We start from the raw sequence: 65,900 nt of genomic DNA, 5'->3' as shown, positions 1-65,900 counted from the left end.
AGCTCATGGCAAATAGAAGGGAAAAAAGTGGAAACAGTGACAGATTTTATTTTCTTGGGCTCCAAAATCACTGTGGATGGTGACTGCAGCCATGAAATTAAAAGATGCTTGCTCCTTGGAAGGAAAGCTGTGACAAACCTAGACAGTGTATTAAAAAGCAGAGACATCACTTTGCCAAAAAAAGCTATGGTTTTTCCAGTAGTCATGTATGGATATGAGAGTTGGACCATAAAGAAGGCTAAGAGCCAAAGAACTGATGCTTTTTTTTTTTAACTGATGCTTTTGAACTGTGGTGCTGGAGAAGACTCTTGAGAGTCCCTTGGACTGCAAGGAGATCAAACCAGTCAATCCTAAAGGAAATCAACCCTGAATATTCATTGGAAGGACTGATGCTGAACCTGAACCTCCAATCCTTTGGCCACCTGATGCGAAGAGCCAACTCATTGGAAAAGACCCTGATGCTGGGAAAGACTGAGGGCAGGAGGAGAAGTGGGCAACAGAGGTCGAGATGGTTCGATGGCATCACGGACTCAATGGATGAGTTTCAGCAAACTCTGGGAGATAGTGAAGGACAAGGGAAACCCAGTGTGCTGTATTCCATGGTGTCACAAAGAGTTGGACATGACTTAGGGGCTGAACAACAACCAAAGGGACTATAGCTTAAAATTGAGGTTCTAAAGTGACACAGAGCTCTAGGACACATGGGAAAATGCTGTTTAGACAAATGTATGAACCAATTCATGCCAGGTAACTCACCCCAGGAGAACATCCTCATATATGTGTTTGGAGGATAAAGGTCAATGCTTGAAGTTCAGATGAGATCTCATACAAATAAAGCATGTATGATACAAAATCAGTGTTTTGATCAAGTATTCTGTTTCATGATGACTTGCTTTTACATCCTAATTTCCTTCTGAATTCAACATGTGATATATTTTATCTCACTTGTCCTTCCTATTATTCTATAAAATAAATAAGATATATTACTTTATATTTGATAAGGAAAGTGAGGTGGTAAGTCAGTGATGTCACTGTATATTACAAAGCAACTTCCTCCCTAGGATCCTAAATTAGAGATGATCTTACATGTCAAAGGTTTCAGTCAGAGTAGTTGAGAGGGAGGGTGTTTCATCATTTATTGGATAGCTCAGAGGATAAAAGGATTCCCCTGTATTGACATTATTTCCATAGCTTGGAATGGGGCTTGTTTCAGAGCTCCACTTTTGACACTTAAGATCCAGACTCCAAATATTCACTTCATTACTTAAACTTGGTTTCTGGAACAATGTGTGTGTTAGTCGTTCAGTCGTGTCTGACTCTTTGTGACCCACTGAACTGTAGCCTGCCACACCCCTCTGTCCATGGGATCTTCCAGGCAAGGATACTGGAATGGGTTGCAACTAACACACATGCTCACACATACATATAGCTGTTTCACTTTCTGTACAGTAGAAACTAACACAACACTTGTAAAGCAACTATACTCCAATAAAAATTAAAAAAAAAAAAGTGTCTCTATCCTCCTTTCAAACAATAGAAAAAAATTTAACGCCAATTACTCCTCTCTTCTGGAACAATAGCCAGTGGCTAATAATCTGTCCTAGGGAATTCTCTGGTGGTCCAGTGGTTAAGACTTGGTGCTTTCACTGCTGGGTTTGATCCCTGGTTGGGGAACTAAGATCCCACAAGCCTTGTGTGTAGCATCTCTCCCCTCCCCCCACCCCCCAAAATTGTCCTAGCCTGGAGTTCAAAAAACAGAACAAGAATTAGAATCAGGCTTTCTGATTTCTAATCTTACAGCCTCCACTGCCCTGTGGATGAGTCAAATGTTTTTTCTTTTGCCCTTTACTTGATTTTCTAATGAAAAAAATGCAATCTTCCTTTTAAAATCTTTTTTTCTTAATACAAAAGTAATGTGTATGGTACAAAATAAAAGTCCACTATAGTCTACCCCTACCCAATCAAGGTTATCTTTCAGTGCATATTAGGCTTTTGAAACTATCGAAATGATTTAGCTTATATAAAGTAGTTGGCAACTTCCTTTTTTAACTTTAAAATGTCTTGGAAATCGTCAAGATAAGTTTTTTTTTAATTTTTTATTTAGGTGTAATTTATGTGCCAAAAAATTCATCTATCTTTAAGTGTATAAATCAATTATTTATTCTATAAACTTGCGCAAACCATACTACAACCCAGATCTAGAACACTTTCATCACCCCCAAAACTTCCCTCATGCCTGTTAATAAGCTTTTTAAAGGGCACATTTTTGCAGATAATTACAATCATAAATAACAAGTCCCAGAAATTTCCATTTTGCCTAGCTTTCATTTGCTACTGGCAGGCAAGAAGAAAATTGCAAAAGCCCATCAACAAATGTTGGAAGAATACACCATAAGCTGATGGACAGCTGTTTGCTCAAAATAGTTTATTCATCACTCCAGCTTTTACTGAGTGTCAGCCAAGTGCCAGGCTATTGGTTAAGTCTGTAGGAATATAAAAACAAGAGAATAGTTGTCCTCTCCTGGAATCAACTGGATGTGAGTTCAACATTATGCAAGTTAAGAATTTCAGTATTTAATGGATTTGAGTGATAAAAGTGATAAAATTAGTGTGATATTTGGACTTACATTTCCAGAAATCAGGATGGAGAAACAGGGACCAGACTTAGAGTCCCAGCTACAACAACCAAAAGAGAAATAAACTATGAAGCAATGGCTTTTTTTAATACACTGGACATCAGACCACAAAGGACAGTACTCCCCAAAAAAGGAATAAATGAGGTGAGCCCTGGTACTGCCCCAGCACTGCCTGAGTTTCCAGGCTACAGAACAGCAAAGGAAAACTGAGGCAGAGCTCAGAGAAGTCCTGAGTCAGGCATACAGACCTGAGTCTAGGGACTGCGTGGGACAGAGTAACAGAGAAGGGGGAGCAGTTCAGAGAGACAGAACCCGAGATTTCTTCACCCAGATACTGCTTAGTACCTGTGCGTTAAGAAAAATTACCTAAGGCTGGGAAAAGAACCACTTGAAAGGATTGGAGGGAAAGGTGCCTGACTCTTACAGCCAGCTGGGAATAGTGCCCATTCCCACTAACCAGATTAGAAAAAATCATAATTATGGAAATTCCCTGGTCGCCCAGTGGTTAGGACTTGGGGCCTTCTCTGCCGGATCCTGGGTTTGATCCCTGGTTGGGGAGCTAAGATCCTACAAGTTGCATGGCACTGCCAGAAAACTAAAAGAAAAAAAAATCATAGTTTATAGGTCACTGGAGGTCTTGCCTCAGGGGAATAATCAGTCCCAGAGTTAACACTGCTCTGTGCCTAACAAATCTTAAAAGCAAAACCCAAAAGAAACTATTTCTAAAATAACTACATCCCAGAACAAAGTTCAAGTTGTATAGGAATACAAAAATATCCAGCACTGGGAATTCCCTGGCTGGCAGTCCACTGGTTAGGACACTGCACTTGCACTGCAGGGGGCGTGGGTTGGATCCTTGGCTGGGGAACTAAGATCAGTTCAGGTTTTTTCCCGTAAGATCTTACTAAACGAACTTTCTGGCCAACTCAATGTATCTAGCACTGAACTAGGTAAAACATACAATATCTAGCATCCCAACAAGTATCAACTATGCAGGGACAGGAGAATGTGATCTATAATGAGGAGACAATCAGTAAAAACCGACTCAGAGATGACACAGATGTTAGAATTAGCAGCAAAGACATTAAAATTGTTATTAGAGCTATATTTCATATGTTCAAAATGGTAAGTATGAGTAGAGTCATGAGAGCTATAAAAAGATTATAATTGAACTTTTAGAGATGAAAAATTTACAGGGGAGGAATAATTATCTCCTTTATTTTGGATGATTTATATATACAATATAAAATGCAAAAACTTTTCTGTCTCCCTTTTCTAACAAATATGTCATGGTAGTGATCTATATTGAGTGTGCAATCAACCAAAAAATCACCTGATGAACTATGGAATGAGGTTCGTGACATTGTACAGGAGACAGGGATCAAGACCATTTCCATAGAAAAGAAATGCAAAAAAGCAAAATGGCTGTCTGGGGAGGCCTTACAAATAGCTGTGAAAAGAAGAGAAGCGAAAAGCAAAGAAGAAAAGGAAAGATATAAACATCGGAATGCAGAGTTCCAAAGAATAGTGAGAAGAGATAAGAAAGCCTTCTTCAGTGATCACTGCAAAGAAATAGAGGAAAACAACAGAATGGGAAAGACTAGGGATCTCTTCAAGAAAATCAGAGATACCAAAGGAACATTTCATGCAAAGATGAGCTCGATAAAGGACAGAAATGGTATGGACCTAACAGAAGCAGAAGATATTAAGAAGAGATGGCAAGAATACACAGAAGAACTGTACAAAAAAGATCTTCACGACCCAGATAATCACAATGGTGTGATCACTCACCTAGAGCCAGACATCCTGGAATGTGAAGTCAAGTGGGCCTTAGAAAGCATCACTACGAACAAAGCTAGTGGAGGTGATGGAATTTCAGTTGAGCTATTCCAAATCCTGAGAGATGATGCTGTGAAAGTGCTGCACTCAATATGCCAGCAAATTTGGAAAACTCAGCAGTGGCCACAGGACTGGAAAAGGTCAGTTTTCATTCCAATCCCAAAGAAAGGCAATGCCAAAGAATGCTCAAACTACCACACAATTGCACTCATCTCACACGCTAGTAAAGTAATGCTCAAAATTCTCCAAGCCAGGCTTCAGCGATATGTGAACCGTGAACTTTCTGATGTTCAAGCTGGTTTTAAAAAAGGCAGAGGAACCAGAGATCAAATTGCCAACATCCGCTGGATCATGGAAAAAGCAAGAGAGTTCCAGAAAAACATCTATTTCTGCTTTATTGACTATGCCAAAGCCTTTGACTGTGTGGATCACAATAAACTGTGGAAAATTCTGAAAGAGATGGGAATACCAGACCACCTGATCTGCCTCTTGAGAAATCTGTATGCAGGTCAGGAAGCAACAGTTAGAACTGGACATGGAACAACAGACTGGTTCCAAATAGGAAAAGGAGTACGTCAAGGCTGTATTTTGTCACCCTGTTTATGTAACTTATATACAGAGTACATCATGAGAAACGCTGGACTGGAAGAAACACAAGCTGGAATCAAGATTGCCGGGAGAAATATCAATAACCTCAGATATGCAGATGACACCACCCTTATGGCAGAAAGTGAAGAGGAACTCAAAAGCCTCTTAATGAAAGTGAAAGTGGAGAGTGAAAAAGTTGGCTTAAAGCTCAACATTCAGAAAACGAAGATCATGGCATCGGGTTCTACCACTTCATGGGAAATAGATGGGGAAACAGTGGAAACAGTGTCAGACTTTATTTTTCTGGGCTCCAAAATCACTACAGATGGTGACTGCAGCCATGAAATTAAAAGATGCTTACTCCTTGGAAGGAAAGTTATGACCAACCTAGATAGCATATTCAAAAGCAGAGACATTACTTTGCCACCAAAGGTTCGTCTAGTCAAGGCTATGGTTTTTCCTGTGGTCATGTATGGATGTGAGAGTTGGACTGTGAAGAAGGCTGAGCGCGGAAGAATTGATGCTTTTGAACTGTGGTGTTGGAAAAGACTCTTGAGAGTCCCTTGGACTGCAAGGAGATCCAACCAGTCCATTCTGAAGGAGAAGAGACCTGGGATTTCTTTGGAAGGACTGATGCTAAAGCTGAAACTCCAGTACCTTGGCCACCTCATGTGAAGAGTTGACTCATTGGAAAAGACTCTGATGCTGGGAGGGATTGGGGGCAGGAGGAGAAGGGGACGACAGAGGATGAGATGGCTAGATGGCATCACTGACTCGATGGACGTGAGTCTGAGTGAACTCCGGGAGTTGGTGATGGACAGGGAGGCCTGGGGTGCTGTGATTCATGGGGTCACAAAGAGTTGGACACGACTGAGTGACAGATCTGATCTGATCTGATCATTTTTCATCCATGAACTCATACTTCCCTTATTTGGTGCATCGAACTCTTTGAAACTTAACTATGGAGTCTATATTTCATCTTGTTCATTTCAATTCATCATTCTAACCTGTCTCGATCTCTGTGAAACTTGTTCCTATCAGCTGACTCAGTGCAATCTCCTCATTCTGTGTCAGCTAAACATTTAATAAGCTTGCTTCTCCTTGACTTCATCCAAGTTGCCAATAAAACTGTTCAACGAGGCAGAGTACTTTAGCACAATGTGGAGAGATCTCCTCTGGGTAAACAAGGTACTTTAGTCATCATGCTTTGGGAAAACTACGATTCTGAGATTAAGATCACACTGAATAGGATTAATGGTGATTAAACATTGCTCCCCCCCAAAAAAAATTAGTAAACTTGAAAACAAGTTTGATGAAATACAGAAAAAATTTTTAAAAAAGGACAGAACATCATTAAGCTATAGGACAAATTGCAGTAGCCTAATTAATACATGTGTACTTGGGAGACTTCAAAGGAGAGACATGGTCAGAGAAGTATATGAAGAAAGACTGGTCAAAAATTTTCCAGCTCAATAAACCCCAAGCACAGAAAACGTTACGGAAACCACAGCACCAAAACCTGAGTCAAAGAACCTACTTGGGACATTCAAATCTTTCATTAGTGACAATATGATGATTTCCATTAATTTTCACACATATGAAGCCCCATCAGTTCTATAAATCATTGTGCTGCGTTCCTGGATATCTAATTGTTCCTATACCATTTAAAGTTTCTTCACTTTTAACTGAAGCATTAACTGGCTAGTCTTTACTGCTTAGTGTCTCTGTTCAGAACTGCAGATGTGCTCTAATTTGATGAAGCTTTTAACAGAAACAAAGGACTGGGAATGCTTGGTGAGTCAATGGGACGTCCTTCCATGCCAGAAGAAATTTCACCTTCTCTATTTAAAAGTCTTTTTAACAACGAAAAGTTTTTAAATCCTTGGAACGTCAAACTAAGAAAATACCTGAAATGAGTACTGAATGGAGATTCCATGTAGACTGTCTGCTATTGGTCATTTCCATCCTACGATTTTCTCTTCATATGTAACTGAAAGCTCACAAATGTTATGAAATTGTTGCTTTGGCATAAAATCAGATACAGAAAGGAGGCAATTGTGCCAGTAACTAGAAATAGCAATTACCTAAGACCATTACTCAGAGAAGGCAATGGCACCCCACTCCAGTACTCTTGCCTGGACAATCCCATGGATGGGGAGCCTGGTAGGCTGCAGTCCATGGGGTCGCTAAGAGTCGAACACGACTGAACAACTTCACTTTCATTTTCACTTTCATGCATTGGAGAAGGAAATAGCAACCCACTCCAGTGTTCTTGCCTGGAGAATCCCAGGGACGGGGGAGCCTGGTGGGCTGCCGTCTATGGGGTCGCACAGAGTCGGACACGACTGAAGTGACTTAGCAGTAGCAGTAGCAAGACCATTACTATTCGAATTGTGCATCAGGCCAACAGCATCCTCTGCACTTGGGAGCTTTCAGGACATGCAAAAACTCTCAGGCCCTGCTGCAGACCTGAAGATTCACCCTATGCATTTTAACAAGATCCCCAAAATGGTTTCTATACACATTCAACCTTGAGAAGGACTGATGTCTGACAAATAGTTTTTCTGGTCATGTTTCCTTAGGCATGACAAAAAAGAAAAAAAAGGTTAGAGAAATCTCCCCATCTTATTCCACAAGTGGATGATTAGAATGAAATAAGTGAAGCCAAGTCCAAATATAAATTAGGTACATATAAACTAGGTACATATGAAATATCAACCTAATTTATATATGGACTGAATTTAGTTATTTCATTCATATTAGGTATATATGAGATATCATATCATACATATCATCTGTACCTAATATGAAATATCAAAAAAAAATCTTCCCCAATGGCTCAGCAGTGAAGAATCTGCCTTCAGTGCAGGAGATGTAGGAGACAGGGGTTCACTTGATTGAACCCATGTCACACAGGAGACATGGGTTCAATTCCTGGGTCAGGAAGATCCCCTGGAGGAGGAAATGGCAACCCACTCCAGCATTCTCGCCTGGAGAATTCCATGCACAGAGAAGCCTGCCGAGCAACAGTCCATGTCACAAAGAATCAGATACAACTGAGTGAGCGCACGAAACATCAAACTTTCTAATAAGCAATGAAGTGAAGTGAAGTCGCTCAGTCGTGCAGTGAGATATATACAAATTCCAAGCACACCACAGTATTTCTGGATTAAAATGCTCAACAGCAAAAAGACTGCCAGTGTTATCAGAAATCTCAAAGGCAAGAGATTCTTTTTTAAAATAAAAGTTAGACATATAAACTTGAAAATTTTGACATATTCAAGTCAAAAGTCAAAAAAAAATATATATGGGCTTCCCTGATACCTCAGTTGGTAAAGAATCTGCCTGCAATGCAGGAGACCCCGGTTGGATTCCTGGGTCGGGATGACCCGCTAGAAAAGGGATAATAGGCTACCCACTCCAGCATTTTGGAGCTTCCCTTGTGGCTCAGCTGGTAAAGCATCTGCCCGCAAAGCGGAAGACCTGGGTTCGATCACCTGGTTGGCAAGATCCCCTGGAGAAAGGAAAGACTACCCACTCCAGTATTCTGGCCTGGAGAATTCCACGGACTATACAGTCCATGAGTTCGCAAAGAATCAGACACGACTGAGTAACTTTCACTTTCATACACACAAACACACTTTTTAAAAAATCGAAATCTGTTATCCTTCACTCCACAAGTACTCAAGAAACAATCATTTCAGGGAAGCAGAGCACACAAAGTTCCAATTTCCCTTTTCTGGCCAAAGCAACAAGCCTAAATCTTCACATAAGCCACAAAGAAAGCTGCAGGAAGCCACGCCTTAGACAACGACCAGGCACTAGTTTCTCAGCTAGTCACTGCCTCAGTCACACCCTTGCTGGAACTAGAGTCTGCGCCGGTTCTCTTAGCCGAGGGGGCACCGAGCCCTAAGGAACCGGAGCCCGCTTGATAGCGGATATTCGGACGCCTGGGTTCAAGCCTCGAAAGCGGAAGGAGGTGGGGGGCGGGGGGCGCCATTTAGGCTCCCGCCGGAGAGAAAGCATCCGTAGCAAAAGACCCTCGCAGGGACTGGCGCGGCGAAGAGACTGAGCCGGGTCTGAAGTTTCCACCGCTACCAGCCAAGCACTGCAAACCAGCCGTGGCTGAGGTCACCTAGCAACGAGGAGCCTGGAGCGCGGACGCCAAGCATTGGTCGGGCGAGTCATGTATGAGGCACCACTGGCCACTGGGAGATTACGCTGCAGGCACGTGATGCGGCGCCGGCGCCTTTCTGCTGGGCTCTGGGACGGCGGACGTGGAGATGGCGGCAGCAGGGGAGTCTCCTGGGGTTTTAGCCCTGGTCTTGTAGGACATCCTGGCTTTGACTGCCCTGACCGAAGAGAAACGCAACCACCAGTTGAGCCTTTTCTGTAGTAGAGCGATGAAACGGTTCTAAATTACCTGCGTTAGGCTAGTTTGGTCGTGCAGGAGCGTTTCCTCTTAGGCTCGTTAGATGGCTGAAATCTGCCTTCTGAAACACAAAGTTCTGACCAACTGGTTTAAGACCAGCAAATGTTAGGATGGCAAGAAGTTTCTTGATAAATAAGGGGTGAAAATTAGGGACATAAAGGATATTGAACTGGAAAGCATATTCAATTCTGGTTGAAAGAGATACTGCATCTGGGGCAAGGAGAGTATTTTTTTGGAAGGGGGCGGCGGGGTTGGGGAGATTGTCTTGCCGAAGTAGTTATTGAAAAGGTAGAATTACCTTGTGAGTTTAGAGAACTAAATCAGCTTTTCGTGAGTGAGGAGATTGAACCTAGTTATCCACACGTCAGTTCATGAAGTGTTAAGTCCCCGGCATGCAGATCAGGATGTGTGGACAGCCTTTTCCCAGCCCCCACCCCCCCACTCCACCTTCTCCACCCCTTCCAAAGGCCAGTGAGGCCTGGCAAAACAAAACAAAAACGTTGATTATGAAAGGGACTTGAGAAAATAACAGGGATGGCCCAGGTCTTCTTTTTAAAAACTGCCCAGGAGGTTGTTGGCTATCCTTTCATTGTAATAAATTTGCCTCTAGCAAGCAGAAAGGGCTTTAAAGTACTTTACCTACTTTACATACTGTAGTCTTTTGAGTCTTCTTTCATACCCCCTATCCAATGCATCAACAAGTCCTGTTGGCTTTACCTTCAAAATGAATTTAGAATCTGATTATCTCCACTTTCCCCTACCTTCACAGCTACCACCCTGGTCAGATCCCCTATGATGTTTCACTTGAGTTATTGCAATAGCTTTCTAACTTGTCTATTCTTGCATTCCTTCACACGTCAGCCAAAGTGATTTTTTTTAACATGCATGTCACAACATGTCACTTCTTTGCCAAACAAGCTCCAGTGGCTTCATGTTTCAGTCAGTAAAAAGCCAAGGTCCTTTTTGGGCTTTCCTTGGTGGTCTAGTGAGGAAGACTCCAAACTCCCAATGCAGGGGCCTGAGTTCAATCCCTGTCAGGAAACTAGATCCCACATGCCTCAATGGAACGTTTAAATGCTGTAACAAAATACCCCACATGCTACAACTAAGACCCTGTTAGGGAAATTAAAATGAAGTCTCTTTCAGGCTTCAGAAGCAGGAAAGCAGGTCTTTGGCCTGCCTTGATACTGACCAGATTCCATGTCTGCCTGTAAGCACAGCAAGTCAGGTGGCTTTAGATTTTTAAAAAAGGAATGGGTCTTGGAATTGTCTGGAAAATCTAGTGACTCACAAGGTGAAACAAACAGTATTGTGAAAGAGTTAAAGTAAAACCAGAGTTGCATTTTTGTGCACAAACTGATGATGATATCATTTTGTGGCCTGGGATTATAAGAAGGAGCCCCTCCAAACTGCAGTTTGAGGTCTCACCCATGGAGTGGACATGTCACAACATGTCCTGCCTGGGACCTTTTCCCAGCTGGGACTCCAGATTGCCATTAAGGAGGGACTTCCTAGTGCTGTTCAAGTATGGATGTTGGTCAGCTCAATTTGGTGATATATGTGCTGTTACTTGTTTCTATTGTTCCTGTTTCTCTTATTTTTTTTTTGTTTCTCTTCTTTTAATGACTATATTGAAATTAAGTCAAGTAATCCTCTATTATAAAGATTGAAATTTTTTATTGTGTGTAATGATAAATCCTTCAAACTTAAAACTAAAATAAAACTTTCAGCAAAACAGCCAAGTAAATAAAAATGAGTGAAAAATTTAAAAAACAAAAGCCAAAGTCCTTTCAATTACCTATCACATGATCTGGTCCCTTGTGCTCCTATCCACTTCTTGGATCCCTTCTTGGGAAGGCACCTCCAAAAGTGCTATTCCTCATGTTTCTTGAACAGGGCAAGTATGCCTCTGTGTTTAGGTCTTTACACTTCCTATTACCTTAGCTGAATGACACAGGTGTCCACATGATGTATGCTTTCACTTAATTCATCTGCTCAGATGTCACCTTATAAGACCGACTTTCTGTGACCAGAAAGCCTGTGTAAAGTAGCAAAGTGTGCCCCAATTCCCCATTCCCTCCCCAATTCTCCCTATTCACTGCTAGCTTTTTTTGTTGTCTGTAGTACTTATCACCAGTTTACACATTCTATATGTTGTCTGCTACCCTCTACTGAATGTAAGCTACATGTGAATGTGCACTTCATCTTGTTCCCTGCTGTACCACCACTAGTTCCTAGAACAATGTCTGGCATGCAGTAGGTGGTAATAATCCTTTGCTGCAGAAATGAATAAACAGTTTATGTCCAGTAAGGTTCTACTACTGATTATGCTGAGTGGATCAAGGCTGCTTTGATGGCTAAAGGACTTTGGAACATATCCACAGTGTTGCAACTATTCTGACATTGGCAGTGCCCACCCTCAGAATGCTTTGTATCAACTTCATATCTGACAGTTGGCTCTACACTCTTAGCCATGACACCTAGGATTCCTCCACAATTTTAATGTGGTGTCCTAAGAAGAAAGATACTCACGTTTTTCCTGTAAAACCAAGAGTTTCTTGAAGAGGAAGGAAAAATAGAAAAAAGTAGTTTAACTGCCAAAGTGAGTACTGAACTAGATATATCAAGGATAGATGAGCAAGGCCCAGCTCATCTGTCAACAGAGTATGTAAAGTAGATTTGTGTCAATCCAGAAGGCTCTTGGGAAAATTGACCTTCCCCAACAAGTTCCCTGAAGCTGAGAAATCTGCAGCTAACAACTTACCCCTGGTTAAAATGCAAATAGCCTAAGAGAGATTATTTTGAGTTTCTGCTGTCACTACTACCTTAGTGTGAATTGGTCTAAATCCTAAATCCTTTCTTAAGAGCAAGTTTTGAAAAGGCAAGTGAAGAAAGCAGGAACACGTGAGAAGTAAGAGAAACAATTGGGGAGAACATTCAGGAGCCAAGGAAGGAGTATAAAGTTGAGCTTGCCAAGGACAAACTTTGGCCTATTTTGTGGCTTTGCCCAGGGCTGAATCTGGTAATCAAAGTACATATTGATCTCTAGATCCAAACCTCTGAGTAGGCAAATTATGGTGCTTGAAATTACAGCCATAATTACCTGAAATGTTTTGATAGCCCAGTGAGTACAAGGTGCATCAGAAAGGAGGAAGAGTTGACCTAGAATGTAGTGGGACTGGAAACGCTATCAGATTTTAGGAAAGATAAGTGGGAAAGGAAGGAGGCATTGCATTATACATATGCACATGATCCCAGCCTAAGAAACAGGAAACCGAAACAGGTTTTGTGCTAATGTAAAATGAGTAGAATGGAGCACCACCATCTGCTATCAGCTAACATGCCAGGAAAAATAAGGCAAGACAGGCCTCTCTGAGCAGCCAGGAGCTGATAAGGACAGTAAGGTTATTTTGGGGTTTGTTTTTAAATTAATTCATTGTTTATCTATTTGGCTGCTCTGAGTCTTAGATGCAGCATGTGGGATTTAGTTCTAGTTGAACCTGGGCCCCCTTCATTGGGAGCAAGAGTCTTAGCGACGACTATCAGGGAAGTCCCAGGAGGGTAAGTTTTAAAGAGCTTTATTTTTTTTAAATGCAACCACCCTCACCAGACACCAAGTTTGTCAGCACCTTGATCTTGGTCTTCCCAACCTCCAGAGCTATGAGAATTAAATGTTCAGTTCAGTTGCACAGTCATGTCCAACTCTTTGTAACCCCATGGACTGCAGCGTGCCAGGCTTCCCTGTCCATCACCAGCTCCTAGAGATTGCTCAAACTCATGTCCATCAAGTCAGTGATACCATCCAACCATCTCATCCTCTGTCCCCCGCTTCTCCTCTTGCCTTCGATCTTTCCCAGCATCAGGGTCTTTTCCAATCAGTCAGCTCTTCGCATCAAGTAGCCAAAGTATTGGCATTTCAGGGTCTTTTCCAATGTTTAAGCCAAAAAAAAAAAAAAAGGCACCCACCACTATTGAAAAAGTACTTACAGTTGCTGCTGCTGCTACGTCACTTCGGTCGTGTCCGACTCTGACCCCATAGACGGCATGCCATAGACGGCAGCCCACCAGGCTCCCCTGTCCCTGGGATTCTCCAGGCAAGAACACTGGAGTGGGCTGCCATTTCCTTCTCCAACGCATGAAGGTGAAAAGTGAAAGTGAAGTCTCTCAGTTGTGTCCGACTCTTCGCGACCCCGTGGACTGTAGCCTACCAGGCTCCTCCATCCATGGGATTTTCCAGGCAAGAGTACTGGAGTGGGGTGCCATCGCCTTCTCCAGTACTTACAGTACTTGGGAGATTTAATCCCTATTGTGTGGAATTTCAAAAATCAACTAAGGTAGATACCTTTACTGATTTGTTATTTCTAGGACAGAAGAATTAGGTAAGAATCTATTCAATAGTCATAGACAGCAACTTGCTGGCAGTGACAAAACAGTGAGGAAAGTCAGGGTTTTGGAGGACAGCAAGGTGTCCCCACCTTTAAAGTACAGGTACAGCGTTTGTGTTCTATTCAAGTTGTTTTCATTCTTCAAGTTTCTTCCACTTTGGAGAATCTGCCACTCACTAGCTGAGAGAACTTGGGTAAGTTATTTAAAATTCCCATACCTGTTTCTTCCTTATCCACGAAGTGAGAATGAATACTAATTGTTCCTTTCTCTGAGGGCTTTTTAAAAAAATAATATTTATTTATTTGTCTCTGCAGGGTCTTAGTTGTGGCATATGGGATCTAGTTCCCTGACCAGGGATCTAACCTGGGTCCCCTGCATTGGGAATGAGGAGTCTTAATCACTGGACCCTGATGCTGGGAAAGAGTGAAGGCAGGAGGAGAAGGGGATGACAGAGGCTGAGATGGTTGGATGGCATCACCGACTCAGTGGACATGAGTTTGGGTGAACTACGGGAGTTGGTGATGGACAGGGAGGCCTGGCGTGCTGCAGTCCACGGTGTCCCAAAGAGTTGGACACGACTGAGCGACTGAACTGAACTGAATCACTGGACCACCAGGGAAGTCCTCTCTGAGGGCTTTTAGAATGATAAAAAGAGGTCTCACAAGCAGCAGTGTAAAAAATAATGGTTAAAACTGTGGACTGCAGCCTTCCCTGGTGATCCAGTGATTAAGACTTGGCCTTCCAATGCCGAGAGTATGGGTTTGATCCCTGGTGAGGGAGCTAAGATCCCACATGCCTCACAGCCAGAAAACCAAAACATAAAACAGAAGCAATATTGTAACAAATTTAATAAAGACTTTAAAAATGGTCTCCATCAGTTCAGTTCAAAAAAACACTGATTACCCAAATCAGATTGCCTGGCTTTGGAGCAGCCATTTACTATTTGTGTGTACTTGGGCAAGTGACTGTCCTCTCTCTGCCTCAGTTTCTTCATTTGTAAAATGGAGGTAATACCTCAAAGGATTTTTGTGAGGATTAAATGACTCAACCCACATAGCACACTTAGACGAGTGTCTGGCACAAAATGAGCATTTGGTAAGTGTCAATCATTTGCAAGGGTCTAAAGGTTCATCTAATCAAGGCTATGGTTTTTCCCGTGGTCATGTATGGATGTGAGAGTTGGACTGTGAAGAAGGCTGAGTGCCGAAGAATTGATGCTTTTGAACTATGTGTTGGAGAAGACTCTTGAGAGTCCCTTGGACTGCAAGGACATCCAACCAGTCCATTCTGAAGGAGATCAGCCCTGGGATTTCTTTGGAAGGAATGATGCTAAAGCTGAAACTCCAGTACTTTGGCCACCTCCTGTGAAGAGTTGACTCATTGGAAAAGACTCTGATGCTGGGAGGGATTGGGGGCAGGAGGAAAAGGGGACGACAGAGGATGAGATGGCTAGATGGCATCACTGACTCGATGGACATGAGTCTGGGTGAACTCCGGGAGTTGGTGATGGACAGGGAGACCTGGAGTGCTTCGATTCATGGGGTCACAAAGAGTCGGACACGACTGAGTGACTGAACTGAACTGAACTGACTCACAGCAATGATCATGGGACTTCTTGGTAGCCCTGCTTGTCTAGGCCTTGTCCACACTACTCCATCCTACCTTAGAATTCAGAACCAGAGATGTATGAAGCTATTTTCAGGCACAAGTAGCAGAGGTGCAAAGTCCATCTCAAAGAGCAGAGTGAGAGAAGTGGGAGGAGTCAGATTCCAGGGGACAACTTAGCAGAGTCCAAAAGGGGTGAGACCCAAGAGGGAAAGGAGCTAATTGGTGAAAAGCTGTGGGCTTATATTGGTTAGGATTCTTTCGGTTGCAAATTTTGAAGAACAAAATGGTTCAGGGATAAATGTATCCACTCAAATGCCCATCAGTCACAGAATGGATAAATGGTGGTATAGTCCTCAAACAAAATGTTATACAGCAATGAGAATGTACAAGCTATAATTATATGCAATGATGTGGACAAAACCCACTTAATGCTGCGTGAAAGGCACACCCAAGACTACATGCTGTGTGAGTCCACTTACTTGTGGTAGAAAAACAAGCAAACTAAAACTATGTTGTTAAAAATCAGGATATTGGTTACACTTGGAGCCGGTAGAGATGTTACAGGGAACACTGGACTGAAACTGCCCACCCTGTCCAGGCACCATAGTAATAATTTGCATGAGTTGTTTTGTAACAGGAGGTCCTAGTAAGGAGCCTTCCCTGGTGGCTCAAAAGGTAAAGAAACTGCCTTCAATGTGGGAGACCTGGGTTTGATCCCTGGGTTGGGAAGATCCCCTGGAGGAGGGCATGGCAACCCACTCTAGTATTCCTACCTGGAGAATCCCCATGAACAGAAGTGCTTGGCAAGCTACAGTCCATGAGGTAAGGAACACAGAACTAACAAGGCACCACCAACTGGAAGAACTCGGGAAAGGTCAAAAGGAGACACCACATGTCCTATCAAACTCCCAAAATCCTCCTTGCTGGAATCTATCTTGGCTGAACAGAGAGAGCACCACAAGGAAGGACCCTGAGTCAGAGCGATTGGCCAGAGACACTCAATTTTCCTGGCCTTTTCCTGCATCTGTGTGACACAGTTCCAACCAGATGTAAGCAAAAACCTGCAGGGGGTACTTCTGGACAAGCCCTTGCTTGAACAAGAAAAAAATGCACGGAGTGGAGGCAGTGAGCCATAACATGACCCTCAGGGAAAGGCAAAAAGTCTGCAGAAATACTAGCCCTTGTACTCCCCAGGTCGGTAAGTGCCCAATATGCTACTGGAGATCAGTGGAGAAATAACTCCAAAAAGAATGGAGTCAGTTATGGGTGTGACTGGTGATGGAAGTCAAGTCCAATGCTGTAAAGAGCAATATTGCATAGGAAGCTGGAATCTTAGGTCCATGAATCAAGGCAAATTGAAAGTGGTCAAACAGGAGATGGCAAGAGTGAACATTGACATTTTAGGAATCAGCAAACTAAAATTGACTGGAATGGGTGAATTTAACTCAGAAAACCATTGTATATACTACTATGGACAAGAATCCCTTAGAAGAAATGGAGTAGCCATCATAGTCAACAAGAGTCCGAAATGCAGTACGTGGATGCAATCTCAAAAATGACAGAATGATTTCTGTTCTTTCCAAGGCAAACCATTCAATATCACAGTAATCCAAGTCTATGCCCCTACCAGTAATGCTGAAGAAGCTGAAGCTGAACGGGTCTATGAAGACCTACCAGACCTTCTAGAATTCACACCCAAAAAAGATGTCCTTTTCATTATAGGGGACTGGAATGCAAAAGTAGGAAGTCAAGAAATACCTGGAGTGACAGGCAAATTTGGCCTTGGAGTACAGAGTGAAGCAGGGCAAAGGCTAATAGAGTTCTGCCAAGGGAACGCACTGGTCATAGCAAACACCCTCTTCCAACAACAAAAGAGAAGACTCTACACATGGACATCACCAGATGGTCAACACCGAAACCAGATTGATTATATTCTTTGCAGCCAAAGATGGAGAAGCTCTATACAGTCAGCAAAAACAAGACCGGGAGCTGACTGTGACTCAGGTCATGAACTCCTTATTGCCAAATTCAGATTTAAATTGAAGAAAGTAAGGAAAACCACTAGACCATTCGGGTATAACCAGAATAAATCTCCTATGATTAAACAGTGGAAGTGAAAAATAGATTCAAGGGATTAGACCTGATAGAGTGCCTGAAGAACTATGGACAGAGGTTCATGACATTGTACAGGAGGCAGGGATCAAGACCATCCCCAAGAAAAGGAAATGCAAAAAGGCAAATTGGCTGTCTGAGGAGGCCTTACAAATAGCTGTGAAAAGAAGAGAAGCAAAAGGCAGAGGAGAAAAGGAAAGATATACCCATTAGAATGCAGAGTTCCAAAGAAAAGCAAGGAGAGATAGGAAAGCCTTCCTCAGCGATCAATGCAAAAAAATAGAGGAAAACAACAGAATGGGAAAGACTAGAGATCTCTTCAAGAAAATTAGAGATACCAAGGGAACATTTCATGTAAAGATGGGCACAATAAAGGACAGAAATGGTATAGACCTAACAGAATCAGAAGATATTAAGAAGAGGTGGCAAGAATACACAGAAGAATTATACAAAAAAGATCTTCATGGCTCAGATAATCACGATGGTGTGATCACTCACCTAGAGCCAGACATCCTGGAATGTGGAGTCAAGTGGGCCTTAGGAAGCATCACTATGAACAAAGCTAGTGGAGGTTATGGAATTCCAGTGGAGCTATTTCAAATCCTAAAAGATGATGCTGTGAAAGTGCTGCACTCAATATGCCAGCAAATTTGGAAAACTCAGCAGTGGCCACAGGACTTTCTGGAAAAGGTCAGTTTTCATTTCAATTCCAAAGGAAGGCAATGCCAAAGAATGCTCAAACTACCACACAATTGCATTCAACTCACACCCTAGCAAAGTAATGTTCAAAATTTTCCAAGTCAGGCTTCAACAGTTCGTGAACCATGAACTTCCAGATGTTCAAGCTGGGTTTAGAAAAGGCAGAGGAACCAGAGATTAAATTGCCAACATCCATTGGATCATCAAAAAAGCAAGCGAGTTCAAGAAAAACATCTATTTCTGCTTTATTGACTATGCCAAAGTCTTTGACTGTGTGGATCACAACAAACTGTGGAAAATTCTCCAAGAGATGGGAATGCCAGACCACTTGACCTGTCTCTGGAGAAATCTGTATGCAGGTCAGGAAGCAACAGGTAGAACTGGACATGGAACAACAGACTGGTTCCAAATCAGGAAAGGAATAGGTCAGGGCTGTATATTGTCACCCTGCTTATTTTACTTATATGCAGAGTACATCATGAGAAACGCTGGGCTGGATGAAGCACAAGCTGGAATCAAGATGGCCAGGAGAAATAACAATAACCTCAGATATGCAGATGATATGGCTCAGAGGTGAAAGCATCTGCCTGCAAGGTAGGAGACCAGGGTTCAATCCCTGGGTCAGGAAGATCCCCTGGAGAAGGAAATGGCAACCCACTCCAGTATTCTTGCCTGGAGAATCCCATGGACGGAGGAGCCTGGTAGGTTACAGTCCATGGGGTCACAAAGAGTCAGACACGACTGAGCGACTTCATTTTCACTTTCACCACCCTTATGGCAGAAAGTGAAGAAGAACTAAAGAGCCTCTTGATGAAGCTGAAAAAGTTGGCTTAAAACTCAACATTCAGAAAACTAAGATCATAGCATCTGGTCCCATCACTTCATGGCAAATAGATGGGGAAACAATGGAAACAGCAGTAGCTGATAAGTACCAGTCTTCTTCACCCCACCCACTTCTTCCACCTTCTGTCTTTATTTTTCACAGATAACCGTCCTCCTCCTTTACAGAGAACCATCTATAGTTGGTCTTTCGCTTACTTTCTTACCCCCCAATCTATCCACACTTACCAGCATCCATAGCTATCTTGATCCCTCTTCCCTTTCTTTAAAACAGAAGAGCGTGTTCCTACTCCCTGGGGAGTGGTGGAGTAAATGGGGAGATGCCAATCTTACATACATTGTGTCTTCCTCTTTCTGTTTCGGTATTCTGACTCATCCTCATGTTTTGGGCTTCTACTTCTCATCAGTTACGTGTCCTTAAATAGGCCATTAAAGTAGCACATATTTTATCCGGTGGATTCTAAGCTGTGCCCAATAAAGTTACTGCAGTGGTGCTGGGATTTGCCAGCGAGAGACAGTCCTGGTGAATAGAAGGAAAACTATTCACGAGGCAGGGAGACGGAGCCTAGGAGGAACTGAAAGTCAGTGTGGCAGGAGGGAAGAATGCAGAAGGGGCTCAGGAGGCAGGGCTGCAGAGGAAGGCAGGGGCCAGTGAGCTGGGGTCCTATACACTAGATAGGGTAATAATTTTGGTTTTAACCCTAATCATCATCAGAAGAAGAAAAGCAAGCTCCCTGAGCCTCAATTTCTACGTTGGAAAATATGTTTTAGAACTATCTGCTTGGTTGTCAGTCTCCATTATCAGCTTCTGAGTTCCTTAAGGGCAAAGGCTTTTCTTTTTACGCATTTCTGTACCCACGTGGATATTTGCCAACTAGCACTCAATAAATGCCTGTTGGATGAATAAATGAGATTTTTGGAGTCCTCCAAAGGACTTATTAGGCCAAGCGATGAATAGTTTTGCCTTTCTCCTCATCCCTTTCCGTGCCCTCATCCTTCCATCTTTCCTCCCACGACGCCCTCCAACCTTTTCCTGCTTCCCGCCTCCCCGTCCCAGCCCCGCCCCTTCGCTGCGTCGCGAAGGCGGAGCGGGCCAGGCAGGCTTTACGGCATCCGCGTTGCGGCGGGGCGGGGCGCCGGGAGGCTGGCGCGCTTGGCGGCAGCGGTGGGAGGCAGGCCGGCAGGCAGGCAGACGGAGTCGCAGGCGGGTGGTGGCGGCCGTGCTTGCTGGTGAGGGCGGGAGGGAGTGAGTCACTGAGCGTGTGTGAGGGAGGGAAGGAGCGAGCGAGCGGGCGGGCGAGCGAGCAACCCGCGCCGTCAGCCTGCAGCACCAGCCAGGCCCCGCCGCCGCCCCGTCGCTCCGCGCCGAGGCCGGGCCGAGCCGAGCTGGGTCGGGCCCGGGCCATGCTGCTCACCGTGTACTGTGTGCGGAGGGACCTCTCCGAGGTGACCTTTTCCCTCCAGGTCGACGCCGACTTTGAGCTGCACAACTTCCGCGCTCTGTGTGAGCTCGAGTCCGGCATTCCCGCGGCTGAGAGCCAGGTACGCTGGGCAGCGATCGGGGCCTCCCTGCGGAGCTAGCCCTCCCGCCTTGGGGCCTCACGCCCTCCCTTTGCTGCTCGTGAGGAATTGGGGGGGTGGAGGGGAAGCAGGATGGCCATTCCCAGCCCACCCCCGCATCCGGGAGAGAGCTGGAATGGGGAGCTGCCCCCACACACCCCGAGGTTGGGGTGGGGTGCTGGGGGAGGGAGCAAAGAACCTGACCGCATACGCACCCACTGCAGCCTAAGAGGCGCGTGGACTGTGGGGCGCGTACCACCTTTTGGCTCTTTGGCCCCTTCTCTAATTTCCTGAGTTTGGGGTGTCATCGCAGACCTAAGAAGAAGCCGTAGGTTTGCGAGAGTTTATACATCCTGCTTCCCCAACCAGAAATACCAGTTTAGGTCTCTGTGGTAAATGTTCACCTGCTTTTTTGGAGAGGGCTCCTGCCTAAGTAAACTTAATTTACCTTTAAATATAAAAATTTACGCTCTAAGTGAAAGGAAAAGTTTGAGACTTGCACCGTCTTGTTTTGAAGCCTTTGGAAATGCTCTTTTTCCCTGTCACATGAGTTTCTGGTTAAATTATTTTTTTTAAGTAATTATTAGTTCACCTGTACTATTTCTCTGGTCTCTTCCCCCGTAGTGCGTCAAGATCCCTTTCTTTTAGATCCCAGTTCAGAGTCTGGGTGAGTTCAAAGCTCAGTACTTTTTGAGGATAATAGCTTTAAAATGGGCCTTAGTGTGACTGGGTTGTTTCATTTCCCTTACCCTGCTGGAAAGAAATTTGGCTGCTCCTACATTTTAAGTAAGCAAAGTAATTTCTTCTCAGAAAATGTGTGGGGTCTGCCACCAAACAGAATTGATGACTATAACTCCGTGGCCGTCACACTAAAACATCTAAATCCTGAATTGATAAGTGGACCTTGAAGGACATAGTCTAAACATTAGTAAAATTATAGAAGTCGTCCAAGGCCCCAGAAGGTAAATCTTGATTTCCTACTGCAGTTATGAAATAGTTCCAAAAACTTTTGCCTCATTACAGCTTGTTCTGCCCTGTGTTATGGTAAACAAATGTGTCAATATTTTGTTCAGAAGTAAGTATGATTCCTTTACACTTTGAACTTTAGAATGTTGGCATAAGCTGAGTATCAGGAAAGACTTTATTTTGGGTCACAGGATGTCACTCAAATTGACATTCTGGCAAAATATACAAAGATATTGGTAAAAGGGATTTCTTGGAACTTCTGTAAAGGCATCCAGAAAAACTCAGGATCCAGTTCCTGTCTGTGAATCCCTCAGCTACAGAGCTATAAAACAACAGTTTAAGTGGGGAGGGAAAATCAACTCAGAATTTTTAAGGTGGCTTTTTCAGTTTTTCTCTTCCCTCTGGCTGTTCTTTTTACCCTGCTTACAATCACCAGTTAGTAAGTGGACTAAAAAAATGTAAATTGATTTTGTTGTTGGGCTTGAGAGAAGACAAAGATTGTGATTTCTGTATTCCTGCACTTTTTGAAATTGCTGTAGCCAAAAATGTAAATAAAGAGAGGGTTAGAGTCAAAGACGATTAATTGTATGGTCAAGGCACGCACTGTCCTGCCAGCGTGGCAGGTTTGAAATACCTTGCTAATTGAACGTTTAGGCTAACTCCAAATTCTTTCTTATTCATCGTCAGTGTTTTGGCATTTACTTCCTTCCCAAGCCAAATTAGCATATGGAAACCTGGGCTCCGACTGGTGTTAAGCCTGTCTTAAGTAGCCAGTAAACAACTCCTGTTTTTCAAGTTTCTTCTGTTGGCTCCATTGTAACCTAATACAGTGTCTATTTTAGGATGTCTGGTGGTCGGTTGTCTTTCAGTTGCTTGCCCATCAGGCAGGAACAGGATCCACCCTAGACATTTGAGTCATTTCCTTTCACCAAATCATAATAGTAAACATCATTGTAGTTTTTGTACACATATATATCATTTTCACTTCCTTGGCGTATTCCCTTCCACTGCGTTACCTCCCAGGGTTCTCCCCTGTTTCTCACCTCCCCCCACTCCCTCTCAGAGTTCTCCTGGTCTCTTTACCTTTACTGTCCTTATTTACCTTCTCTGTTCTCATTCCTTCACCTCCATTTCTGATGCCGTTTCTAAAGGAATTTTTTTTTTCTTGTTCCTGACTATTTCTTCCTGTCACTGTGTTTTCAGACCACTGGTCTGCAAACATTTTTGCTTACTTATCCTTCTAAGTAAAATGTTTTGAAATATTCATCTTTGTGATACATATAATTAATATATATGAACTAGTGGTATATGCATAATATAAATGCATGTATATTACATGTATGGATATATAATAGCTGTAAACATCAGTTACATACATGAAGTAATACGTTAGGTACAGTATAAACAGGCCCAGGATAGAATTTAAGGAAGGATAAACTTCCTTAAAATGGAAATGAAAATTCTAATATTTTCTATTTTCTTCCTGCATCCTTGAAGAACTATCTTGAATGTCTGACCCACATTAAAGATCACTGGTTTATATTTCAGTTTTTCAAGATTGGCATGGATTGTGCATGAGGGTACAATGGGAAAAGGTGTTAATTTTTAACAGCTCTAGTCGTTGTAATAGTTATAATGCAGTGATAACAAATTTAGAATAGACACAATCTCTACATGTGATTAAAGCTGGGCATGTTCCATCTCTTAACACAAGTGTGGGCTTGGAAGCCAGGCATGGCCCTGTTTGATGCTTTGATGCAGACTTGGCTGGAGAAATTTCAAACAATTATAGGAACTTAACTTCACTTGCAATTAATATCTTTGCATTTTTGAAACATTGTTATAATTTACCCCTGTAGGTGGCATGTGGTTAACAAAAAAAAAGTGTGCAAGGTGTGTAAGTACTCTCAAATGAAAGGCGTATTTAAATACCAAATAATAGCAGTAACTGTATGATCCTGGAAATGAAGCTGCATACAGCATGTTCTGTGGTTTGTAAAACACTATTTTAAACCAACAGAAACTGAAAATTGCTTTTGTAGCTGATTTTGGCATGCTTGTTTTCACAGGTAGTTTTCATATATTTCTTTTCTGTTAAATACTACATGTTCATTACTTGTAACATACACAAAAGGAGAAAGAAGAACACTATTATTTATTACCTAATAACTCAGATAGCTGCAGTTTACATCGTAGTATATTTTTTCCTAAACTTTTTTCTTCTTATAGTTAAAATATATCTTTTAAACATGTGGCCTGAACTATAGTAAACAGTTTCATCCCTTACTTTGTTTAGTCAAAGTACATTGTCAACATTTTCCCGTAACACTTCAATTTTTTTTCTTTCATTTTTTTTTGACTGCGCTGCACAGCGTGTGGAAGTCTTAGTTCCACAACCAGGAATTGAATCTGTGCCCCCTGCAGTGGAAGCTCAGGGTCTTAACCACTAGAATGCCAGGGAAGCCCCTCCCATTAACATTCAGATCCTCACAATTTATCATTTTAATGGCCACATAATTTATCATCATATAGATGTATTGCAATTTATTTAATAGTTTCCCTATTGCTGGGCTGGAGAAGGCAATGGCACCCCACTCCAGTACTCTTGCCTGGAAAATCCCATGGATGGAGGAGCCTGGTGGGCTGCAGTCCATGGGGTCGCTGAGGGTCGGACACGACTGAGCGACTTCACTTTCACTTTTCACTTTCATGCATTGGAGAAGGAAATGGCAACCCACTCCAGTGTTCTTGCCTGGAGAATCCCAGGGACGGGGGAGCCTGGTGGGCTGCCGTCTATGAGGTCACACAGAGTCGGACACGACTGAAGCGACTTAGCAGCAGTAGCAGCATTGCTGGGCATTTTAATTGGGGGCATGTGGAACCAGTTTTGAATAACATTTCCATGGATACCTCTATACTTAAGGCTTTGTCCCCATTTCTGATACAGGATAAATTCTTAGATATGAAATTGCCAGATTTTTGAGAGGCTCTTAGTAACTGTTGCCAAATTATCTTCCAGAACCGTTGTAAAAGTCAAGCTGACTGTTAACATTGGGTAGTATGTGTAGATCACTTGGTATATAGTGCATTTTCAGTTAATAGTAGATACTATTATGAAGCTGTTCAAATTTGATTCTAAGGGTTTTGTGGCTGTTTTATGATCCTTAATGCTAGAAATGTATTGTTATGATACCTGTTGATTGATTGAAGTTGCTCATTCAGAGACCTGGAAACTTGACATCCTACTTAAAGGTTCTGGAGTCATATTAATTAGTCTATCACTGAATGTTGGCTAAGATGAGAATTCAATCTGCAGGGTGTCTACGCTGGAGCAAGTACTAAGAGTTGTGCCAGTTTTGGAGATTAAGGCTTGTAGTTGTATAAATTTTCCTGTTGTATGTTCTTATAAATGGCAAAACTTGAATTTTGAGCCTTATAATCTTTGAGCTGCATATTATGAATGGTAGAAAGCATCACCAGTGCCATTATCAAAACTTGTTTTGACTGGTAGAAATTTGAACCCATTTATCTCCTGGAGTCTCATATTAAGTTGAAAAATCATTCAGACTTATTCTGGGACATTGGTTGCAGAATAATTGTTTCTTAGATTCTTAAGCCTGTTTTAACAACAACAATAACAACAACAAAAGTTCTTTGTGGCAGTTATAATTTCAACTGAGCTGCTATCTCATCTGTGCCCTTGGACTAGAATGGTATACATCTGCTGCTTTGTCAGTATGGAGAATGTTTGCTCCTTACCCACATTCTCCAGTCTAGTGTTTTTAGGAAATTGGAGCAGATAGCAGTCTTCCATATTTCATGTACACGTTTGAGGGTAGTGACTACCTGGTTCTTACATTTTTATTGTTAGATTAGGCCACCTGCTTCTTAAATTATGTTGTCCACTGAGGAAAAACTGTTTAGCTAAACAGTGATGGATTGATGTATGGCACTGTAAAATGGGAATCCAAAGAGTGAGGAGTTGCCAGTGCTCCTTTCTTCCTGTTCAGGGCAAGGGGTGCATTGGACAATGGATGTGTTTTGATCCTCTGGTGAGTAGGGGCCTTTACTGGTGCGTGTGTACGCGCTCAGTTGTGTCCAACTCTTTGCAACCCTGTTGACTGTAGCCCGCCATGTTCCTTTGTCCATGGGATTTCCCAGGCAAGAATTCTGGAGTAGCTGCCATTCCCTCCTTCAGGGGATCTTCCCAACCAAGGGATCGAACCCACATGTCCTTTATCTCTGTGTTGGCAGGCAGATTGTTTACCACTGAGCCACCTTTAGTGGTGATGGGTGGCTTAATAGCCCTTGGAAAGGTCACCCAGCTAATTCACCAGGCCATGTTGGACTTCTGTTTGGGAAAGTTGTGTGTGGTTCTAGGGGAGAGTGTGGCTGTAAAGTCAGGCAGATGTGGTTCTAGTCCCAGTTTTCTTAATAGCCTTGGAGCCTCAGGTCACTTAACTGTATATCAAATGGGACAGTTAATGTCTGTTTCATAAGATGGTTGTGAGACTTAGGCAAGAGAATATGAGGATTAAGCGAGAAACTGTGAGAACCTAGTGAGACGCTGGCTCTGGTAGGAGCTCACCCAGTGTTAGCTGTCTGCTGTTTTAATATGGCTTTCCGTGGAGTACTTACAGCCTGAAGAAAATTCAGTAATCTTGTGGAATGGAGCATTCAGATTCTCCTGAGTTTGATTTCTTTGAGTAGATAAGTAAATGTTCTTTTATAAAAAGTGCAGTTAGAACCTGCTGACTGATCACGTGTCTCTAAATATACTGGTAGTTGAGTTTCTGACCCTGGAAAATTGAATTTCTTACCCGATAGGCCTTAGGCCACTAGTACCTCCATTATGGTTGCTTCACAAAATCGAAGCCCCTCTGTTGGAGCTGGCTGCGTAACGTTTCTCTTGGTATGCTTCTTGCTGCACACCTCAACCCAGGACACTTGTCACTTCAGATTTGTGGTGGTTTTTAAAGCAGTCCCAGAAGTCATACTATGACTCTCAGATTGTATTGCAAACCATCTGTGTTGATTCTGGTGTACTTTTACTATGAGATGCGTGCTTAAGTGGGCTTCCCAGGTGGCTCAGTAGTAAAGAATCCACCTGCCAGTGCAGGAGACGAAAGACGTGGTTTGATCCCTGGGTGGAGAAGATCCCCTGGAGTAGGAAATGGCATCCTACTCCAGTATTCTTGGAGAAGCCTGGGGCCTGTGGACACCACTAAGCAACTGAGCACAGTACACAAGGTGCTGATTAAGTAGGGGAGTGTGAATAGGTTGATAGAATAACAGTTGCGATCTGTTGTAACATGTTTAAACTTTGCATGTGAGGGTAATAACTAACAATACTTTTTCTAGTCCTGGACAGAACTTATAAAATAGAATTCAAGCTACAAACTCTGCAAATCCTTTTTTTTTTGGCTCAACCCCGGAAGTATTTGATTTTGGAAGCAACTAAATTCAGTTTTTTCTTCTATTTCTTATGTAAGTGCAGATTCTGAAAGCAGATATGGCAGATTTTTTTTTTCCCCCAGTTTAAATCCTCTATTTTTCATGTTCTGTGTCAGGCAGTTTTGCTGTGACAGCTATGAGGATATGTGAGGAAACACTGTAAAATGGTAGTATAGCAGAAAGACGGGGAAGGGACAGCTGTGTGTAGGTATGATTATCTAGCCCCAGCTACATGCTTGACAAATGGAAAATGTGAAGCCCAGACCAGTTGAGTGATGGGGGCCTCGTCAGAGTCAGGACAGAACGCAGGTTCCTCAGTTTACCAGTGGCCTCCTGGAAAGTGAATCATTAGCGAGAAAACCATTCAGAGCCTCTGTTTATTCTGAATACCTCTCTACGGAGTAGGTCATAATGCAGGGTAGGCTTTTACGTTCCTTCATGGTAAAATCAGTGTGTCCGTTGTGTATCTCTTGTTCTTTTCACAGCCCGTTGTTTCATCTGTTTTTGTGCTCTCAGGCTTTCTTCAGTGTTTGATTGCACATCATACAAATATTTTTATTATTGTACATCCCTGATCCTTTTTTCCATCTGTGTTTAATTGTGCTTTCTGAATTTCTTCCGCTTTTCTCTTCTACTCATAAACATAAGAGTGATAAAAGTTTGAGGATGGTTGAAGAAAAGGAAGAACTTACTATTTGCAACCTCTCAGACTTGCCAAAGTGGAGAGGATTTAAAGGTGGACACATGAGGGGGTACTTCACTGGTGGGCCAGTGGCTAAGACTCCCAGAGCAGGAGGCCCGGCTTCAGTCCTTGGTCAGGGAACTAGATCCCATTGGTGCTGCAACTAAGACCCAGCACAACCAAATAAAAAAGAAAGAAATGGACACATGGGGATGTCATGTCTTGCAGCGTGACTGGAATTAACGCTGTATCATATTTTTGAAAGTTGCTAAGGGTAGATCTTAAAAGTTCTCATCACAAGAAGAAAATTTTTATAACTCTGTGAGGTAACAGACGTTAACGAAATATATGGTGATCATTTTACATTACATACGTATATCAAATTATCATGGTGTACAACCAGAACTAATACAGTATTGTATGTCAATTATATCTCACTAAAACTTGTGGATGGGGAGTCAACATATTATTTAATAGTTTTGTAGTTATCATCCCCAGAACAAATCATTCCCATTTCCCTCTCTGCTAAATATTAAATCTAAAATTGTCTGCCTCCCTTAGATCCATTTGTCCTTTAATTCAGCTAATACTTGGGCATTATTCCTCTTCCAGGCCCCTGTTCTAGGCAATTTGGATATGGTGAAAAAAGCAAAGTTCTTGTCCTCGGAGTATCTTACTTTTTCATGGGGTAGAGAGACCATAAAGAAATAAGTATATAATATGGGAATTGAGGGTGTGTCTTAACTAGGGTCATTAGGGAAGGACTCTGAAGGGATAAAGTTTGATCAGAAACCTTAAAAAAAACACCAACCTGGGAAAGAACATTCCTCAGGTAAAGAGAACAACAAGTGAAACAGCCTTGAGGGGGAACTTGCCGGTGTTATTTGAGGAACAGCAATCATGGTATGAGATGAGGTTGTGGGGAGCCAGGGACCAAACTGTTTGTTTGGGCCTTTACGGGAAGGATTTTGGCTTTTATTCTAGGTGTGATGGGAAATGGTTGGAGGGTTTGAGCAGGGAGTGGCATTCTCCAATGCAGAGGAAAACTGTGGTCTTTCTGTTCTGTGCTGTGTTACTTCTCAGCGCTTTATACTATTCAAATCTTTTCTGGTTGTAGATTGTCTACGCTGAAAGGCCTCTCACAGACAACCACAGATCACTGGCGTCTTACGGCTTAAAAGATGGCGACGTTGTGATTTTACGACAGAAGGAGAATGCAGACCCTCGACCTTCGGTGCAGTTCCCAAGTAAGGCAGCTTGTAGTGATTTCACAGCCCTGGCAAGCGTTAGTAGATAGCATAGTTCCAGGTCTTGGATTCGCCTTGGATTCAGACTACAAGGATACAAATCCTGACTGTGCTGCTTGCTTGCTGGGTAACTGTGGACAAGTTAACTTCTCTGAGTCCATTTCCTCACCTGTAAGACAGGTGCTGTAATTAACCACAACTCCTAGAGTTGATGGGAGAATAATGCATGTGAACCTTCAGCACAGAGCAAGCCTTCTCAGTAAACGTTAGGCTCTGTTGTTAGCAGCCGTCATTTTGTCCCGGGAAGGACTTGCGAGGCTGCAGGTGCCTGTGCTTCGTGGCGGGCTTCTGCTGCTTTGTGTCTGGCCGCCAGTGACAGGCCTTTGCTGAGCGTTTCACAGTCAGCCAGGCACTTGTGCCCACATTTCATCCCATAACTGTAATAGGAGAAAAGATATCTCTTGACATTTCTTAACCATTAGCAGATGAAGCTCTGATTTTTAAATAATCATTTCCAAAGTTGCATAGCTAGTAAGTGACAGCACAGGATTTAAAACTTGGTGTTTTCCCCATTACTCTGAGCCTTATGAACATTAAGCAGTTGGACCACCAAGTTCTGTTTTTTTCCCACCAGCTTTGTTAATCATGAAAAAGAAACTGTTATTTGTTTTAGACACTACATCTAGAATCTGTGCATTGAGAATTAGGAAGTTTCCATGTCCTTGAAATAGTGTGCAGAGTTGTGTGTGTATCTGTGCATTTGATGAGGAGATGGTCCATAGCTTGCTTCAGATTCTCAAAGACGTTTAGGTGTCTGGGTGAGGAAAGACTCCAGTTTAGAACGCAGTGCTTCCATTCAGCCTGAAACTAGAGCTATGGGAGACCATCAAGTCCTGTTCCTTTCATTTCTGAATAATGTTATTCCCTGGGGGTTACTGTTAAACTTTAGAGAGAGAAGTGATTGAGATATGCCCGTCAGTCAAACCCAAATCTTCCTCTGGTCAATTTGGTGAAATTGTTAGTTCTGGAGATTCACTCGTTTTTTTTTTTCCCTGACTGTGCCACAGGATCAAGAGATGCCACTAGATGGGGGAGGGGAGGCAGTCTGGTCTATAATGTAGACAGGTTTTTTCAAAATTATTCTGAAGTGAGTGGACTCTCAAGATAACAGTTGAAATGAAAATTTCTCAACCCATAAGGAGGACCCACCCAACCATATATGTTTTGCTGGTTGACCTAGATTAGCTACTGCACAAAGATTATCTTATTCACTTCACTTTGTCCATTGGCTCAGAGTTCATGTGCATGTATACATACACGCACACACACTGCCCGCTGAGGTCGGTTTGACAAAAAGTGCCTAGTTGAACCCATGCTAAGAGGCTGAAACTTTACACATGGGTGTAAGCATTCCCTTTTTCTAGTTGAAGTCTAAAAGTCTTCAGGACAGCCCCAGACTTGAAACAGGTACAGTCATCAGATACATTTTAGGGTTGAAGAAACGTGGGTTCACTCAGTCTTAGCCCATCATTCTGGCTACATACTTGGGTTCTGTTTGTTTTCTTTTCCCTATTTAATAATACGGCTCTTTTTTTTTTTTTTTTCCAATAGCAGCTTTATTGAGATATCATTCACTACTACACAGTTCACGTGTTTAAAGGGTGCAATTCATGATTTTTAGTATATTCAGAATTGTGCATCCATCACTATGATCAGTTTTAGCACATTTTCATCATCTTTACAAAAAACTGTGTACCCATTAGCAGTCATTCCCCATCTGCCCTCACACCTCCTGCCCCTCAGCAACCATCAATCTACTTTCTGTCTCTGTATTTTCCTATTCTGGACATTTCACAAATGGAATCATACTATATGTGGGTCCTTTGGGTAAAGCTCCCTTTTATTTTTCTTTCATTTTAATAAGGTCAGCTCACCCTGGAGTATGGAACCTGGGATGTGGGCTGTGAACCTGTGAAATCTTTTGGTGTGCTCAGCACTGAGAAGCTTTGCAGTTCCTTTTCTTCTTTTTTTCTCTTTGGTGAAATGATTACACCCACTGGCTCCCCAGGGTATGAGAAGAGTTAGCAGTGATGCACAGATGAAAGCATAAATTCGAAGCACTAATATGTGTAGCACATACTTGTAGAAGTTAACATCTAACATTCATTTGATATATATAGTATTCTTTACCCAGGATGTCAGGGCTTTTTGAAGCATATGTCAAAGCAGACTAGGATTTTTCTTAAGACCTGCATTCAGATTTATGTAGTTATATTTGAGACTGACTTTGATTTTTTTTTTTAAGACATGAGTAATTAAAAACTTACTATCCTGGGATATTTTATCAACCCCAAATTTGAGATCATTACCATTGTCTCCTTATCCCTACCACCTCCCAAACCCCTGTTTTTCTCTTTCTATTCTTTCCTACCTGTTCACTCTTGGACTGCAGTCTTTATATTCAAAGTCAGCGTGAGAAAGAACCAGGGAGAGGGCATTCAGAATGTCTATGGTTACTATCTACTACTAATACATACCACGTATGTGCAAATTGGCTGCTTCCTTCAAATACTTGTTCTTATGGAGTCATTTGAAGTAAACTTTGAATCAATTCTCCCCAACAGACTTACCCCGAATAGACTTCCGTAGCATAGCTGTGCCTGGCACGTCAAACACCCGGCAGCGCCAGCCACCAGGAGTGCAGCAGTCCCACTCAGCCCCTGGAGAAATAGCTTCATCTCCTCAGGGCTTGGACAATCCAGCCTTGCTCCGAGACATGTTGCTGGCCAACCCCCATGAGCTGTCCTTGCTGAAGGAACGCAATCCACCCTTGGCAGACGCTCTGCTCAGTGGAGATCTTGGTAAGCTTATAAAATTGGAAGGCCGTCAAGCTGACCTGAGGCGAATAGTTTCACAGCAAATGGGGAGAAATTCAGGCAACTGGTCTGTTCAGCCCACTGAGTCACGTGACTTCTTGAACATATCAGTTGGTCTGTGAGAGGTAAATTAGTGCTGATGTCAAAGACTGGTTAGTTGGCAATAGTGACAGAACTTTAGGGATATCAAGAATTCTGAAACCCCACTCAACCAGTCCCCTTCGTTCCTCTTTTTTTCCCCCTAATTATTTCAGCAGCATATAACCCAGGTACAGATCTTTTTTAATTGAAGAATAAGTGATTTACAATATTGCTTTAGTTTCAGGTGTACAGCATAGTGATTCAAGAGATTTTAGTTTGTTTTTGTGTGGGGTTTTTTTGTTTTTTTGCAGACACTATTTATAGCCAGGTACTAGTATTTCAGTCTGTTTCGTTAGACCCTCAGTTAAAGAGGGTCCAGTTAACCAGCTGATGCCAGATGAAATGATTTTAGTTCCAGCTCCGGTGGCATCAGCCTGTATGGCAGAATGCAACCCCTTTATTCCCATTTACCCCAAATTTAATGATAGTGGGGCTGTCACCAACTGTCCAAAAGTTTATTTGGAGCTGTATTTGAGCCATTCTTGTATTTAACAGAACATTCATTTTTAGTCATCTTTATGACAGTTTTCTCTGTAGATTTCTCCAGTTTTACTTCTGGGTTTTGTGAAACCCCACTGATTAAATTTTAGAACAAACAGACACTTAATGACTCATTCCTTAGTAACCATAAAGTTTAGGTAATATTTCCCTATAAAGAAATACTTAGATTTTAAGCATTCAGTTGATTGAGTTTTGACAAATTAATGTAACCAGCACCCTAGTCAAAATATAGAACATTTCTGTCACTCCTGAAAGCTCCATTATGTTTTCTTCTAAGTCAGTTTCCACCCCTTATCAGCTCCCTCTATTCTGATACTTATCATGGGTCAGTTTTTGCCTAATTTTTATTTTGATATAAATGGAATCATATCTTATGTCCTTCCTTGTGTCAAGTTTCTTTCACTCAACTTGGTGTTTTTTAGATTCATCCATGCTGTGTGTATTAGTTCATATGACCATTATCTTGGTTTCTTTAATTTCTTTTGCAGCATATCTAATTGCCAAAGACCATGATGATGGCACTTTTATATTTATGCATTTGAATATACTCACATCTAAGAAATATCAAATAAAGGTGGTTCTTGTAACATACATCTTATCTCAAGCAGTGTTTTCTCTTTACTGATTTTTCTGCTTAGAATCCATCAGGTAATACAGATAGACTAACAGTAGTTTGCTTATAATTTATCTGCTTTAAAGCAGAGAGTATTGTAAAGGAGAAAAATCTAGAAGAGGAAAAGAGGGACGGTAATGCTCTATTTTATTTCTAGGTAATAGGATAATAAAAGTGGGGAGAGGGGAGGGGAGAGTCATTTATCTGCCACACTGAGGGTCATTCTCCACTGATTTAAATTGAAAAGTCATCATCTCTGAGATGGTGTTTGCAAATACTTTATTTCTTTACACTAAATTTAGGTAAATAGTAATCTTTGCCTCCAAGAATAGAAAATAAACGTTAATTGCTCATCTTAAATGATTTTTAGCCATCCTTTCTGCATCTTTTACAGTTGTATCTTGAGAAATTGTTTGATATGGAAAAGTACTAATAAAGAAAATATAATGATTCTTAAGATCACCACCACCACCCCCACCCCATTCTTGCAGAGAGATTTTCTAGGGTCCTGGTGGAGCAGCAACAGGACCGAGCCCGGAGAGAGCAAGAAAGGATTCGTCTCTTTTCTGCGGACCCTTTTGATCTTGAAGCTCAGGCAAAGATAGAAGAAGATATAAGGTAATAACTCCTTCGCCCAAAGAGCAAGATTTAGAGAATCCAGATTTCCCAAACTGCAGGTGATCTTATATTCTTTGGGCATCTGCTTTGAGGTGGATTCCTTATTTGCATTTATGTAAAACCTACTGAAACAGTAGGTTCAGTCTTCTGGTTTATTCTCTCTCCCGTTTTCCTCGCGTTTTGATTCAGCATTACAAAGGTGCAGCTACCTGACTTAATGACTTTCTCTTCTAAAATTTTAATAAAGATTCCCTGACTTGGAGACTTCCTAGAGGTCCTGGGGTTAAGACCCAGCACTTCCACCACAGGAGGCAAAGGTTTACTCCCTGGTCGAGGAACTAAGATCTTGCATGCTGCACGCAGCACTGAAAGCATAAAAAAGACTGCCCGTCTAACCCACAGCATGTTATTAAGGCAACTCCAGGTTGATGCTCCCAGGGCTGTGCAGAAGTTCTCAGTTTGGTGAAACTAGTGGGCTGGCTACTCAAGCTCATTGGGCGCTCCTCAAACATAACACGCAAGCTCTGATTAAATCCAGGACTTGGACGTGATTGGATTAGAGGGAACTGTGCAAAGAGAAACCTTACTGTCCTAAGTCTTTTTTCCGTCCACAGCTCTTGTGCCGGCCTCAGCAGATAAAATGACGGCAGGACTCGTTCCAGCTCCAGGTTCTCTGATGCTGTGGTTCTAATCTGGGGCAACATTAAAGTCATAGAGAAGTTCTTAAAAATGCAGATGCTTGGGCTTTACTCCCCAATCTGATGAATCAACATCTTAAGTGTGGGACCTAAACAGGACCAAGGATGCTATCGCCCGCCTTGGTCGCCTTCCTGGTCTCAAGCAGGGTACAGTTCAGTCAGTCCCTTAGAATAAAAGAACAGCTGCTGTCTCCCATCCCAGATTCAGTTTTTATTGCTAATTGAAGGCCATAGTATGACTAAGAACAGTGTAGCTGTAATAGGACTACTGTTAGGGGCCTGATCATCATCTTTGGTTACTTAAAAGAAGCCTGACTTGGTCATTGTCAGCTTGGAAGTCAAATAAAGGTTTTCTTATTTCTCTGAGTACCTTTGAAATCAAAGAAATGTAAATATGCCAGAATCAGTTGACAGCCCTAAGCCATTCCCTTCTGTTCTTGTTTGTATAAGCCTTCCCATTAATTGTATCAGATACTATCAACTATTTCACGAATTAAATCTGTGCAGAGAAATGGCGAGATAGTTGTGTTTTCTGAACTAGACCACATTGCAGCTGTGAGGGAACCTGACATAACTCTTCTCAGGGACAGTTGTATTCAAGCCGGGAAAGTGGGGGTGAGGGCGGAGAGTGAGGAGCATCATAGCCAAACCATGACATGGAACTGTTGGAAGAGAAGTGAAATGAGGCACATTCACACGGCACATGTTTCTTCCAGGGGGAGGTAGAGGAACTGGGACCAAGCATGTATTCTTTTAAAGGAGAAAACCTTGTGTCCGTGAAGTGACACAGAGCCTAGGGTAGCCAAAGTAACAAGTATTATTTCAGGCAGTTTTTTTGTTGAAACTTACCTTGGTTAGAGTCAATGTAAAGTTAGGAGTGCCCAGCTAATTTTAGGGGTTTTTTTGTTTGGTTGTTTTTTTTTAATCGGGGTATAATTACTTTACAATGTTGTTTTAGTTTCCACTGTACAACGAAGCAAATCAGCTGTATGTATACATATATCCCTTCCCTCTTGGACCTCCCTCCCTCCTACCCTTCCCTCCCCTCTAGGTCACCACAGAGCACTGAGCTGAACTCCCTGCACTATACAGCAGGTTTCCAGCAGGTTCCCACTAGCTGTATGTTTTACACATGGCAGTACACAGATGTCAATCCCAATGTCCCAGGTCCTCCCACCCTCCCCTTCCCCTGCTGTGTCCACATGTTCATTCTCTACATCTGTGTCTTTATACTTGCCCTGCAAATAGGTTCATCTATACCATTTTTATGAATTTCACATATATGTATTAATAAGATAATAAATTTAGTTATGTGACCTAGGAGAAAAGCTGTGTAACTGTATTAAATGCCTATGGCAGTTTAATTTGGTGTGCTACACCCGTGGTCACACAGGGTACATGTCCATTGAGGTATATAGTAGCTTTCCTATTTGCCTGACTAAACAAGTTTACTTTGACTTTCTGAGAAGTTTAATATGTTATTACAGACTGTCTGGTAAAACCGTCAATGCAAGTAAGCTAGAGTATTATTTCAAAAGGGACAAGCACTGCAGTCTAGAATGTTCACGCATGCTCAGTCACTTAGTCGAGTCTGACTCGTGTGACCACACGGACTATAGCTGGCTAAGCTCCTCTGTCCATGGCATTTCCCAGGCAAAAATACTGGAGTGAGTTGCTATTTCCTCCTCCGGGGAATATTCCCAACCCAAGGATCGAACCCTTGTCTTCGGTGGCTCATGCATTGGCTGGTGTTTTCTTTACCACTGAGCCCCCTGGGAAGCACAGTCAAGAATAGAGGTCAGCAGACTTTTTCCATGAGGAGCCAGATAGTAAGTATTTTAGGTTTTGCAGCCCATGCAGTCTGTGTCAGGAGCACGCAGTTCTGCCAGTGCAGTATGAAAGGAGCTGTGTATAATAGGACAGATGTAAATAAATAGTGTGATTGTGTTCCCACATCCCACAGAGACAGTAGGCTGGGGACTTCCTGGTGGTCCAGTGGTTAAGACTTCACCTTCCCATGCAGGGGGTGCAGGTTCAGTCCCTGATTAGGAAGCTAAGATCCCACATGCCTTGGGGTCAAAAAAATGAAACATAAAACAGAGACAGTGTTGTAGCAAATTCAATACAAAAAACTTTAAAAATGATCCACATCAAAAAACTTAAAAAAAAGAGCTGGGAATGAAGACCTTAGATGTTGAGTAAGCTGGAACTCCTTCTTACGTGCTTTTCTCCTGTTAGAATGCATTCCATTTTTGAAGAAATGTTTTGATGAACTAGGTGAAATACGATTTGTACAGGTGTGTATAGTTTTCTAACAGGTACCCAAGTAGGTAGATATTTCTGAGCATCTGCCCTTAGCCTTGTATGCTAGGTGCTTTATAGCTCTGAGCAGTCCTGCAGTAGGAAGCATTGTCCTCGTTTCACAGATTAGAAACCCGGACTTGGAAATTAAGCAGCAGATGCGATTCAAGCAGTTGAAAAACCTGTATATTATATTTGTGAACCATTTTTAATGCAGTGGATGTAGGAAACGTACCCAGATACCCAGTAAACCCTCAGTTTAAATTGGAACATTGGTAAAATTCTAACCTACAGGATGAAGCAGGTTGTGACCCTTGCTTACCAGTTTATTTTCCTGTTTCTGAAACTTGTAAAGGGAACAAAATTGTTTTTACCTGAAGGTAATTTGTATGCCTTTAGATTTTCTGCCAATGATGTATCTCACTTCCTCCTACTAGATCACATATTTCAGGGTAAAGCACCAATTGTCATTTCTGTGACTCAGCCTCTATAGTTGGAGCATATGATATGTACAAATGTTTTTAATACTGTGACTTTGAAACAGATTTGTCTTCATGGAAACAATGCGATTAGTATACCTGGTTTTGGTTTGTTACAGGCAACAGAACATTGAGGAAAACATGACAATAGCCATGGAAGAGGCTCCAGAAAGTTTTGGCCAAGTAGTGATGCTTTATATTAACTGCAAAGTGAATGGACATCCTGTGAAAGCCTTTGTTGACTCAGGTGCCGTCTCTGTCTTTTGTTTCTTTGTCTCTACATCCAGCATTCTGACTAAACACAGGGAGAAGGGGAGACTGGTGTCTGTATTCCTTTGGATACCTAACTAACAAGCCCAAGGGCTTTTGTTTCACTTGCCAATTTTTCCTTTGTAGTAGGTTTCTCTTTAATTATTTCTTAACCAGTTTTGTATTTTTCAGTGTCTTCTTTATCTTCCTACCTTCCCGTACTTGGCATCCTAATTTGTAGGATGCCTCTGTAAAAATCTGGGGAGTAACTGGGTTTAAAATAAGGAACTATAAGGAGGTATGTAGAGGTCACACAGATATTTGGGCTTAGTCTGTGTGCCAGCACTTTACTGTGAGCTGTGAGGAATGTAAGGGTGTATGGGGCATGGCTCTTTCCCTTAAAGATCTTAATAGCCAGGTCAGGAGCAAAGAGTTCCCCACTTGAGGATTCAGGTACTGCCTGAACTAAGTGGCACCTTTTCTCTCAGTAACGACTCATTGCTTTTCAGTCAGACTGCATGGTGGAGCAGCACCGTGTGTGTGTCACGTGGTCTTCTGCCCTCATTCTGAGAGATAGGCTATGTTCTTAGCATAGTAAAAACCCTGCTCAAGTAGGTTTTCCTCCACTTGTTCATCCACAAAATATCTGAACATGTGCTAGGCTTCAGATGCATACCTTTGAATCTGCTGATTATTCAGTTTTTAAAATGTTTATGAAGTGCTGAGTGCTTGTGGGTAAGACTGGAGTTTCATAGGGCTCCTATAAGTGAGAGACAAATTACTAAGGGGCCCTGAGATAACACTTGGCATTTATTGAGCCCCTACGATGTGCCATGCACCATGCTGGGTGCTTAACGTATATCATCTTCCATTGTGTTTAATCCTCATTACGCCTATGAACTGTGTTCTGTTACCCCTGTTTTATAGATAAGGAAACTTGTAGACAAAGACAGGTGAAGCCAGTCTTCCAGGTGTACATGGTTCATGAGTAATAGGCTTTGGGTAAAGCCCCAGATCTACCTGAAGCCAGAACTCTTAACCACTGTGCAAAAATTGAATGCATCTTAAATGAGCATAAAGACCACATTCACACTCTGACTGAGGTGCTCAGGTGTTGCTTCTCCAAAGAGAGACCCTTTGAACTGAGCTGTTTCCATGGGTAGAGAGAGGATCGGGACTTTGCTGAGCCTTGAGAAAAGGCAGGAGAGCGGTGAAAGGGACCCTTGTCATTTTGAGTTTGCAGACTTTACATCAGTAACTAGCTTTTGTGGAGTGAGGAAGGAGGGAAAAAAAAGAATTGCCTTCCTAAAATTCCTTTTTCTTCATGATTTCTGGACCTTCTTGATGCTAACATTCCTCGAATGCCAAAGAACTTTTAAGTGCCCATAAAGTGTAAGTTATCTTGAGTAATATGAACAGAAAATTCCACGGACTGAGGAGCCTGGTAGGCTACAGTCCGTGGGGTCACAAAGAGTCGGACATGACTGAGTGACTTCACACAATATGAACAGAAAGTGTTGGAATTGAGTGAGAGGAGAGATCACTGGGACAGGACAGTCAGCTGGGCAGGTGGGTCTTGAGCTGGGCCTTAAAGCATCAGTGGAATTCAGAGGAAGTGAAAGGAAAGGAGAGGGAACTGCACAGGAGGGTCAGAGTGAGTAAGAGGCAGAGGAGACATTCCTCCTGGTAGCGTGGAAGGTTTAGGAGTCAGGCTGTAAGGCTGGTGTCCGAATCTGTCCAGGCTGCTGTAACGGATACTGTAGACAGGGTGGCTTGTAAACAACACTGTTTTATATCTCATTTCTGGAGGCTGAGAGGTTTGGCTGGCAGATACCGTGCCTGATTCCTAGTTCATAGATGACCATCTTCTCCCTGTGTCCTCACATGGTGGAAGGGGATGAGGGCTCTCTGGGGGCTCCTTTATAAAGGCACTGAATCCCATTCATGAGGACTCCACACTCATGACCTAATCACCTCCCAAAGCCCCACTTGCTAATATGGTCACATTGGGAATTAGGTTTTAACATGAGTTTTGGAAGAAGGCATTCAATCTGTAGCAGCTTGAAATAATTGGACCAGGGTAAGGTGGGATCTAAGGCTGTGGTGATGTGGTTTAAAGCTGATGTTTTAAAGATCTTTGATCTTTGAGCAGATTAATATGTGATCTGAAGGAGGTAGTATTTTAAGAAGATTGAAAGAATTGACAGTTCTGGAGTAGTCTGTACCCCTCAGGATCAGAACTATTTCCTTGCTTTAAATTATACCCTTACAGAGTGATTTGGAAACCAGAGAAATTGTCCACTAGCTAGAGGGCTAGAGTGTGAGCTAGGGTGATGGCTATGGTTAGAAGAAGAAAGGTCAGAAATTGCCCAGAACTTATTAACAGGGCTGGAGCTCAGTTTTAGAGTGGGGAGAAGACTGTAAGAAGAGGGGTTGAAAGTGAACATTGGCTCCTTTTTATGGTTGTAAGAAAAAGAATTCCATTGGCAAGGAGAGAAATCCAAAGAGAGAATTATTTGGGGAGAAAGAGGATTATACCTAGTGGTTTTGTGAAAGCCAGGTCCACCACACAGGGAGGCAGAACCAGGTTCTCTGGGAGAGATGAGGACCCTAGAGAAAGATGAGAGAAGTGTCCGTGTTCTGCTTAGGCTCACTCCAGCCTCCAGCTGTGTGGATGAGTGTATAGCCAGGAGAGAAGAGAAAAGGCCTCAATGCCCTCTTCCTCATGGGAAAGAGGGTCTAATTGTTGGAGCAGAGAATGGAGAGTTCATGAGAGACTACATGATGTATTTTTTAACTGGTCAATTAGAGTGTCTCAGAGTTTGAAGTAAAAATAACTTGGTAAGATGTTTAGAGATACTCAGTGAAAACTGATCCAAGAGTGCAGCCAGTGCTTGAGTGTTTCCATCTGTAGACATAGTCTGACTTTTTGGAAATCCTTTCCAAGTATATTTGGTTTCTATCTTTAAAGTTTAAAAATGTCATATAATTATTATATTTAAACAATACTATTTCCCTCAACAACAAGTTTCCACACCATGGTTCAGATGACAGTGTGAAACTGAAAGTTGAGCTAAGTGTGGCATGAAGCCTGCTAGGTAGGGAGGATTTCATACTGACAGAAGCCTGGGAGTAGACCTTTCTGCCCTGTTCTTAGGGCTGCATTTTCCCCTCTTCCCACACATGAGGATTTGGTCTTTCTTATCTGATGTTTTCCCCCTCCTCCAGGTGCCCAGATGACTATTATGAGCCAAGCTTGTGCAGAAAGGTGTAATATAATGAGGCTGGTAGACCGTCGGTGGGCAGGAATCGCCAAAGGAGTGGGCACTCAGAAGATCATTGGAAGGGTACATCTAGGTGAGTGAAGGGTGCTGGGGGTCTTTGTAGTGTAGTAGACTTTAAAAATTCCTTTTGGACAGGGGCGTCTGATCCAGCACGCCTAATCCTTAGAATTTTAGATCCTGTATGTTATCGGAATTACACATGTAACATCAGTTCAGCTGGTTACAAAAAAGAAACCACTAGTCCCCTATGTACTTTTATGTCCTGCTCTTCAGAGATAATCCCTTTCCATTGTTTTAGCTGATTTCTTTTGGGGTTACCTCCATTTTTCTAAATAATATGATTTCAGTGCTATACTGACATGACTACGTAAGTACCATTGAGAGCTAAGCCATTTAGTTGAAAAAGATTGTTTTTCCTTTCATGTCTAGTGTATTTTCTCAGAATTAGTAGTTGTCCTGCCTGTGAATGTGTGTCATTGGTTTTTTTATGTTACTCATCCCTAAACATTTACTAGTGTGTAAATCTCCTTTACACATGTCACCCTGTTGAAGAGGTTTCTTTCAGCCTAGCCTGGTGGTTCAGGGCTGTTTCATAGCTGCTGTTTCGGAATCTGGGTCCTGAAGGGTACCTTTTGCTTCAGTCTTAACCCTGGATAATATGGATCCCATACTTTTTTTTTTTTTGGCACACCTCAGTTTATTAAAGTACATCTTCCAATAACTTCCTGAGAAAAAGGGCACAGGAATAAAGTGGGTCCTTAAATATCAGAGCATTATCTTTCTCTACATTCTACCAGGCTAAGTTGGAAATCACTTTCCTTCATGATTTTTATCGGTGTTGCTTTGGAGAAGCTGGCTGCTATTCTAACTCTTGATCATTTACATGTGAGATTTCTCTTCCATTTCTGAAGCTTATAGATCTTCTGTTTGACCTCAGTGTTTTAAAATTTCACAATGAAAAAAATAAAATTTCACAATGATGTACTTGGATGTAGATCTCTTTTCATCTACTGTGCTAGATAACCTTTCAGTCTGGACAAATGGTTCTGATTTCCTCCACTCTGGGATATCTGATATTCAAGTAGAATAATCTACTATCATGGACTTTTCATTGTGTTCAGGGAAAGAAAACAAGATTTCTTCAACTTTGCCTTCTAACCTTTATGTTTGGTATGGTTTTCTTTCATGTTAGATGGTTTTCTTAAATCTCTGGTGATCCTTGGCATCTGCTCATGTTGAAGAATGAGACACCAGAAGGCTGTTAGGAAGATTAGTTGGGTGGGCAGCCCTGGTTGATTGTGGGTAATCTGTAATGGGATGCAGAAAAAGGCTAGTCTCAGTAAGCTCCCACTTAACCCGCCTTCTCCCCACCCACCTCAGTTTTCAGTTTGGTGCTTTTTGTTGTATCTCTGTCTTCCTCTATGCCCACCTCTATTACAAGAGCCTCTGGTTCACCCTCTTAAGAAAATAAACCTCTAGTCCGCTATTGAGGGGAGGTGAGTAGTCACCTGGCTGAGTAGAGTGTGGGAGGGGAGCCCCAAGGTCCGTCTGTGCTGCCATAGACCTGCAGCCGGTGCTCCTGCTTGGGGCTCACTCCACCCCTGTTGGCAGAGGTATTTGTTTCAACCAGCTCATCAGCTTCTTGAGAGTTCTGTGATGTTAGAAAGGGTTGCTTCTTAGTTTCTTACTGTAATCTGCTTTCTAGTTCCAGAATTGTGTTTCATTTGTCTCTCCCATTGTGTTTGGCTTAAGTGATTTGTGCCTTTAAAAAGAAAAAATGACTTTTTATTGTGGCTTTTTTTACAAGTAAATTGAGTTAAGTAAGTTATGTTCAGTCCTTTCTCTTTAATCAGAATTGTTCTTTTTTTGTTGTTTTATTTCTTTTCGTTATCCATGTAAACGCTCATTATAGAGAATTTCAAAGCATAGATGTGAAAAGAAGTGAAAAATAATTCTTTTAAGTGAGACTCAGTAGGAGCATCCAGACATAACTCTTTCTGGCATCTTTTTCTTGTAAACGGTGATCATGTAATATGTTGAATTTTATACTTCCTTTTTAGGAAAAGTAGCATTTCCCAAATGCCAGTATAAATTTCATAAGCATCATTTAAATAAATGCATAGCATTCTGTTGTATGGGTTTAGTGGTCAATCTTTGGAGTATATTTTCCCCCGAATATTTTGTCATCATAACATGGACATGCATTTTTGTTTAGTTTTGATCCCTGCCACCCCCTTAGTTAAGATTTCCCCTCAGTGAAACTACTAAATTCAAGATGGTGAATACCTTTTAAAGCTCTTGATGTTGTTAACTGTTACCAATCTGATTTCTCCAGCACTAATTGAATATTCATCTTAATATCCTTATACAATCAAGTATTATTAGTTTTTGTAGATAAACAAGTGGTTTTTTATTTTAACTGTAAGTTACTTTTCTTTCACTGCAAGTGATAGTTTTTCTACCCTTTTCATATTTCTCTTTCATTTTTCCTATTTTAATACATTTGTCTATTAGTCTCCATGTTTTCTATTATTGATTTCTGTAGAATAAGGATAGTTTAATACCTTATCCTTCTATACTTTCTTACACACAGTAGGACTGAAATTGGGGAAGAATACCACAAACCAGTTGCTTCAGAGTCTGAATTCTTACTGTTTTAAGGTTTTAGTGAGAAGATAATAGGGAACAAAATAAGTACCAGTCTCTTGTGTCCGTTTGGTTGGAGAACTTGTACCGTTTTGCAACTTTGGCTATGATAGGTGTCAAGAAAACCTTATAGCAATAAGGGAAGTCTAAATAAAGGAAAGATAGAACATGAACAGGAAGGTTCAATGTGTTGAAGGTGCTACTTCTCCCACATTTGTCAACAGAAACATTGTAATACATTCAAAACTCCAATAAATTGTTCTTGTGTGTGTGTGTGAGACTTGATGCGTTAATTTTAAATTTTATGTAGGCCCTTTGTGGCAGGAGTAATCAGGATACACTGGAATAACTTCTCCTGCTAGATATCATTATTATATCTGGTATTATTATTTAACTTATATGTTGAGTATATCATATGAAATGCTGGGCTGGATGAAGCACAAGCTGGAATCCAGATTCCCAGGAGAAATGCCAATAACTTTAGTCATATGTAAATGACATGACCCTAATGTTAGAAAGCGAAGTGGAACTAAAGAGCCTCTTGATGAAAGTGAAAGAGAAGAGTGAAAAGCCTGGCTTAAAACTCAACATTGAAAAAATGAAGATCATGGCATCCAATCCCATCACTTCATGGCAAATAGGTGGGGAGACAATGACAGACTTTATTTTTTTGGGCTCCAAAATCACTGCAGATGGTGACTGCAGCCATGAAATTAAAAGACTCTTGCTCCTTGGAAGAAAAACTGTGACTAACCTAGACAGCATATTAAAAAGCAGAGCAATTTCTTAGCCGACAAAGGTCCATCTAGTCAAAGCTATGGTTTTTCCAGTAGTCATGTATGGATGTGAGAGTTGGACCATAAAGAAGGCTGAGCACCGAAGAATTGTTGCTTTTGAATTGTGGTATTGGAGAAGACTCTCAAGAGTCCTTGGACTGCAAGGAGATCCAACCAGTCAACCCTACGGGAAATCAATCCTGAATATTCATTGGAAGGACTGATGCTGAAGCTGAAGTGCCAGTACTCTGGCCACCTGATGTGAAGAGCTGACTCACGCTGGGAAAGATTGAAGGCAGGAGGAGAAGGGGACGACAGAGGATGAGATGGTTGGATGGCATCACCAACATGATGGGTGTGAGTTTGAGTAAGCTCCGGGAGATAGTGAAGGACAGGGAAGCCTGGCATGTTGCAGTCATGGGGTCGCAAAGAGTCAGACATGACTGAGCGACTGAACAAACAGCTAGATATCAAGACCAAAAGACTAGAACAGGAACAGACCCATGCTTATGTGAACCTTGATAAATGACAGGAAATCTTATGGAGCAGTGGGGAGGTGTCGGGAAATGTGCTCAGAGAATTGGGGATCTGTGTGGAAAAAGGGACAGTTGACAATTGGACCCTGTCTCACGTAACATAGAAAAGTCAACTCAAGGTTGACGAAAGACCTGGATGTGTGAGGCAACATTGAAACTTTTATTTTTTTTTAATTTATTTATTTATTTTACATTGAAGCTTTTAGAGGAAAATATAGGTGAATGTTTTATGTAGGGAAGGGTTTCTTTAAAAGATAAGGAAGTTATTTGATAAATATAGCCAATTAAGATTAAGAACTTTTCATCAAACAAAGAAAATGAACAAATAAACTAGGAAAGAACTTAGTAACATACATAACTAATAAAAGATTCATACTTAGAATTATGCATATTCTGTGTGTTTATATATCCTCCAACTCAGAGTGGTATATAAAAAATTACAGAAACATTGAATAAGCACTTCAAGAGGAAATCAAATGGTTAGTGTGTAAAAATTGCTTTATCTCATTAATCAGGGAAATAGAGAATTACTTGCCATATTTTAGATCGAATAATATTGAGTGTTGGGAGAAGGTGGAACAGTGGCACCTTTCCAAAACCACCGGAAACATTTTGTAAAATAATTCAGTATCAAGTAGAGCTGAACCTAATATATCCCCTAAAACCCTGTATGTTTTTAGAGTATACCATTGAGATGCTCATGGCATGCCAGGAGACAAGCGCAAGAATACTTATGTTAGCATTGCTTATAGCAGGAGAAACTGGAAGCAGCCTGGAAGTTCATAGCACCAAAATGGATAAATCAGTGGTGGTGTCTTTTAGACATTACAGTGCTTACTCGTGCTTACTCTTACTTACTCTTTGAGGTGGGGTAAGTGAAAGAAATATAGTCACATGGCATCCACAGGAATAAAATATCTCAAAATATCTTTTGAGAAGAAGCAAGTCATAGTTTAAAACCACAAAACTAACCAAAATGTTGCTTAGGCATCATACAAAATAGTAAGAACTATTTAAAAAAAAGGCAGGGAATGTTTAGCATAAAAACCAGGATAGGTGGAAGGGTTGGAGGAGGAAAAGAATAAGCTGTGAACTTCTTAGTTTTCTGTTTCTCAGCCTGGGAAATAGATGCATGGGTATTTGTTTTATTATGCTTCATACTATATATGTATGTATCTCACATACTTTTCTGTTCATAAGATATATGTACACATATCTTAAATGTGTACACATATCTTAGTTACTCAGTTGTGTTCAACTCTCTGTGACTTCCTGAACTGTATCCCTTCAGGCTCTTCTGTCTATGGAATTTTCTAGGCAAGAATACTGGAAAGTGAAAGTGAAGTCGCTCAGTCGTGTCCGACTCTTAGTGACCCCATGGACTGCAGCCTACCAGGCTCCTCCATCCATGGGATTTTCCAGGCAAGAGTACTGGAGTGGGGTGGGGGTTGCCATTTCCTCCTCCAGGGGATCTTCCCCACCCAGGGATGGAACCCACATCTCTTGCATTGACAGGGTGATTCTTTACTACTGAGCCACTTGGGTTTCCCAAGATATAGTTAATAGCAAAGTAATTTTCTTAAAAGATCCTATATATAAAATATGAGGAGTAATTCAGGAAGGGAGGCAATGCAGGAGACTTCAAGCAAAGAAACTTGATTATAACAAGCAGTAGTAAAATTGGAGGAATTTGTCTTGATCTTTTTTCTTTTTAAAGATAGAGTTATTGATTGATTTATGGCTGCTCTAGGTCTTCGTTGCTGTTTGCAGACTTTCTCTAGCTGCAGTGAGTGGGGGCTACCCTAGTTGTAATGCACAGGCTTCTCATGGCAGTGGTTTCTCTTATTGTGGAGCACAGGCTCAAGGCACACAGGCTTCAGTAGTTACAGCTCTTTTTTTCTTTAAAAAAATTTTTTTTTCTAACTTTAAACTTCTTATTTTGTTTTGAGGTATAGCCAGTTAGAATTGGACATGGAACAACAGACTGGTTCCAGATAGGAAAAGGACTACGTCAAGGCCGTATATTGTCACCCTTCTTATTTAAATTATATGCAGAGTACATCATGAGAAACACTGGGCTGGAAGAAACACAAGCTGGAATCAAGATTGCTGGGAGAAATATCAATAACCTCAGATATGCAGATGACACCACCCTTATGGCAGAAAGTGAAGAGGAACTAAAAAGCCTCTTGATGAAAGTGAAAGAGGAAAGTGAAAAAGTTGGCTTAAAGCTCAACATTCAGAAAACGAAGATCATGGCATCTGGTCCCATCACTTGATGGGAAAGAGATGGGGAAACAGTGTCAGACTTTATTTTTGGGGGCTCCAAAATCTCTGCAGATGGTGATTGCAGCCATGAAATTAAAAGACGCTACTCCTTGGAAGGAAAGTTATGACCAACCTAGATAGCATATTGAAAAGCAGAGACATTACTTTGGCAACAAAGGTCCGTCTAGTCAAGGCTGTGGTTTTTCCAGTGGTCATGTATGGATGCGAGAATTGGACTGTGAAGAAAGCTGGGTGCCGAAGAATTGATGCCTTTGAACTGTGGTGTTGAAGACTCTTGCAAGGGACCTTGGACTGCAAGGAGATCCATCCAGTCCATCCTAAAGGAGACCAGTCCTGGGTGTTCATTGGAAGGACTGATGCTGAGGCTGAAACGCCAATACTTTGGCCACCTCATGCGAAGAGTTGAGAGTTGACTCATTTGAAAAGACCCTGACGCTAGGAGGGATTGGGGGCAGGAGGAGAAGGGGCTGACAGAGGATAGATGGCTGGATGGCATCACCGACTCGATGGACATGAGTTTGGGTGAACTCCGGGAGTTGGTGATAGACAGGGAGGCCTGGCGTGCTGTGATTCATGGGGTGCATTGTCAGACACTACTGAGCAACTGAACTGAACTGATAGCCAGTTAACAATGTTGTGGTAGTTTTAGATGAACAATGAAGAAACTTAGCCATACATATACATGTATCCACTCTCCCCGAAACCCGCCTCCCATCCAGGTTGGCACATAACATTTGAGTGGAGTTCCATGTGCTGTACAGTAAGTCCTTGTTGGTTATCCATTTTGAATATAGCAGTGTGTACATGACCTTCCCAAACTCCCTAACTATCCTTTCTGGCATCCATGAGTTTGTTTTCTAAGTCTGTGAGTCCCTTTCTGTCTGTAAGTTTGTATCATTTCTTTTTCGATTCCACATGTAAGAAATGTCATACAGTGTTTCTGCTTCTCTGTCTGACTTCACTCAGTAGACTCTCTAGGTCCATCCATGTTGCTGCAAGTGGCATTATTTCATTCTTTTTAATGACTGAGTAATATTCCATTTTATATATGTACTACATCTTCTTTATCCATCTTTTTTCAAATTCTTAATGCCAGCTTTCCTCACCAGGTGAGCATGTATCCTAAAGGTATCACATATCAAGCCAGGTCTTGTGAGTATTATTTCTACCCAGTCCATTTTATGAGCTGATGCTGTCATTGGTTTTTAACTGGATTATTTGTCTTACTGAATTTTCATACTTTACTCACTTGTTTGAATGCTTTGGCTTGGCTTTGACTGACTGCACAGAATGATAGATACGTTTCTAAACTTACCCTTGAAAAAATGATAACCTCTTCCTGTCTTCATGTGCTTTAGCTCAGGTTCAAATTGAAGGTGATTTCCTGGCATGTTCCTTCTCTATACTTGAGGAACAGCCCATGGACATGCTTCTGGGACTGGATATGCTGAAACGGCATCAGGTAATTAAGAGTTTCATTTTCTTTTCACATTGGCTTTTTGTGACATACGTCATTATTACTGCACATTCCCTTGGTTGTGTATACTGAAAAACTAAGAAGCATGACTTCAAACCTGGAAAGGTCCTTAATTGATGATATTGTCATACACAGTTTGAAATTATGTATCAGTAGAAATAGAATCTTTTTGTGAAATCTTTCTGAATCTATTGAATCCTGCCATCCGTTTTGAGACTATAGTGGACAGTTTGGTTCTCTTGTGTAATTTTTAGTTTCTGGGTTGTTCAAAGTTGCTAAGTCATGTCCAGCTCTTTGCGACCACATGGACTCAACACTCCAGGCTCCTCTGTCCTCCACTACTCCCAGAGGTTGCTCAAATTCATGTCCGTTGAGTCAGTAATGCTATCTAATCATCTCATCCTCAGTCACCCGTTTCTCCTTTTGCCTTCAATCTTCCCCAGCATCACCGGAGGAGGAAATGGCAAACCACCACAAGTTTCTTGCCACAAGAACCCCATGAACAGTATGAAAAGGGAAAAAGCTTCTGAGTAGAACTCAAATAATTTTTTGATGGATTTGTAGGGCTATGTACATAATACACAGTGATGATTTTACTGCGAGTATAAGTTTAGTAAATCCTTAGTAGTTGATCAAATAGTACTTGGGAAGAAGAGTATTGAGATTAAGGGAAAAGGTTACATAAGATGTTGGAAATGGAAATGTTTGTTTAGTACAGGAAGAATAATTTATAAATGTGTTCATTTGCAGTGGTTTTTATATTTCTACTCTGAAGCCTAATAATGTGTTGAAATAAACTCATTGAAGAAGGAATTAATGTGCTCTTGGACAATAAAAATTCACATAAGGTTTCATATCTTGTCAATATTTTTATGTCACTAATATTTTTTTAAATTGTTTTATTGCAGTATAGTTGATTTACATTGTTTTGTTAGTTTCTGCTATACAGCAAAGTGAGTCAGTTATATATATATATATATATCCATTTTTTTATATAGGTTATTATATAGGTTCCTATATAGGTTAATACAGAGTATTGACTATAGTTTCCTGTGCTGTACAGTAGGTTCTTATTAGTTATCTGTTGTATATATTGTACTGTGTATATGTCAATTCCAGTCTCCCAATTTGTCGCTCCCCCTCTTCCTTGGTAACCATAAGTTTGTTTTCTATATCTGTGACTAAGTTTCTATTTTATAAATAGATTCATTTGTACCATATTTTTAGATTCCACGTATACAGAATATCATATATTTATCTCTGTCTGATTTACTTCACTCAGTATGATGGTTCCTAGGTCCATCCATGTTGCTGCAAATGGCATTGTTTCATTCTTTTTTATGGCTGAGTAATATAAAAATACGGAATGCTTCACAAATTTGCATGTTATCCTTGCTCAGGCAATGCTCATTTTCTCTGTATCATTCCAGTTTTAGCATATGTGCTGCTAAAGCAGCACACTAATTTTCTTTTCTAAATGTTTAATATTAAATTCCCACTAAAATATATTGAATCAATACTCTATAATCAAGGTACAGAATTTTAAGTTGAAGGAATGAGTGAATATAAATACAATCCAATTAAATCTAATTTATTAACATTGCTAATCTTTCCTTTTTTCTTTATTTTTATTTTATTATTAATTTTTTTTAACTTCCCCTATTTTTAAGTCATGGTATAGACTAGCAGTCTCCAGCTTTAACATATGTGTGTAATTGTCCTATATTAAGTAATCGTAAAAATATACTGAAAAGGAGGCTAGCAGAAACTCAGAATATTTTTTTATAGTGCTTGCCTTGTCCATGTATGACTTTTGAGACCATTGGTATAGACTTTAAATATAAGCTGTACTTTTTACACTTAAGCAAAAATGTGCAACTATAAAAGTGAGACATACCATTTATATAGTTGTATATATTTTTTAAAAAGTCATTTATATGTTTCTAAAAGGTGTGGCTGCAGATTATGCCCGTTAGTTTTCCAAATTTTTTGCAGTGAACAGGTGTTACGTTTAAATTCAGATGTGAATCATTTCTGTATTTGACAAATAAGTGTAAAGTATATCTCATAGAGATTATTCTGCTATACAATTTAGGTATTTTTAAAAATTCTAAATTAACAGTGTCACGTAGATTAAATTTAGGTAAAATCGATTTTGTTTTGAGTCATCTCTGTCAATGTTGTTCTTTATAAATGGAGTTATGAAGCTCAGGGTCATAATTTTCCTGTGTCATGTTTTTTTCTGCTATCATCTGTCTTTGGTTTCTTCTTTCTAAGTGTTCCATTGACCTCAAGAAGAATGTACTCGTGATCGGCACCACAGGCTCGAAGACCACCTTCCTTCCCGAGGGGGAGTTACCAGAATGTGCCCGGTTGGCATATGGGGCTGGGCGAGATGAAGTACGGCCAGAGGAGATTGCAGACCAAGAACTGGCAGAAGCCCTTCAAAAATCTGTAGAGGATGCAGGTATTTGGAATGGCTGAGCTTGCGAGTAATACTCTAGTTATTGGTGGGTAAGCCAGTGAAGTTCGGGCTTCAAAGGGGAATAAGGACCAATTCATAATCCATCTCTTCGTCCTGTTGTGGGTGTGTTCTTGTCTTCTTACCGCCTCCTCACATCTCCACATACAAGATAGAAAAGCTTCCGTGTTTCAGTAGCTCCAGAAGCAGCTGTCCATTGGTGTGTGCAGGATACATTGGGGAGTTCTTTGCCTTTGCACATTTTGGTGGGACTCTTAAAGAATCTTTCTTGTCTTTTTTTTTTTCCCCTGAAGAAAATTATAATAGTAAGCAGACATTTCCTTTTGAGTGAACATTTCCTGGAAATTTTCTTTTTCATTTCTTAGGCCCATTTATATTGGAGGATGACATTGTGTCTGTGACTGAGCAGCCCCAACTTTAGTATCTACTGAAAGTGCTTCCACCTGTGTTTTCCTCCTCCGCCACCTGAGTCTCAGTTGTAGCTTCTTTAAAGAACAAGCCAAGTTTTCTGGGCTAAAAGTGGAGGGATGCAGTTATGTTGAAATCTCATGTCTGTGGATAAGTTTTTTTCCCGTCTGTTACGTATCAGTGACTCTGGGATATATTTTCTAGAAGCTGAAGAGAAGTTTGAGTTATTTTAATGTCTTGAGCTGTAATTGTTCATTAGTGACTAACATCACACATGGGATTTGCTGATACAGTAAAATATATTAGCACTGTAAGTTAAGGGAATAGCTTTCTCCTAAAGACCAAAAAAAAAAAAGATAAGAGTTTTAACAAAAAGCAGCCAGATTTTGCCAGTACATGTCACTGGAGAACGTTCAGTGATGTCAACGTTGAGACTCTTTAGAGTAAGTGTGAGTTGCAGATGGAGTTTCCAAGCTGGCTTTGTTCAGAATCTACTCCACCACCACCTTTTGACTCAGTTTACATATAAAATACAACTTGGGTGGTGATTTAGTATTTTGTATGAAGGGGAGAATTTTGAACAATCTGACAGATAATAGTTTTAACCTTACCTACAAGGCAAGCTTGAATGGGTTTGACATACTTACATAGAAGGTGTTGTAACTTGTCGTCTTAGTTATAATGCTATTTATTAATAAAATGAGCGTGTATATCATTTTGTGAAACCTCTATTCTTTCCCCCCACAGTTTTGGTGCTTTCATTTGAGAAACACCTGCTGACAGTAGCTTAGTGCCTTATAACCCACTAACCTCAGGCCCATTTACTTTGGAGGATAACATTGTGTCTGTGACTGAGCAGCCCTAACTTTAATATAACCGTTACCCTCTTTGAGTAATTATTTTCTTTTAATAAAAAGTTTAGGAGATTAAAATAGAAGCCACAGATGTTTTCAGCCATTGTGAAGTGCGTATACGTTTTAAAAGATTAAAAGGAAATGGCTGTCTTCCCCTGTGATGACCTTTTGTTACTGACAGGATATAGCTTGTGCTAATTTTTGTAATGTTTAAATAGTGAGATAATTCTTCAATATCATATTGTATTTGTTTAGAACATCAGCATCCTACTATTAATCAGAATCACCTAAGTGTGAATATAGTAGATAATATATTTTTCCCTAAAAACTGTCTCTTTGGTGTGGATACTCTATACAGAATATCTTTATCTTTTCTATTGATTAAAACATAATTTAAAAATATTAATTCAGAGTATTCAAAAAAATAAAGAAGTTAAGCCAGGATAGGTAATCAGGTTTGGATTATTTTTCTTCTAAAAATAAATCTCAACTGAGAAAGAAATGTTGAAAGTTACTGTCAAATGTGTTCACTCACTTTTACTCCGTAAGATTTCCATATCATGTAATTCCATCTATGGATCTATTTTTTTCATCTCTTTCACGCGTTTGCCCATGAATTCTCTGTGTAGGTGTGGAAAATTAATTTCTTCCCAAGTTCTGTTGAAAATCTGTTGACGTTGACATATTGCTTTATGTATGGTGAGAGAATTAGAGCAACTAGCAAATCTTTTTGTGGTTCAAGCTACAAGAACATTCCCCCACCTTGCGTCTGCAGTTCCTGATCTTAAAGATGGCAGAGGAATGGAAACTGTAACCCTGCATGCTGTGTGGTTTGCATTGTTAACCCAAGTTTGCTTGTCTGTTTCCTAATTCAAACAGAGCGTCAGAAGCCATGATGCATGTAGTGTGTGTGTGCTGCAGCTGGAGTGGGCCCCAGACCAGGTATTTATAGACACCACGTTAAGCCTCCACCCAGTCATCGTCTGTGGTCTGAAAGTCTTTGTATCCGCAGCAGATCTAAAATGTAGCTTCTGTCATTCACCAGTTCACCTTGTTTAATCTGGTTACAACTAGCCTGTGTGTGTATATATATATATATATATTTGTATGTTGGCATACATATGTATCTAAGCACAATTTACCATTTAAAATTTTATCAGTTATCCCAGTGAAAACAGATGACCATTGTGAATATCAGCATCATAGCACTTTGTTGTTGAAGATAACCACGTTGTTAGGAATTTCATAAGCCCCTTTCTTTTGAAAAACTGGAAGTGTAGTTTTCACATTACTACACACAAGTCCCAGCATTATACAGGGGCAGCAGTTTTCATCCTGTTGAAGAAGAAGTGGAAACTTAGACCAGGTGACTTGGCCAGGGTCACAGAGTCAGTAACACAGACAGGACTAAAGTTTAATCTTCTAACAAGAAACTTGACTTTTCCTTCTCTCCCTAGCCTGACGGTTTTTCCACAGGAGGCACTCTGCTTCCATTTCCCTGTAGCATAAATATAATAAACTTCAGCCTGAGTATACTGACTGATTTATTAAAACAAGAAAGGCAGTCTTTTTTAGACTGTCAAACCTAGGAATTTATAGGGGTTTGCAGGCTGGTTGTAATTAGATACATAGCATTTAATTGCTTCTTTCTTTCATTTTCCTCATAAGGATGGGTTAAAACAGGCATTATTATTAATGTCCATTGTCCTCATCCTCTTCTGCTATCCTGTAGTACTGACCTTGTCCTCCCCTACATTTAGAACTTAGGCCAGTGAAACTTACCATCTCAGCTACAGGAGGACTATACGCTGCCTTCATAGTGAGTACGGAATTCATTGAGGTTGGTTCACCTTTGGCTCACCCAGTTATTATAACTGACATACCATTGCCAAAGGCCATTATCTTTGCCCACCTCTCCACTGCTAACATGGACATTTCACTACAGTGCATCTTTCTGTTCTCATTAACTGAAAATTGAACCTCTTTCAGTGTCAGCTGTGCAGATCGATAAATAAAATTATTTACAGTGTTTCCAGACACTAATGAATATAGTTTGCACTGAGATATATGCTCTTCTGTTTATCCCTAAACTATAAGAAAGATTGTTTCACAAGGAGTCAGTAACTACCTCACAGAGTATTTTATCTTTTCATGTTGTTAACCTAGGTTGGACTAGAACGATTTAGAGCCACTTGAATCATAACTGCATTGCTTCATGATTTCTAAGGCACAGTTAACATGAAGCATTTGAGTCGCACCTGTCCTAACAATTTGTATTGTGATGTCATTTTTGTTACCAGCCTTTGACTTTTAATTAAAGATTGTATAATTATTGCATGGAGGTCAATTTTTAGTTGGATGGATTAGTAGCAGAACAAGAGTTGGAACTGATGTTTAATGACATCATGATGTTTGTTTAGAGGTGTGGTAATTAACCTTCCATCTTTTATGAATGGTCAGTAAGTTGCAGTGAATCTAAATTGTTATTGCCTATTGGAAAATTTATGAACTATATCCCTCCACTGCCCTCCTCCCCTCCCATTTCCCTGCCCTTAAAGTAGGAAATGTTCTTATGAATGTTCTTATACTGTGTTAATACAATAAAGTAAACTGATATTCCTTTTTAAAGTTGCGTTGTTTGGTAAGATAATAATTGAGATTTAATCTGTTTGATCTTTAGCTTTATTTTTGTTCTGAGTCAAACTCACAAAGTTTTTGAAATGTTCGGATAGAAATAGAATGTTTGCTTCTCTGTCTTCTGGATGTCCCTGAGTAGTATCACATTGTTATTTCTCAGACATAAATCCCAGATATACCTAGCTTTAGACTTCTCAGGGTTCACATTTGACACACTGAAGTGAATTGGCAGGAGAATCATCCTAGTACCGAAATCCTCAAGATTATATTGTGCTTTTAAGAATCACCTGTGTAACTTACGGAATAAAGAGACTCCTGGGTTTATTCCTCAGCATAGTGTCCTACAGTCTGCATGCTTAACAAGCTTCCAGGTGGTTTAGGGCAAGTGGTAGAGAGAACGCACTTGGAGAAAGTATTTCGGAGTTCTAAACCCACTGAGAGTAAAGATACATAAATGTCCTTCAGTCTTAAGGACTAACTCAGCCATTCTGTGGTACCTAAATAAAAATTACTGAATTCCAGTACACACAGTTTATCAAGAACATGCTTACCTCTTATTCTGATGCTATGATGTTGTTTGCCACAATGAGAATGGTTCATGTATAAAGTCTGAATATAAGACAGATCCAAGTTTAAGGACCTGGTTTTATCTTGTTTAAATTTATATTTTCTGATAATTTAGTGGCCTTTGTAACCTGCTGATTAACCTTTTTTCCTTTCACTGTCGTTCTCTGTAGAGAAAAGCGGTAAAGAAACTACCTCACTGGGAATGTCATCATTACCAACTTCAGATGGATTTAACCATCAAGCCCATCCTCCAGGACTGAGTCCTGAGATTGGTAATCCTCCAAGTCTTGCTCACTCTGTCTCTGCTTCAGTCAGCCCTATCCAGCCCAGTGACCCAGACAGCATTGAACCTAAAGCTGTGAAGGCTTTGAAGGCTTCAGCTGAACTCCAGATAACCTCTGAGCAGAAAGAACATCTTCCTCCACAGGATCTTTCTGATTGTGCTCCTTCAGCAGACAGTGCTCCAGCAAACCAGAGTCCAGCTATGCCTTTGCAGAATTCACTCGAAGAAGCCATTGTTGCAGATCATGTAGAGAAATCTGCTGAAAGAAGCACCCAGGGCCTCAAATCTCATCTCCACACAAGACAGGAAGCTAGTTTATCTGTCACAACTACTGGGATGCAAGAACCGCAGAGGCTTACGGGGGAGAAGGTTTGGCACCCAGAGTATCAGGACCCAAGTCAGGTGAGTGGCCTTCAGCAGCATGAAGAACCAAGGAATGAGCATGAGGTTATACAACAGAGTGCTTCACATGACCAAGACCATCCTTGTCACACAGGGGACCTTGAACTTCTTGGAGAAAGGCAACAAAGCAGTGCTGGTTTGGAAGCTGCAATGAAAGGAGACAGGCTGCAGCAGAACGTGGACCTTCCGGGTACAGGGAAAGATATTCTACCTTCAGGATGCCTTGGCTGCTCAAATTCAGAAACACTTATGGAAGTAGATATTGTCGAACAGTCCCTAGTTGCTGTGCCGAATTCAGGAGGTCAGAATACCAATGTCAAGAACAGTGGTGCATCTGATCTCATCTTAGATAATCCCTTGATGGAAGTAGAAACATCAAAATGTAACCCTTCCTCTGAAATTTCGAGTAATTCCATTTCTACTCAGGATTTACAGCTTCTAGAAAGTAATGTTGAAATGTCTGAAACGAGTAAAGAATGTGGGGATCACCCTTCCTCTTTAATAAGTCTCTGTGGCAGTTGTCAGCCCTCTGTAGAGTCATCAGAGGAATCTTGCTCATCCTTAACGGCAGCCTTGAAGGAACTTCATGAACTTCTGGTCATTAGTAGTAAACCAGCTTCAGAAAACACATCTGAAGAAGGATTCTGTCAATCAGAGACAGTAGTTGAGGGCCAAACAGGTATTAAGGACCTTTCTGAAAGATGGACCCAAAATGAGCATCTTACAGCAACCCAGAGTGAACAGTGTTCACAGGTCTCCTTTCATCAGGCCATATCTATAGCAGTGAAGACAGAAGAATTAACAGATACTTCAGCTGACACTGGAGTGGAAGATGGAGAAACTGTTAACTTGAGGGGTCCAGGTGATGGCCTGTTAACTGATAAGGAAGGTGTCCCCAAGTCCAAGGAGTCAGTAAACAAGAGTAGCTCTGTTACTGTAGCCTCAGCAGAAGCGTCTAATCAACTACATTGCACCTTAGGTGTAGAGATTTCACCCAGACTGTTAGCAGATGAGGAGGATACACTCAATCAGACTTCTGAGCAAACTGAGTCCTCATCACCCGCTTGCATCCTGGTTAAAGATTTGGGTCAGGGCACACAGAATCCAGTGACAGACAGGCCTGAGGCCAGGGAACATGTCTGTCCTGAAGCTGCACGGCCACTTCTAGGACTTGAACCATCTACCAGCCATCCATCACCAAGTCCCTCCTTTCTTGCACCATTAATTTTTCCTGCTGCAGACATTGACCGGATTCTCCGTGCCGGCTTTACTTTGCAGGAAGCTCTTGGGGCTTTGCATCGAGTTGGTGGAAATGCAGACCTTGCACTTCTTGTCTTGCTAGCAAAGAACATTGTAGTTCCTACGTAACCATGGAAAAGTGGGCTAGACCATACTCTACTCCCTTTAAAAAAAAAGCTGTATATCTACACACACACATACACACACTCACCACATATACAGTATATGTAGAACCCTGCAAGCAGAATGTTGAGCCAGATTTTTTTTTTTTTTTTTTTTTAAGATTTTTTTTTCGGCCAAAGTAATTTATGATCTCTTGTCTGATGAATTTGTCTATCCTATTTGTTAAAATTTGGGCCTTTTTAAATGTATTGGCAGTATGTGCACACAGAAGCTTTTTATTATCATTAAGATGATGTATTCTGGAATAAAATTGATGGTTTTGTGTATAGCATACCCTTTTAGAATGAGAGTGAGTGCTTTAAAAAGCAGAAGCCATGAGAAAATCCCACCACCCATGCAGCTGAAAGCATGATGTGGCTGTGTCTGTGCTGTAGGCAAGGTATGGCTTATTGACTCATATTTTGGTTTATAAACTTGATCACATGGTTTCATGTTTGGAATGCATTATGATTCATCGGTTGTAACAGGAAATTGAAGAATATTTCCTGGAGTAGCATGTTTCCATTGGTGTGGTTAGGATTTGACATTTTAATGCGATGAGTTGGGAGGGCTTAAAACTTGGGCTGCTTCGTACATCACAGGCTACTGCATGGATTGCCAGATATCTTGGGTGGGATTTTGTGAGGGAATTAACATCAGAGTGTAACATGGTGCTACCCAGATTAAAAAAAGAAAGGAAAAACTGTAATTGCATTTGCCAATGTTGATAATGTTTCAACAACTGTTGTGAGTGAAATAATGCTCTAAACACTGGAATTTACTAGTGATTGGGTTTGGTAGCATCTCACTGATCACATCTCAACCCTTAATGACTTATGGTGAACTTATGTTCAGCTGATGGGTTGGTTGCCAGCAGTTTATTTCCTTTCCAAACTCATCTTCTAGCAAGTTCTTCTAAAGCTCAGTTTGAGCTGTGTTCTGAGTGAAATATTCAAGTGTAATAACCTTGTCACTGGTTCATCTTGGTGCTTGGAATGGTCTGTCTATTTGGTGAGTGTCTTTCATGGCAGTGGAAATAATAATTGGAGTTTCTGACTCAAGTGGCCTTGGTAGAGTTTTCCATCCCTTTCTTTCCTCAGGAGTTTCTTTTTTAAAGCAAGATTTGTCATATTTGTGTTTACCATGTCAAGATAGAGTGGGGCATAGTATATAGATGTATTTATTGTGGCCTTTTTTTATATGAGGACTAGCCCTTGGAAATCATTGTCCTGTGGGCCCCACTGTGCAATAATTCTACTGGGTAGATTTTAGATTTTTTTTTTTTCCTGAAAGATAAACTCTTATATACCTAGCAGGAATATGGAGTCCTGGTTTTATTGAAGAGAATTTTGAGAATGATAATTCCTGATTCCAGGTGATGATTTGCAATGTGTCTGAAACAGAAGCTTCAGAAGGGTGATTTGTGAACTTTTAATGTTAAGTGATTTTTGTCTAAAGTCTTACTCTCTTTGAGAGTTATTCTTTCCGTCAAAATTTACGTCATTGAGCACAATCAAAATGGAGGCTCATATCTCAGGAGTTTTTTAAATCTTAATTTGGGGGCACTTAGACATTGTTCTTCTTCTACCCTATTGCATCTTCTTTCTTTCTGCTGTGATGTATGTATGTGTATTAGGAGCTGTGAGTGATACGATGGAAAGTCCCATAGATTCCTCGTGATTCTCTGAAGTTCGGAAATGGTTGACAGAAAGAGCTGTTGCTTACTGTGTTCAGGGTGGCGCTCTAGACAAGTTAGCCAGATTGTCTTTAAAGTGTTCTTTTAGACAATCCTGTGCTGTAGACCCTTTTGCCTGCCCTACGCCAAAGATATAAGATGCACTAGGAACCTGCTAATAGGATTTCTGTCAACCGGCTCTTAGAGCTGTGACTGCAATTAAGTAGTGGTGCTATGATTGAAACAAAATTTAGTAGCCATGCAATGGGCCCCTGATTTGCTTTATGGGAATGACTGGGAATTTATTCTGAGCTTATCAATCTTTAGGGTTACAAAGTGGGGTGAGTGTAGGGTGGGAGGACTTATTGATGACAATAGACTCCTCCAAAAGGCCTTCTTTATAAAGAATGGCCTCTTAGTTTTCTGTACAAGCAGTTCCTCTGAACAATGCTCAGAGACATAACCACTGAATTTTCACACTGTGGAGATTTGGGGGTCAATCCCAGGTGGGCTATAGAATATCAATCCAGAAAAGGTTTCATTACAATAGCTTTTATTGTATGTATATGTATATTTATTTCTAGGAGAAAATTCAATAGGTAGGCCTATAGTTGTACACGTATTCTTATTAGGAATACTTTGGATGAGCTTAACCCATTTGCCAAATATCCCTGTCCTTCTTCATCATTTATTTTTCAACTTATAGTTGCTTTTGATTTTTTTTAAATCTTCTGTCCATTGTTTGTGTGAAAGTAAAAATTGTTGACATTGTCAGAATTTTGAATCATTTTTAAATTTAGCAATTCTAAAACACAAGGAATTAAGGAACATGGCATTAGTGAACCTTCATTGTCAATTTTTATGCAAAGTGCAGAAATGAGAGATTAACTTCTCCAAGAATAAGATAAAATCATTGTGAACTCCTGATTGCCAGCAGAACTGGTGAGGCCAGCCGTTACCAGTATGGGCTGCTTTGTTGGATAGCTCTTTTGTCATAATCAGTAATGGACAGCCTTGTGAACAGTGCTTACCTCCAAGAGTGGTGTCTATTTATTCACCAAAGAGAGGAGAAGATTTCCTTCCAAGTTGGTTCCTGTGTGTAAGAATGTGTTTGGTAACCAGACAGCTATAGGCTCTAGATTTTGCCATTGTCACTGGTAAGAATTATTTCCACTTGTACCTCTTTAGGCATCCAGACATGGTCTAATCCTTCATCTAAGCCTTCATCCCACCGTTTGCGCTTTATCCATTATCATAAAGATTATCAGTTGCTTAGCAAAGGGAACTAGATAGATGGTAAATGTGTGAGGAAACTGTTCTGCCTTGCAGCCTACAAAACTTTCCAGAGCTCCTTGTCTCAATGCATACTGAAGGGAGACACACACCATGTATTTTTTCCCAAAGGGTTTCTCCAGTAAGAGAGTTATATGAAAAGATATATGAGACTTTGTGTTACCGATTTTATGATAACCAGTTGAGGTGGAATCTGCCTGTTTTTCCCTTAGCACAGCTTTTCTATCTCTAGCAAAAGCCATAAAACTTTGGGTTGGTTTATAACCATTAACTCGTGTATATATACATGTGTGATAGATATCCTGCAGTTAATTTTGCATAGATTAAAAAGCAAACGTTTGTTAATCTTCAGATAACAGTCTTCGATTATGGCGAAGACTTTGATCCCACCATGTTTATAAAAAACAGCCTTGTAAGTCACTGGCCAGAAGAGTGGCAGTACATTCTGATTTCCTTTTCCTTTCGGTCTGTCACCTGCAGAGCATAAGCAGGGCACTTGAACTGCTACATGTTTCCAACTTGTTATCACTGGTAGCATATCATAAGAGAAGCTAACTAGATTATGCACCCTTTAGCACAAATACCAAAAAGGCAAATTTCTCCTTTGAATTTGGTGATTTAGTGTAGTCTGTGGCTGAACTAGAAACACAGTTCTCAAAGAGTTCCCCTTCTGAGAAAATTAAGGTTACCTTTCACATTAGGAGATCCATAAATTAAAATAGCTGCTTTCTTTCTGAAAGATTTAAACATGCCGATTTACAACAAGGTAAACTAAAAGCATGTCCTTGAGAACCAGAAATGTCAAATCATGGCTCAGGTTCCCCAGTAGTGTTCCCTCGATGGATGTTACTTGGGAGTTAATCATATAAATCATAGAACTTAAGGGAGGAACCTTTGATGTGCTTGATTTTCTCTTGTGCCTTAGTTTCTCCAAATAGCAGAGGCATCAAGTTCGAGTCGGTGCTAAAAGTCGAAGTATCATTGGGGTGGGGAAGGGTGGAGAATGTCTGAAAATGGCCCTCCTGGAGATAGGCATGTATGGAGTGTCCTAAGGGCTCACCTTTATTGTTGATTGAGTTATCCTGCACCAAATCATTTGATTTCCCCAGAAGGATTAGATTTCCATAGAAGTATTGTGACATGGCTTTTTTGCATCAGGCATACAAAAAGCAAAAATGGTTTCTATGTGTTTATTATGTTCTTTGTTGTGCTATCAGTATTACAGTAGTGAAAGCAGAAGTTTAAGAAAATCTGTTTGAACAATGAACTGTTAAACTCTCTCAGACTGCAGTTTGAATCTTTGAATAAGAATTTGTTATTCACTCATGAAACATTAAGTGACTGGTGAGCATTGAGGATAACAGCAGTACTGAAACAAACGGAACTGCCCTGTAAAGCTATCAGTCTCGTCAAGAGACATGAAATAAATCTTAGCTTCAAGTGCAAGATCTATTTTTGCCTATTAGCATCATTTATTTTAAAAGTCGTACTAGGATGATTGGGTTCAAATTCAGAGAAAACGGAAAAGCAGGCTCAAAATGGAATTAGAATCTGAGAACCTAGAACTGCTCTTAAAAATGTTTTTGAAAAAATGAGATTGGAGAAACCAACAAAAAATGTCCTAACATTTGGTAGAAATACTTGAAGAGATTAAGGACAGTTCAGTTTACACTGTTGGTGGAGGGGGAACAGGCAGGATAAAAGTGCAAGTAAATGGAAGATGACCTAACGAGTACCAGTGACAGTCAACTTTTCCTTCCGTCACGACCTCCTTCCATGCAGGGTGGAAGTATAGACTGCTATGGCATCCTTCCTGCCGTCTTTGAGCCAGCTGCTCCGAAATACTAACCATCTGGGCCAACAAGACTTAGCAGAGAATTCTGGAAGATTTGCTGTTTTAAAGCAGTTGAGTGCAAAATGTGAAAATAGAACTCTACAGCAGAGAATGTAGCAAGCAATGGTTCTGGGACTAGATGAGGGGCAGAATTTATTTACAAGAAAATTCAGGCCTCTGCCAAACCTCTTCTGCAGGACAGCTCCATCAAAAGGACATTCTTGAGCCTATCACCATATATGTGGTAATCCTGAGGATACAGGTAGAATTTCTGAACCTTAACTACAGTGACTTCTGAAGCTTACAATTAGAATACCCTCGCAGGTTTGTCAGCTACATACTGGTAATCTAGACCTTCTGGGGACTAAAATGAGCGGGTATAGCAGTTTTAGAGCACAGTCTTACGGAATGAAATCTACAGAGAAAGTTAATGCAAGGGTGTGGAAGATGGGAAATTTCCCTAAAATAAGGACACGTGGGGTGGGGATGTGGAATATGAAATTAGAGTAATTTTTACAGAATTATATTTCTCTTCATATATACCATAAAGAGGTCTTCATTAGCTAACTTGGGAAAGAGGTGTGCTGGTAGATTTTTTTCCTGGTAGGATACATAACAAATTATTTTGTTTACCAGGAGTTTGTTTCACATTCAGCCTTGAAGGATGCATCATTGGCTTAAAGGAAGGTAGACCTCTCTAGTTTCCTATATATTCAGATCAATTCAGCATAGTTTGCTTTTTTTTAAACTGTGCACCTACAATGAACGTTGAATGCTCATTTATATTCAAAATTTCATTTCCATGTTAAGTTGGGCTAATGGCCTTTGCACTCAAAGTTTGTTTACCAGTTTTGTAGCCATATTTAGCAAATTTTAGCAAGTAGAAACCCCTTTTTCCCCTCTTATTTGTTCTTGGAATTGTTCTTTTATTGCTTTCCTGATTTTTCTTTAAGCTTTGAGACTACTGCATCTTACAAGAACTAGGCTGATTGGCAAAATAGGCTTGCCAATAGCTCTTTCACTCCCATAAGGCTTTGGTTTTGAGAGTTGGGAAAACTCTGAGAATTTAAGGGAACCAAACTCAGGAATCCCACAGTTGGTTGCATTGTGCCATTGGCTTAGGGGCTGGACACAGGACCTGTCTGCCACTGAGTGAGCCAGATGCATTTGGGTTTGAGTTGTTGTCACATACTGAAATGTAAGTCAGCCCTAAGTAATCAAAACACTTTTATTTTTCTTTTTTTATTAGGAACTTTCTGAAGAAAAAGTGATGTGTAAAACATTTGATATTTAAGACAATAAAGTTTTTATCATAAGACTCTTTGGTTTGATCAGTTTTCTTTTAAATTGATACGGTTGGTTACTTTTGTCCTTGTCTCTGTCTCCCAGCCATTTAAGTAATTTATGCCTAGGCACTGTGACTTGTGGCCATGATCCTAAACACCAGAAGTGGGCCACTTCCAGATAAATACTGCCGGTGGATGGCCATCTGCTGATGTGAAATGGTGACTGCTCCAGCAGTGATGCACAGCAATAGAGACAACATTGGTGACAGGGTTTTGTGGCTCAGACTAGTCTCTAGAGCTAGGATGCTCAGGTGTGAATTCTAACTTTGCCACTTACTAGCTGTGTGACTAGGTAACTTCCCTAACCTTTCTGTGCCTTAGTTTCCTCATCTATAAAATGGGGACTATCGGGGTTATAGGGGTTCATGAGTAAGTTAGAAACACCCTTGGGTGTTAACTAATGTGGAGTTACCGCTTTTTGCATGAGTGTGTGCTGTGGGACCCTCACTGAGGATTTCCAGTGTACGTAGGCTTCCCTGATGGCTCAGCGGGTAAAGATGTGGGATGACATAGGAGACTTGGGTCAATCCCTGGGTCAGGAAGATCCTCTGGAGGAGGAAATGGCAGCCCGCTCCAGTATTCTTGCCCGGAAAATCCCGTGGACAGAGGAGCCCAGTGGGCTACAGTCCAAAGGGTCACAAAGAGTTTGACATGACTGAATGACGAAGCAGTAGCCAATGTACATGGATCAGCTGATATACACAGGGAGTAGTCTAGACACAACCCGCCTTGTTCTGTTATCTTTCCTTGACTATCAGAATGCTGAGAGCCAAAGCTACCTCTAGTCGGAGGTAAGAAGTACTAATTATTTTTCCATTGTTCAGATCTCAATGTTTTGATAATCAGTTCATTTGAAATGAGGTTTCTAGTACTTGATACGAGTGGAGGAAATTGTGAAACAGTTATTGGTGGAAAGAATTCTAGATCTTTGGTACAGAGAAAGGGAAATTTACTGCATCTATGTTTTAAGGTGGGGGGAGATTTACAAGCATCACGGAAATGAATTGGATTTACGGCAGGAATCTACAGCTTGCAGGAAGAAAATAGAAGAAAAAGGATATACATTTAAAAATAGAAATACAGAGGAATGGGGGGGAAAGTTCAAGAACATAGTTCTAAATTTCAAAATGCAGATTAAGCAGAACATACTTCCATCTTAAAGGGCTAAGTTGTCAGCAGATAATGCTTCCCTGTTCAAAACTATTAGTGTTCTAATAGGATTAACAGACTATCAGTTCAGTTGCGTAGTCGTGTCTGACTCCTTGCGACCTGCACACCTGGTCTGCTGCACACCTGGCATGCTGTCCATCACCAACTGGAGCTTATTCAAACTCACGTCCATTGAGTCAGTGATGCCATCCAACCACCTCAGCCTGTGTCGTCCCCTTCTCCCGCCTTCAGTCTTTCCCAGCATCAGGGTCTTTTCCAGTGAGTCAGTTCTTCGCATCAGGTGGCCAAAGGATTGGAGTTTCAGCTTCAGCATCAGTCCTTCCAATGAATATTCAGGACTGATTTCCTTTAGGATTAACTGGTTGGATCTGCTTGCAGTCCAAGGGACTCTCAAGAGTCTTCTCCAACACCACAGGTCAAAAGCATCAATTCTTCAGTGTTAGCTTTCTTTATAGTTCAACTCTCACATCCATACAAGACTACTGGAAGACCATAGCTTTACCAGTCCTTATTTGTGAGTTTTGTCTAAAAAGAGCTAGAGTGGCTTGGTTCCTCCTAGAAAGTTACTAAAAACAAACATTTTCCCTGTTCAACTTCAGGTATCTGAAATAGAAATTCCCCGAACCAGAAATATTCCACCACCCACCCCAGCCTGCTCCTCTCAGGATTCCCTTGAGAAGTCAGTGGCAGCTTCATCCTTCCAGGTGTTCTCTCAGACCTAGACTCCGTTCTTTCACAACCTACATTCAACCCATCCTGGATCCTATTGGCTCCATTTCAAAATATAGTTGAAGGCTTCCTGGTGATCCAATGGCTAAAACACCGTACTCCCAATGCAGCAGGCCTGGGTTCAACCCCTGGTCAAGGAACTAGATCCCACATGCAACTAAAACCCGGTGCAGCCAAATACATATTATATGTATAATTGAAATCTGATCAGTTCTCTAACCGTGGTCAAGGCGGCATCATCATCGCCTCTCACCTCAGTTACTGTAGTAAGTCTCCCTGCCTCTAC

General features: G+C 41.1%; 1 protein-coding gene and 1 non-coding gene across 7 annotated transcripts; one reads left to right on the top strand and one right to left on the bottom strand.

The window, feature by feature from the left end:
* The first annotated feature begins 20,349 nt into the window (after nt 1-20,349).
* On the top strand, nt 20,350-63,687 carry DDI2 (DNA damage inducible 1 homolog 2). 6 transcript variants are annotated; one of them, XM_070768452.1, is made up of 9 exons: nt 20,350-20,370; nt 28,920-29,049; nt 31,674-31,910; nt 33,672-33,798; nt 37,396-37,523; nt 40,754-40,882; nt 48,415-48,518; nt 50,811-51,000; nt 55,652-63,687. In XM_070768452.1, the coding sequence occupies exons 3-9, from the start codon at nt 31,826-31,828 to the stop codon at nt 57,532-57,534; spliced, it is 2,646 nt and encodes an 881-aa protein (XP_070624553.1). In that variant the 5' UTR covers nt 20,350-20,370; nt 28,920-29,049; nt 31,674-31,825; the 3' UTR covers nt 57,535-63,687. The 6 variants fall into 6 exon arrangements, with proteins under 6 accessions (XP_070624553.1, XP_019831737.2, XP_019831741.1 ...); XM_019976178.2 differs by lacking the exon at nt 20,350-20,370 and adding an exon at nt 20,402-20,682; XM_019976182.2 differs by lacking the exons at nt 20,350-20,370; nt 55,652-63,687 and adding exons at nt 20,402-20,682; nt 53,157-53,219.
* On the bottom strand, nt 49,889-49,992 carry LOC139176595 (U6 spliceosomal RNA). The gene has a single exon (XR_011561051.1). It is a non-coding gene; the product is annotated as a U6 spliceosomal RNA (small nuclear RNA).
* Nucleotides 63,688-65,900: the final 2,213 nt, after the last annotated feature.

This window comes from Bos indicus, chromosome 16 (genome assembly GCF_029378745.1).
Source record: "Bos indicus isolate NIAB-ARS_2022 breed Sahiwal x Tharparkar chromosome 16, NIAB-ARS_B.indTharparkar_mat_pri_1.0, whole genome shotgun sequence".
NCBI lineage: Eukaryota > Metazoa > Chordata > Mammalia > Artiodactyla > Bovidae > Bos > Bos indicus.
Note: the sequence above shows the minus strand (reverse complement) of the source record. Positions and strands in the feature narration are given on the sequence as shown.

Bases quoted from the DNA above. Each gene is read 5' to 3' on its own strand.
- DDI2 (XM_019976178.2), top strand. From the start codon at position 20,545: ATGCTGCTCACCGTGTACTGTGTGCGGAGGGACCTCTCCGAGGTGACC. The intron at 40,883-48,414 runs GTGAGTGAAGGG...CATGTGCTTTAG, and splicing joins CATTGGAAGGGTACATCTAG to CTCAGGTTCAAATTGAAGGT. The intron at 51,001-55,651 runs GTATTTGGAATG...CGTTCTCTGTAG, and splicing joins AAAATCTGTAGAGGATGCAG to AGAAAAGCGGTAAAGAAACT.